This window comes from Schistocerca gregaria, chromosome 5, assembly GCF_023897955.1.
Source record: "Schistocerca gregaria isolate iqSchGreg1 chromosome 5, iqSchGreg1.2, whole genome shotgun sequence".
In the NCBI taxonomy this organism is placed as follows: Eukaryota; Metazoa; Arthropoda; class Insecta; order Orthoptera; family Acrididae; genus Schistocerca; species Schistocerca gregaria.
The window spans coordinates 70086038-70158126 of NC_064924.1; the positions used below are offsets into that span (position 1 = coordinate 70086038).

Consider the following 72089-nt stretch of genomic DNA (forward strand, 5'->3'; position numbering starts at 1 on the left):
TTTAGAAAATATTGTTTATGAAAGACAGCCCACAACCCGAAATGACATGGAGCAATGCACTCGAAGAGCTTGTGCATCCATACCATGGGATGTGCTGCTCAAAACCGTGGACAACTTTTACAGTCGATTGACTTTATGCATTGAAGCAAATGGAGATAATTTTGAACAATTTCTTCATGGCTAATTTCATTAATTAAGCACCCCAAATTGTGAGAGGCAAGGGGACTCACACTAATGAAGCACCCCAACATGTGAAAGGCAAGGGGACTCTCAATAATGAAGCACCCCATTGGAACATCATTCTGCTTTGTCCATGTCATTGTTCCTGGGTAATGCTAAAAGTAGGATACAGTACATTTTGTACAAAAATAGCTTAATTTGCCATAATGAAAGAATTGACGCACATTTTTTTATTGATTTGATGCGTCTTTCTCGGATAATTCTAAATAAATCAGAGTTCTTCCCTAATTTTACTTTTTTCTTGATTTCAGCACCATCTGTCAATGGTTTAAAAAAATGTTTTAGATGAAACTTGATTACGTTTTTATGGAGAATCTGAATCTGCAGTGAAAAAGGGGTGTTTCCATGTTTCCATTTAAGATTTAAAAGTTTTTCAGAAATTTTATAATATTACCACTTCGGGACTTGTATACACAGATAATTCTGAGCTCTTCACTCATTATGCCAGTGATTTCAAAATCTTTTCCAATGCAAGCTGACAGGTTTACATATTTACATTATTCAGTATTTTTTAGACTTCCAATTTTCTTCCTGTATGTAGCGATACCTCCACCTTTATGTTTTGGTCTACAGAAATAATTACTCAAATCATACCCTTATTATTAGGCTGCTAAGTTCTGCTTCATTTAACCCATGCTCACTGATGCATAATATATCTGGATATGTTTCATTCAGGACCACTTCCACCTCAAGTTTCTTGTTGCCTAAGTACTGAATATTTTGGTACAATATTTTAATGTTTTTGTTCTCTTTATGAGTCCTGGGTTTCTGAATATCTGTTGTAGTTGGAGCTTGATACGTGACTATGCTGTATTCATTATTATTTATCTTGCCCTCCATCTCTTTCATTGGCTGTGGCATAAAAAATCTTTTGCTAAATAGTGGGTAACTGCTCATACTCACTGTGAAGTTCATGTTGGTTTCCTTTCTATTTGTTCAAATTTTGAAGTTGTTGGTTGTATGATTTGTTGTGTTTCACAATATTGTTGTGGTGCTGTGTGTGATGGTTCCTTTATTACATTAATCCACTATCAGTTGTATCTGTTGACACATTGTGATCTTCCTGTTTTTTATAGTGTGTTCCAATACTGCTGTTAATGCTGCATCTGCTACTATTTATGTTGATTCAGTGTGGTCTATCTCATTGTTGGACTGTGATGGTCCAGTTTTTCCATCTTCCTGGTTTTTTGATTCTATAGAAGATTTGTCTACTTCTGGTGTGACTGTTACTGCTACTTTGTTTCCGATGATTATGGTCTGCTTTTTGGTTGTTATTGCATACTTTAATTATCTGCATAGTTTCTTTCTTTCTCTTTTGTTTATAAGCAATCCTCGCCATGTGAAATCTTGTCTTCTTAGGAATCTGTTTACATCAACTACTGTGGCATGATTGTATTGTTCACAATTTACTTGTTCAGCTGATATATTACATAATTTGTCTGTACCTTGTCTCACTGGTATAGAATTGTTCACAGTATCACCCTCATATGTAACATATTCCTGATTAACTCCTTCCAGTTTCTGCTGTCATTTGATCCAGAACAGACTATTAGTGTGTCTTCATTTCCTAAGTGTTTGCTTGTGCTATGAATGTCTGTAGTAACTTCGTTAAACAACACACCTGGTTTCACATATTGCATGAAACCAGGTACTCCTGCTTTCTTCCACTGGCTTTCCAAACGCACAGCAATTCTGGACCATATGTTGGTAAATGCGTTCCTTCAAAGAGTCAAATGAGATCAAACTGTAATTCAAGTACAATATCTGCCAGTCACACAAACCAGACAGGTCTAATTGTTGTTTTAAATTAAATAATTGACAGTCCTGACAGCAGTGCAATGACTACAAGTGAAGCCTGTGGTTTCAAAAATAGCCTGCTAGATTTTGGCATCATTTTTCTTGTCTCTGTTTTCCAAAACATATTTTTAATGACAGTTCTGCAACAATGCTGTCTCAGAATGCATAGCTTACATGAAAAACTTAAGAGATGAAAGTAAACTGATCAACTTTTTAAATTCCATAAAATGCTTGACTAATACACAACATGAAGCTTCCATGAATAGAGCTGAAATTATAAATGAATATATTGGCAATCCAATGATGTCAAAATACAGGCAAGTATACTTTGAGTGATTGGATACTCTATATCTTGTAGTGTTTCGGATTATTTGTAGACATCCAAACACACCATTGGGACACTGTCTACAAGAGATGCTTGTGAGTAAGTTGAATAAGGATAAATGTAGTGGGAAAGGGAAACTGTGTGTTTTCCTTTACTGTATGCAGTGAATTTGGAGCAGTGGTGGAGCCAGTGAGAAGGGGACAAGTAAAAATAGTGTTGCAACCAATGGTCATCCGGGAGTCATTTGGGCCATCGTGCAGCAAATGCCTGAATAAGAGAGCCATGGAGTAGACAACTCACCAACAAGGGTGTAATGAACATTTGAACAGCAGTAGTTTCTTATCTGTGTTTTATTTGCTCTCTCAGGACCTGAAGTACGCATGTATGGACATTTTTGAATGTACTCAAGAGAGTAGTATTACCATAGCAATTGTTTGTTGTGTTGTTAAAAGAAATAGTGAAAATATACCCCTGTTTGTGAGAAGTGTGGCTATTTATTTAGTAGTGCCAGTAGAGAGAACTTGCGGAAGCATTCCAAGAATCTTCACCGGAATTGGATCGACAGGGAAGTGGCATGGAAGGTTCCGGACCACCAAACACCTACTCTGAGAAAAGACGATAAAGGTAATAATACTTTCATCTAGTAGTGTATTAGGGTCAGCAAAATATTGCCCAGTTATATCAGCCAGGGACGCAACTTCCTGCTAGTGTTGGTATAAGACCCACGACAAACCCTACAAAATATATATCAGCAGGAGAAGAGTGAAAAACACACCGCAGTCTACATCTATAATCTGCAAACCACCATGAAGTGCATGGCAGAGGGTACATCCCACTGTACCAGTTACTAGGGTTTCTTCGTGTTTCATTCACATATGGAGCACAGGAAGAATGACGATTTGAATGCCACTGTGCATGCAGTAATTATTAATCTTATCCTCACAATCTCAATGTCAGCAGTACATAGGGGGTTGTAGTATACGCCTAGAGTAATCATTTAAAGTTGGTTCTTGAACGTTTGTTAATACACTCTTTTGGGATTCCTTCAAGTGTCTGCCAGTTCAGCACCTTCAGTATCTCTGTGATACTCTCCCAGGGATTAAACAAACCTGTGACCATTTGTGTGACCTTCTCTGTATATGTTCAATATTACCCGTTAGTCCAATCTGATATGGGGTCCCATGCAGTTAAGCAATATTCTAGAATTAGTCATATGAGTGATTTGTAAGCATTCTCTGTTGTAGACCGATTGCACTTCCCAAGTATTCTACCAATAAACAGAAATATACCAGCTGCTTTACCCACGACTGAATCTATGTGATCTGCAACCAGGTATTTGTATGAGGTGGCCAATTCCAGCAGTGTGTCATTGATATTATAGTCAGAGGATACTACTTCTTTTTGTTTTGTGAAGGACAACATTTTACATATCTGCATAATTAGAGCAAGTTGCCAATCTATGCAGAATGCTGATATCTTATCAAGATTTGACTGAATATTTATGCAGCTTCTTTCGGATCATACTTCATTACAGATAACTGCACCATCTGCAAAACCCTGATTTTACTATTAACATTATCTACAAGGTCATTAATATATAATATGAACAGCAAGGGTCCCAACACACTTCCCTTCCTCACAGCCAAAGTAACTGCTAAATGACAATGACTCTCCATCAAGACAACATGCTGTGTCCTCCCTACCAAAAAGACCTTAATCCAATCACAAATTTCACTTGATACCCTTATATCATACTTTTGACAATAAGTGTAGGTGAAGTACTGAGTCAAATGCCTTTCAGAAATCAAGAGACACTGCTTCTACCTGCTTGTCTTGTCCAAAGCTTTTAGTATGTCATGTAAGAAACATGCGAGTTGGGTTTCACATGATCAATGTTTCCAAAATCCATGCTGCCTGGTACTAAGGAAGTCATTCTGTTCAAGATACCTCATTATCTTTGAGCTCAGAATATGTATTAAGATTCTACAATGAATCAAGGATATTGGACAATAATTTTGTGCATCACTTCTACTACCCTCCTTGTAGATGGGTGTGACCAATGCCTTTTTCCAAGATCTGGGCACAGTTTTTGTTAGAAGATTATAGTTGGAAGGGGGGCTAATTCAGCCACAAATTCAGTATAGAATATGACATGGACTCCATTGGGCACTGGAGCTTTGTTCAATTTTAATGATTTCAGCTGTTTCTCAACACCACTGACATGAATACTTATTTCACTCATTTTTTCAGTGGTGTGAACATTAAATTGGGGCAATTCTCCTGGGTTTTCCTTTGTAAAGGAACATTTGAAAATGGAGTTAAGCATTTCAGCTTTTGCTTTGATAACCTCAATTTCAGTTCCTTTATATTGTGACATAGCTAGAAACATAATTTTCACATTGTGATAAACCACTCTTCCTTAAATTAGGCAATACTCCTTTGTTTGCTAATTATGCCCAACATTTTGCTGTAGATGCTGGGGATTCATTATTACAAATGTATGATGGATTCTTCAATCACTTGCAGTTGTGTCCAGGATTGGAGACTGTTTCTTCTTAGCATAAAGAAAGATTTCACTCTGTCAGTATGGGTGACATTAGAATGAAACACAGCAAATTCTTCTAGAAGCTTTCAAACTCCTTTTTCTAATTGCTACCATTCCTGCAACTAGTGCTTCAGTCGGAAGGTGTTTTTCTTGTTTTCCTGTGGTGCACACATGCACTGCAATGGACAGCTGTTAAGAAGTGACCACTTCTTTGGTATTTTCAACCAGTCCTAAGGCTGCAAATGCATACAGTGCACAGCATCAGTAGGCAGTACACAGTAGGGAACTTCACAATCTCATAACTGCCTAATTCTGGGTACACAATCTGATTATCTAGAGACACTCTAATATTAGAGTGGATTCTGGTTTTTGTGCCATTTGTATACAGAGTGTTTCAAACACATTAATCTCCTGTCATAAGGCAGTTCCTTCTACATGAGTAAACAGAGACACTTGAGGCAAATTTGTATCTTACACATAGGACTACAAAGTTGTTATTTTCAACAGAACCATCCAATTCTAAACAGTGTATCTTTCACTTGTATATAAATATGACATTTGGGGTACTTTTTACGATTAGATTTAGAATCAAAGCTTTATTTGCTTCTCACAAATGTTCCAGTGCCTTCCAGTGGATGCATAACACATATGCAGACAATAATCAATCTCATCCTATACTATTCTGAGTATGTCTGGAGTTGTTGCATTCATTTTTGGCAGTGTCATAGTTCACCCAAAGTTGTTGGTAGGGGATGGACATAGATGGAGTGTTTCATAACCACTTCCCCTACCAGAAAAAGAGAGTTCTCCTTAGGGTGATCCATTGTCGAGGCAGCTCCTTGTTAGGAAATGCTCTTACATGTACATGTCAATGTGGTGGTGCTCAGTCCTGTCGAAAAATGATGTTTTGAGCATTTTCTCACTTATTGTCGAAGATAACCACATCTCCAACATATCCAGGTGTGTGGTTCTTGTAACAAACTTTTCCATAAAAAAGAATGGCCTGTAAATGTTTTCTTGTGAAATGCCACAAAACACATGAAGGTTTACGGAGTCTCTCTCATGACTGATAGTTCCTTTTGATCTTACATTATGGCAACCCACTTTGAATGGAACATAGCCTCATTGTTTTAGCACAAATTGTTATCATCCATCTCCAAACCCAGAATGAATTCACAAAACTCTAAACATTGTTGTTTTGTCACAATCATGCAATGTTCATCACAACTGAATTTTGAATAAAATGAAACACAAATCTCATCACAAAACATACCATACAGACATCTGAGAAATGGCTAACCTTCAGCTGGTGTGATGAGTAGACTTCTATGGAATAAATGCAAAATTCTGTTGAATGTCCTCTATGTCTTGAACAAGCACATGAGGGTGACCTGTGGTTCTCCCTTGGCACTGCTGTTGAAAGCTTTGAACTGTAGGAGGTGCAGTGATGTACTCTTAACAAAGTGATGCTGCCTAGTTGTAACTTTATTATACCCACTAAAATGGAATTTATTGCCATGTTACCACCATCTTGAATGAACGTGCACTGGGTAATGAATGAGCAAGTGTGCTAATTGGGCCAAGGAGATCCCTACTGGTGACCACATGAGACAGGAACTTGCAACTGACTTCAAGGCAAAAATTACCCAACATTTTTGTATTCATTCATGTAGAAGCTTAGCCTTTTGAAATTGTAAGATTTTTTTCTGAAGCAGTCTCGGTATTATAAGCATCAGATGTACCTGTGCACTTCATTGTGGCAAATCTGACATTGCTTGCACTTCCCCTGATGCAGCTTTTCCTACCCTTATTGATATTGTGTGCACTTCCTCTGGGCCACCTTTTTCTACCAATTCTCTTTGGGTTCTGGCTTGCAGAGGCAGGAATGCCATTACTGAAGCTACTGCTCTATCTTCTATTCCAGGATTTCATAAATTGTGTAACAAGAACCCACAGTGGACTCTGCTATATTCCTCTGATAACCCTGCCACTGATGTCTGTGTCCTGCAAGTTGTGGTTCACAAGACTCTTGTTCCCTAAATGTGCACTCAATTTTCTTATGTCATTGCATTGCGTTGTACATTGTACAGATAGCTAGAGATCTTTCTATAATTTTGCTGACAACTGATGTTAGACTGACTGACATATAATTTACAGCGTTGTCTCCTTTGTGGGCAAGACTACCGACAAGTCATCTGCCAGTTCCTCTCTCTCTAAGCTCAACCTGAACACTTTTGCCAGGTGGAGCACAACTGCTGAGTCAACCCTCTTCAGCAGATCAATAGACACACTGTCTGGGCCACACACCTTCTATGTTCTGCTGCTTCTGAGAATATTCATTACTTTCTTCATATGTATTTCGAAATCCCCAATACATCACCTGGAAAGTACACCACTGGTTCATTCCCCAGTGTCTGGATTGTGCTTCACAGTCCACCCTCCATCTTCCTAAACATGTAACTAAAGGTGGGTGTTTTTCCGTTCTCAAATATGACCAAATCTGCTTTGCTCCCTCCCAGAGATAGAATACTGTTCATTCCTTTACATATCCTGCATAATGGTAAAAACTGCTGATGATCAATATTGTGGAAATGATACAATGCTGCTCACCATAAAGATAACATATATAGTTGCAGACTGGCACAGCAAAACGATTGTTACACATTGAACTTTTGGCCAAATCCTCTTCCAGAAAAGAAAAGAAAACACACACATCTTCACACAAACAAGCACACCTTATATACACACGACTGCTGTCTCTGGCCACTCTGGTCAGAATGCAACAGTAGTGTCGAACAGAACCTGGAGTGGGCTGCGGGAGGGGGACAGGTTATAGATGGGAGGAGAGAGAATGCTGTCTGGCAGGGTGTGCAGGACAGGGCTGCCAGGTGAAGTGCAGGGAAGCTGTGGGGAAGGGAGGGCAATGGAAATGGGGAGCGGAAAAGGAGAGGAGCAGAGGTGGGCAAAAAACCAGTGGGTGCATTGGCAAAGAGCGGTACACAATGAAGTTGAGGGGACATGGACTTGGAGCAGGAGATAAGGCAGAGAGAGTGGAAACTGTTGGGAGGAGGGTGTGGGAAAAGTAGGTCACTGTAGGATGATAGGTTTTTTTTTCAGGCAATTTTCACCAGTCGATATATGTTGCAAAAAACTCATGATACAGAACTGCATTAGCTGGATTTTATTATTACTACCAATTTTGGCCATAAGCCAGCACCTCGTATGAAAATCGCACAAAACAGTTCAGTCGTCATGAATGACAACAACAAATACAAAGACTTTGTATTTCTTGTTGTCATCTCATATGAATAGGACAATTGCTGCACTTGTGAATGCCATGAATGAGGTTTTTATTACAAGTATCAAATGGATTCAAATATTCAATGCTCTGCATTTCAATATTCATGACAAATGAAAATTTTTAAGTGATTTTCGTACCACATGATGGTTTATGGCCAAAACTGGTAGTACTAATAAAATTCAGTTAATTTAGTTCAGTGTCATAAGGTTTTTGAAACATTGTAGGCTGAGCCTAGGATAATTTCAGGAGTGGAGGGTGTGTTGTATGTTTAAATCCCATCTATGCAGTTAAAAAAAGATGATGGTGGGGAGGTTGTGAAGTAACCACTGAAATCAAGTATGTTATCTTCAGCTGCATGTTGTGCCATTGTGTGGTCCACTTTGCTCTTGGTCACAGTTTAATGGTGGTCATCCATCCTGGTGACAGATGGTTGATAGTCATACCAATATAAAAATATGTGCAATGATTGTAGCATAACTGATGTATGAAATGGCTGCTTCCACATATGGCCTAGCCTTTGATGGGTGGGATAAAACTGTTACAGGCCTGGTGTAGATAGAGCTGGGAGGATAAATTGGGTATGTCTTGCATCTGGGTCTTTCATGGGGATATGATCCCTGTGGCATAAAGCTGGGCTTGGTAGTAGGACAGAGATTGACCAGGATGTTGTGGAGGTTAAGGGGGCAATGGAATGCCACTTTAGGAGGATAGGGAAGGATCTTGGGTAGGATGTCTGTCATTTTGTGACATAATGCAGATAATCAAAGCTCTGACAAAGGATGTAGTTCAACTATTATTGTCTATTGTCATGAACTGAAATGAGGAACATTCTACCCAAGATCCTTCCCACCCCTCCTTAAGCGTTGTTTGGTCACTGACCCAAACTCCAAAAACACCCTCGTCTACCCCTATGCCACTTTCAATCCAAAACTGATGACACAGGGATGATATCCCTGTGGGAGATCCAGGTGCAAGACCTGCCCAATCCACCCATCCAACACTTCCTATTCCAGCCCTGTCACAGGCTTATCCTACCCCATCAGAGGAAAGGCCACCTGTGAAAGCAGCCATGTCATATACCAGGTCTGCTGCAATCATTGCACACTTTTTATACAAGCTGTCACCATGATGAATGACCACTGCCAAACTGTGGACAAGAGCAAATTGGGCCACCCTATGGCACAAGATGCAGTTGAACATAACATGCTTGATTGCAGAGGCTGCTTTATGACTGAGGTCATTTGGCTGCTGCCCTCAAACACTACCTTTTCTGGACAGTGCAGGGAGAAGTTATCCTTACAACACATCCTCTGCTCCCGAAATTATCCCTCCCTCAACCTACAGTAACATACCATTCCCACACCCTCCTCACAACAGTTTCTGCCCCCTATGTCCTATCACCTCCTCTCAATTCATGTCCCTCACCCTCATCATGCGCTGCTATCTGCCAATGCACCCAACTGTCTTTTCTCCTTCTCTGCTCATCTGCTTTACCACTCTCCCCCACCCAGTCCATTCCCTCCCCCACAACCTCCTGGCACTACAACTGGTAGCCAAGTCTTTTCCTGCCAACATCTAGTCCTAGCAATGCTTTTTCTCTCCCAACATGAACCCTGTTATCCCTTCCTCTTCTCTGCTCCTTTTATTCAATATGACAGTTGCATTCTGGCCAGAGCAGCTGTAGATGGCAATCATGCTTGCTTGTGCTTCTCTTTCCTGAAAAAGGCTTGGGCTGAAAGCTCAACATGTAACAGTCTTTTCGCTGCGCCTGTCTGCAACTCAATGTGTCATCTTTATGGTGAGTAGAAATCTATTCCTTTCATACTACTGTTGATATTTCAATCTGGACTTTCAATTGTTTGAGTTTGCAATACTGCTAATGAGTTATTGTCCCCTGTACCACGTCGAACATGAAATTATGTTTTGTTCCCTGTGTTGTTCCCAGTTCTCTCCTTATTTCTCTTAATGAAATGCTGTTCCCATCCACCCTTTGACCTTATTGTATTATGTCCTGCATTTTGTTTTTAGTTCTTATGTTTTTGTTATTGTTAGCACTGTCCTTGTCTTACTTTTCCTTTGGTACTAGCTTCTCCTATCCTCTCTCAAGGCATTCTCCTAATCTTCTCCACTTTGAGGTCTAACACTGTTTATTTTATAGTATATACATGACTTTCCATCAGTAATTTCTCAAATCCACAACTCCCTTGGTTATACTTATCTACTGACATCATTTTGTCTAGGGTTGCAGGCCAATGACTTTATACAATGTCTAAGGTGATCCTCAGGTTTGATTAACAAACAAAAACTCTGTGTAATGTTTGATTACTATTATTAGTCTCAAACAAATCAAAACATGTTTCTGCTACTCTTCAATGTGGCTGCCATTAATGCCACTTCCAGATGATCACTCGAAAACAAAAATACAGGTTCAATGTGAATCTGTTAAATCAAACTGCCATCTCTCACTCATATCTCTGCTCTGAATTGCCATAACTATGAATTGAGCACTTACTTTTCAAATGTGACACCACAAGGTGCCAACCTTGTGGTGTCACTGTTATAGCATCAGCCAAGTCATACACAATGATTACACAATTTCTTTTGAATCAAATCACCATTTATACAGTTTTGAATTATGCTGAAAGCCAATTTCAAGCAGATTCAGTGGATCAGAACAGAATTTAGTGCTTTCAGATTCAGTGCAGCAGAATAGAATTTGGTGCATTCATAGATTGTCATTTCCATTTGCTTGAAAATAGTGTTTATAATTTGTTGATTGAACAATGATAGAAGGGCCAAAAACCATCAAAATGAAAATCACTACAAAAATAATAACTGAAATGAGTGCAGTTGATATTGACATTAAATCAATACATTTGGTTATTAGATTTTGAGTCTGGAATTAGCTTTTTGGTGAAGACAAAGTATCTCGAAAGTTATCAATGCATTTTCAGCAGTTTTAATTAAGAAATGGTAACTAAAACATTATCTTATAGAAGAACAAATTATCTGTACTGAGATACTTTGTCCTCATACTTTAACAAGTATCTCTCAACTAATTCAAAATGCTTTTTTACAAAAAGTTTCGAAAATGGTGGGTCTTACTTTCAATAAATGCAGGTAATGTTGAGCATAATTTCTAAAAAGGAAATCAAAATTAAAACTTGTATCATGTGATTAGAGACAATAAAGTAAAAAGAGAAATTTGTGTTGTATTAAGTGAACAAATTTGATTATCTATATAAAGAAGTCTAAATCTGAAGGAAAAGTAACAAAAAGAAAAATTGGTGAATGGAAAGACAGTGATAAACCTCCAAAAAATTGTATATATCAACAGGTATGGATGATAAATCATAAAATATTGTTGCAGATAGCCATGAAAGAGTAACTGCCAAAATTTTGCAACAGAAATTCAATGTAACTAGTACTGCTAAGCTAAGAGCTACTATATCTCAAGTTCTAAAAAACTGTGAAAGCTCTTTACAGTCTGAAAACTGCTCTGTTGTAACAGAGGATGCAAATTACATTTATTGTAATGATATGAGATGTGCAACAAACATTTTAAAAGATAAACTTTGAAATAACCCCACATTAACTTTTTTGCTGGGGCTATTCCATGGATCCATGGAGAAATAGCTTAATAGAAAAATCCTGTGTTAATATTGAAATCACCAACACTAATAAGAGATTTAAAAAAAACTGTGAGTCATTTCATAACACAACATGCATACTAACTTGCAGCTCTGTAAGAGAGCACCTTACAAAACATTGTCTGCACAGTAATAACAGTGGTAAAGAATAAAAGTTGTTCTATCATCATCTAAAGTAAATGGCATCCGAATTCCCCGAACAGCAATAGCAGGTGTAGAGGGCCCAACAATACATGTGGAAACAGTGGAAGAACCAATAAAAATATAAAAGAATAAAAGCCGTTCTGTCATCATCTAAATTAAATGGCATCCCAATTCCACCACCAGAAATGGCAAGTATAGTGGGCCCAAAAGTACATGTATAAACAGAGGAAGAACCATTAGAAACATTACCACAAATTCATGTGCAGGGCAGTGATTTTGCCTTCTTGAAAAGCAGCCACAAGACCTACAGTAAATGTTGCCTTCATCATTATCATTGTCATTATCATTACCACCACCACTGCCACCAACATGGATAATTTCAAGCAATTTTATACTGCAGTGGAAAAAGTCTGCCAATATACTGATGTAATTCCATTAACTGATAAGTATGGTTATGCATGTTCAGAAAATATGTATTACATAGCCATGATGAAGTCCAGATTCATGGCAGGTAATCAAAAGAAATTGTCCAGAGTAACTGAAGCATCAGATATCACTCGGCAAACTCATAAACAAGCTGACACATTCCTACCTAACCAACATTCCACAAATAATATGTAGGAGTTGAACAAAAATATGGAAACATGATAAATGCATAGTTGAACATAAATGCAGATGCTAGCTAAGCTTACAGGTTGTTCTGTTGTATTATACCATCAACAGCACTTGTGCAAAGTCCTTAACACATTGCAAGCACCTGTCATGATCAGAACAGTGTTCTCTACAATTGTAAGTAGATTATGTCAGAGCTGAGTGACTTTGAATATTGGCAAATCGTTGGTGCTCATATGATGGGTGCTTCCATAAGCAAGGTAACCAAAGTGATTGGTGTTCAAAGAGGCAGCATATTGAAAATTTATATCACATACAGGGAAACTGGAAGAACAACATCTGCTAAATCACAGTGCAGACAAAATTGTGTGTTGAGTGATCATAATGAATGATCACTGAAGTAGACTGTGATGAAAACAACAGCTGAAAAAGTCACTGTAGAAATGAATGTCACACTAATGAATGCTCTCTGCACCAAAGCAATATGAAGGGAGTCCAGCAGCAGGGAATTTCAGAGTGAGCTCGAGTTCCAAAACCATCCACTAGTATTGTAAATGCCCAAAACAGCAAAATGTGGTGCCGAAGCCACTGAACCTGGGCTATAGAGAAATAGAAAAATGTCATTTGGTTGAAGATTTTGTTTTACACTACTTCCAATTTCTGACTAAGTTTACCTCCCAAGACTGAAACATGGTGGTGGTCAGTGATGATTTGGGCAGCTATATCATGGTATTCCATAGATCCCTTGGTTATTCTGCAAGGCTGCATTGCTGCCAAGGAGTATGTCATCTTTTTGGCTGATCAGGTCCATCCCATGGTACAATGTTTGTTCCCCAATGGTTATGCTGTGTTCCAAGATAACAGGGCCCTGTTCACAAAGGCATAATCAAAATCTGGATTTGTGAACACAAGGATGAATTGTCACATCTCCCTTGACCACCACAGTCATCAGATCTCAATAACATTGAGCCTCTGTGGTCTACTTTGGAGAGAAGGATGTATGGCCATTGTTCACCTTCATCATTGTTAGCTGAACTTACCACTATTTTGCAGGAAGAATCTTATAAGATTCCCTTTAAAAACACAAGGGACCTGTATTTATCAATACCCAGCTGCCTGCAAGGTGTTATAAATGCCAGCAGATATCCTACACCGTGTTGTGTTTGTGGTGCTTTGTTATCCTTGTCCACTCTCTGCAGAGGGGGGGGAAAAAAAAGGTCTGTGCTCTTTTCTCTTTCTGTTTGCCTATGCATGACATCATATGTCACATCTTCATTACGTTATAGGACAAATCCATCATTTGGTGTCAGTAAGCTCAGTTTACTCAATCATCCACTGGTTCTCCTCATTTAAAACAAAATGAGAACAGTGGAATGAAATGTTAGAAAATAAGACAAGGCACAAGTGATGACATAAAACAAAAGAACATATAAAAAGAGAAGATAAAAGTTCTAAATAAATTGTATGTTTATGTTTGCATGTTTTATATTACTTGAGTAGCACTTCATAAAAACATTATGGGTGAAAGAAAAATACATGCTATTGTTAGTATGGCACTAAAATGATGTAACTGTGAGTATCTTTGATTATTGCAAGAAGTCTTTCATTTTACTTTATTTATCTATTTATTTTTTATTCGTTCATCTTTTAACTATTCAAGACAACATTATGGGATATGCTAGGTACATTACAGGAATAATATATGTGTACACAAACATATACAAGGGGCATTCAATAAGCAATGCAACACATTTTTTTCTGAAGGCAGGTTAGTTTTATTCAGAATTCCAATACACCATATTAGTCCCCACTCTTTTGGATACAAAGCCCTATTTTTCACCATAATCTCCATTCAATGTGATGGTCTTATGCTGTCCTACTGGGAGTGCCTGGATGCCTACATGGCACCACTCTACTGGTCAGCATTAGAACCAACCTCTTGCTGCAGCAATAAATTTCCCATCATCCACATACTGCTTCCTACGGAGCGCATCCTTCATTAGGCCAAACAGATGGAAGTTAGGAGGTGCAAGATCTGGGCTATAGGGTGCATGAGAAACAATAGTCCAATGAAGTTTTGTGACCTCCTCTCGGGTGTGCAGACTTGTGTGAGGCCTGGCATTGTCACAGAGAAGCAGAAGTTCATTTGCATTTTTATGGAAGTGAACCAGCTGAAGTCATTTCTTCGGTTCCCTGAGAATAGCACAATACACTTCAGAGTTGTTCACAGCACCATGAGAGAGGACATCAAACAGAGTAACCCCTTCAGAGTCCCAGAAAAACATTGCCATGACTTCACTGGCTGAGGATGAGTCTTTGAACTTTTTCTTTGGAGGAGAGGTGGTGTGGCACCTCTCCACAGACTGCCATTTGTTTCCAGTTTGAAATGATGAACTCCTGTTTCATCACCTGTGATGATGTCCATCAAAAAATTGTCACAATCAACCTCATAACACGCAAGGATTTCCTTACAAATGGTACTTCTTTGCTCTTTATGGCCTTCTGTTAGGCAGTGAGGAATCCAGCAGACACACACCTTTGAGTAGCCCGAATGGTGGATGAGTGTGTCAGCACTGATAGAGATGTCCAGTCGTGCAGCAAGGTGTCTCATTTTCATCCATTGCTCACCATGAAAGATAGCATCTGGACTTTCCAGCACTGCAGGTGTCACAGTTGTTCACTGACAGGTCTCCATGACATTCTGAAAGTGCCTATAAATATCTTGATGGTCTGCTCCCCACCAAAAGAAATTCAGTGACAGCTCTCTGCTTGGAATGCATCTCCATTACAGATGCCATTTTGAATGTTTTTGTATCCCACCTGGGAGGCAGCGTGTGGGTCTGCTCCTGAAATCTGTAACATACACTCCTGGAAATTGAAATAAGAACACCGTGAATTCATTGTCCCAGGAAGGGGAAACTTTATTGACACATTCCTGGGGTCAGATACATCACATGATCACACTGACAGAACCACAGGCACATAGACACAGGCAACAGAGCATGCACAATGTCGGCACTAGTACAGTGTATATCCACCTTTCGCAGCAATGCAGGCTGCTATTCTCCCATGGAGACGATCGTAGAGATGCTGGATGTAGTCCTGTGGAACGGCTTGCCAAGCCATTTCCACCTGGCGCCTCAGTTGGACCAGCGTTCGTGCTGGACGTGCAGACCGCGTGAGACGACGCTTCATCCAGTCACAAACATGCTCAATGGGGGACAGATCCGGAGATCTTGCTGGCCAGGGTAGTTGACTTACACCTTCTGGAGCACGTTAGGTGGCACACGATACATGCGGACGTGTATTGTCCTGTTGGAACAGCAAGTTCCCTTGCCGGTCTAGGAATGGTAGAACGATGGGTTCGATGACAGTTTGGATGTACCGTGCACTATTCAGTGTCCCCTCGATGATCACCAGAGGTGTACGGCCAGTGTAGGAGATCGCTGCCCACACCATGATGCCGGGTGTTGGCCCTGTGTGCCTCGGTCGTATGCAGTCCTGATTGTGGCGCTCACCTGCACGGCGCCAAACACGCATATGACCATCATTGGCACCAAGGTAGAAGCGACTCTCATCGCTGAAGATGACACGTCTCCATTCGTCCCTCCATTCACGCCTGTCGCGACACCACTGGAGGCGGGCTGCACGATGTTGGGGCGTGAGCGGAAGACGGCCTAACGGTGTGCGGGACCATAGCCCAGCTTCATGGAGACGGTTGCGAATGGTCCTCGCCGATACCCCAGGAGCAACAGTGTCCCTAATTTGCTAGGAAGTGGCGGTGCGGTCCCCTACAGCACTGCATAGGATCCTACGGTCTTGGCGTGCATCCGTGCGTCGCTGTGGTCCGGTCCCAGGTCGACGGGCACGTGCACCTTCCGCCGACCACTGGCGACAACATCGATGTACTGTGGAGACCTCACGCCCCACGTGTTGAGCAATTCGGTGGTACGTCCACCCGGCCTCCCGCATGCCCACTATACGCCCTCGCTCAAAGTCTGTCAACTGCACATACGGTTCACGTCCACGCTGTCGCGGCGTGCTACCAGTGTTAAAGACTGCGATGGAGCTCCGTATGCCACGGCAAACTGGCTGCCACTGACGGCGGCGGTGCACAAATGCTGCGCAGCTAGCGCCATTCAACGGCCAACAGATTCAGATACAGATTCAGATTCTTTATTGGTCATTCAGCATTATTACATGCAATAGACTTCGTCAGTTCACTTAACCTAATATTTTTATTAAATATATTTAACACATTTAACTTAAGTTGATATTGGGTATTTCTAAAAATTCTTCTATTGAATAGAATGGGTTCATTAACAAGAAGCTGTGTAGCTTTTCCTTAAATAATTTGATTGACATGCTTGTGGCATATTTGTACAATTTGTTGTATATTTTAATTGACATGTACTTATGGCTATTGTTTGTTTTTGCTAATCTATTCTGTGGCAAGATCAGAGAAGTACAGTTTCTTGTATTGTAGTCATGTCTTTGATTCATTACACTTAAATTAGGTAGTTCCGCAAGTATGAAGTTAACACTATCAAGAATATATAGATTAATAACTGTTAAAATTCTATATTTAATGAACAATGGTTTACAATGTGTCCTATTATCTACCTTTGCTATTACTCTGATTGCTTTCTTCTGGATCACCAAAATTTCATTTATTTTTTTGCTATTTCCCCAGAGCGTTAGCCCATACCTTAAAACAGACTGAAAAAAAGCAAAGTACGCTGTCCTTACATATTCCGATGTCACACAGAACATCAGCCTCTTCAACAGGTATATAACTCTTGACAGCCTAACTGCTATGTGTTCTGCATGAGAGTCCCATGTTAGTTTGTTGTCCAGGATTATACCTAAAAATTTTGCACTTTGTTTTTCTATTTTTGTAGTCTTTGATAGACTGAACCACATGTTCTGGGTCTTTGTCTCATTTAATAGTAGCCCATTTGCATTAAACCATGATGTTGCATTTTCTTTTGCCAAATTCATACTGCTTACAAGTTTATCAAAATCATGGTTTACAGACAGCAGAGTTGTATCATCTGCATACATATATGTCTTTACATTAATATTTGCCGGTAGGTCATTTATATGTATGAGGAATAGAAGTGGTCCTAATTTAGATCCCTGTGGCACTCCGTGTTGAACCTCAAGTGTGTTTGACACATTACTTCCTGAGCTTACCACTTGCTTCCTATTATTAAGGTATGATTTGACGAGTTTTAAACTTTTGCCACATATTCCATAATATTCGAGTTTAGAGAGTAAAACAGAGTGGTCAACACAGTCAAAGGCCTTGCTCAGGTCACATAAGGTTACATGTATGTGAGCCTGGTCCTCAAATGCTGCTAAAATGTCACTCACTAAGAGTTCTATGGCATGTATGGTTGACCTTTCTTTCCTGTAACCAAACTGTGATGTACTCAGCATATCGTTTAGTTCTAGGTACTCATAGATCTGCTGATACATTATGCCTTCAAAGACTTTGGCTAGTGTTGGAATTAGTGAAATTGGCCTGTAGTTAGCAGGCTCAGCTTTGCTTCCCTTCTTAAAGATTGGAGTCACCTTGGATAGTTTGAGAGAATCAGGAAAGACCCCTTCTCTAAGACACAAGTTTATAGAATATGTTAATGGTGCTGCACTGTAAGGTATTACTTCTTTCAGTAAATTGTTTGACATATCATAAATATCTGTACTATGTGAATTTTTCATTTCTTTGACAATTTTGATAACTTCGTCTTGACATACCTCTTTAAGGTGTTTCAATGAAGGTCCGGCCTGATTATGATTTCGGTTTGCAGTCTTAAGATAATCTATATGCGTCACATTGGGTTTACTGATCAAGTTTTTTATTTCATCTGCACAGCCTACAAAATATTTGTTGAATGTATCTACTGGTATTGGGACTGTCTCATCAAAGTTTCTTATTTGACCTTTAACAGTCTTAATTATTGTCCAGGCAGTTTTGCACTGGTTTCTACTACTTTTTATGAGATTAGTGTTGTATCTTTGTTTAGCCAATTGTAGCTCTTTCTTATACAATTTTTTTGCGTTGATTTCAAGATCCTTAATTTCTTTAGAATTAATTACTTTGCCTAGGGGCTTTTACAGCATTAGCTTATTTTTTAGATTCTTGAACTCTTTCGTGTACCACATTTTACCCTTTCTTGTTTTGTGATATTTCTTTGGTGCAAGATGAGCTTTTAAAACCCCTATTAAGTAATTGTGGAATGTTTCATACACTAACTGCGCATTAGAACCACATGTTTGAAATAATTTGTCCCAGTTAGTTATGTTTAGTCGGTGTGTTAGTTTTCCGAGATTGTTTTTTGTTAGTATAAAGGTATTGCATTTTGATATTTTTTGTGTGGCCTTGTTCCCATTCCTTTTCATAATATGTCTTAATTCTACTGTTAGGATAGAGTGGTCAGAGAAAGCAAATTCCTTTACATTGGTGGAGTAAATATCACGAGTACAGTTGACAAAAGCATTGTCCAGGCACGCTTTTAGTCTTGTCGGTTCAGAATTTACATGATGGAAGTTGTGCTGCCTTAGCATGTTTAGTAACTTATTTACACTTGGTTTGTTACATGTTACATCAAAGCCTGAATTAAAGTCTCCCCCAATTATAGTTACATATTGTTTCCACTTTGTTATGTGGCAGAGTATACTGTCTAACTTATCTAAGAAAGTTTTTTCATCTGAGTCAGGGGTATGGTATATACATACTAACATAAGTTTCATTACATCACATATGATTCCAGCAATTTCAAAGTGTTTCTCTTCACATGCCCAACTAAGATCTAGTGGTCTAAACTCTATTTCCTTTGAAACGAAGGTAACAGTACCTCCTTTGCGGTACTGAGATCTGCAAAAACTGTTTCCATGTTTATAGCCTTCTGGTACATAGTATTCAATTTGTCCTGGTTTAAGCCAATGTTCAGATAAACATAGGAAGGCGTACTTATTATGTGGCATTGCCTCCTCCAGTATTTCAACTTTACTTTCAAGACCCTGAATGTTTAAGAATATGATACTACTGTTACTTATCTGTGAGTTTGCAGGCAGTTTTTTCACATTTTTGTCTTCTTTTTGGCTTGAAACCATAAAAAATTATCACCAAGTGGCACAGATGTATTTTTCCTTTGGCTCCTCCTTAAGCTGCACTGTACTGCTACTGTTGCTTCCTTTTCCACCGCTGTACTTGGTGATGTGGTTACTGCTGCTGGTGAAACTTCTGCTGGTACTGCCTTTTCCACTACTGTTACTGGTGATGTGGTTACTGTTGCTGGTGAAACTTCTGCTACTGGTGATGTGGTTACTGTTGCTGGTGAAACTTCTGCTGGTACTGCTACAGTTACTTCCTTTTCCCTTGCTGTTACTGATGATGCCACTGGTGACTGTGATACTTCACATGTTGGCACAGATGTAATTTTTTCATCACAGAGTGTATCTGCAGATGTTTCTTCCTCCTATGTTGTAGGTGCGCTTTTCATTTCTGTTGTCATTGCGGTTCCTGGTGTGTTCGCTGTGCCGTGCGTGTGATCATTGCTTGTACAGCCCTCTCGCAGTGTCCGGAGCAAGTATGGTGGGTCTGACACACCGGTGTCAATGCGTTCTTTTTTCCATTTCCAGGAGTGTAGTCCGAATGTAGGAAGTGAGTAGGAGCAAGTGAGGTAAAGCTTTCGGTACTGCAAGTAAAGTAAAAGTGGTCACTAGCATTGATGCAAAGTACATTGTCCTGAATTGTGAGGCCAAAAAGTTCAAATGCGTCCATGCCAAAAGTGTTCATAGTATCACTAGAGCAGAGCACATGGAAAGACACTGTACATGTTGTTGCACCATACGTGGCTTACAAACTACACACGCTGAGCACTGAAATTTCCTGTCCAGTAAATGCACTCAGTGTGGAAAGTGAACTATGAAGCGGGGATGAACCAAGCAAGTCGTATATTGATCTGTTCAGTAAAGAAATTGACGCACCAGTGTCCAGTTGCATGCGAACATAAGGTCCACAAATTTTCAAAGTCACAAAAAGTTTCCTTGCATTGCACTGAATGTGAGAGGAAGTGTCTGGCTAAACTTGTTTATTCACATGATGAGCTGTAGAAGCATGTGAAAGAGAAGGCTGTGAATAAATGGCATTAACGTCCATAGGCTGATGTGAATCATGATCATGGTGGTTGCCATTGTGGTGACGCCCATGCAAGTCATGCGAATGGGAGACGGGTTGTGAATTAGAGTTTCTCTTACTACACACAGCTTGCACATGTCCTTTCTTATTACAGAAATAACACTGTGCTTGATGGGATGGGCAACTGTCTTGTGGGTGGGCACAAAAACAGTTCAGACATGATTTCAATTTCTTAGTGTGTGCCTGGCTTGAAACTTGTTTACTTGCGCATGAACGGCGCGGCATGGATAGCTGGGCCGGGGCAGGGCAGGAGGGCACGTATTATGCCTAGCTAACAGTACAAACACCTGGGGTCATGTTGAACATGGAAGTAGCCATATCTAATGTATCTTGTCTGTCTAGCAAGTCCACTACTTCCTGCAAAGGTGGGTTTTTAAATTGTAAGATTTTCTCGCAGATGTGGTGGTCCCCCACATTCTGTGCAATAGCATCTCTAATCATGTTATCTACATATGACGTTCACATGAGCAATTAAAGTCACAATCAGATGTTAGTCCCTGAAGGTCAGCTAACCATGATTTATTTGACTGAGTAGGACCACGCCGGAGACGAAAGAATTTGTAGCGTGCAGCTACCACATTTACACTGTCACAGAAGTGGGAGTTCAATGCATCAATCGCTTCATCGTAAGTTTTAGATTCTGGGCCAGTGGTGGGAAATAGTTTTACAAGCACACTGTATAACACAATACCCTTGTTGGCAATGAAAAAGGCAAGCCGCTCTGTACCTGGTATGTAGTATGCTGCGAAATGTGCCTTGAGCTGGGCGATGTATTCTGACCAGCGTTCAACGTCAGGATTGAAGTCATGAAATGGCAGCACTGGAGGCATCATTGGCAGTGGTACAGGCGGAGGTGTCATAGTAGCTGCAGTTTGTAGTGTGACCAGTCCACTTACAGCAGCAAGTAACTGTGTCATTTGTGAGCCTGAAACCGTACAAGATCGGACAGTGAAGCCTGTTCCTGTGGTGAAGCCATTGTTGATACAAACTTAAAGTCTTATAGTGAAGGGTGGAAGCACTCATACACTGATTCATGCAGGGAAATGGAGAAAGCTAAAGCAGTACCGAGCAAAAAAACAGATAAGAGGAGAGGAAAAAAAAATGTTTATCCCCTGTCGTTGGCGTTTCTCATTGCCAGGAATTTTATATCCCACTGAGAAGATGGCACATGGGTCTGCTCTTGAAATCTGTAACATAAGCCAAATGTAGGAAGCGAATAGGAGCAGCTGAGGTAAAGCTTTCAGTACTGCAAGTAAAGTAAAAGTGGTTTTACTATAGTCCAATCCAAATTATACACTTGGATACATAACTTGGTACAGGTGAGCATGTAGGTGAGAAGCCGTGGTCCAAATAGAAAGTCTCAATGGCAAGTTAAGCTAAGGCGTTGGTTCTTGGCCATCTGCTCTTGATCAACTGGACGAAAGTGGAGTGATGCTCATAGAGCTGCACAGCGTCGGCTAGAGGGCGCTGTCATCAGCGAAGATCTTCCACTCTCGTAGTGCCAACCTATGCTGTGGCACTGGAACTACCAATGCCACAAAGGTGACATACAGCATTGCCACATGCAGAATTTCATGGAACACTAGGGGCTGAAGCAGGAAAACTCTGTGGTGTCCCACAACAAATTCCACATTTTTTCAACTGAATTAGTCGAAGAAAAAAAAAATGTGCTACTGAATGCCCCTTGAACAAAGGGATAGGATTGAGTGTGGATAGGGCCAGGAAGTCAGCCACGACCTTATCAAAGGAACCATTCCACCATTCACCTTAGTAACTTGGGAAAACCATGGAAAATCCAGGTCAGTGTGTCCAAACACAGGATGAAGCCTGCTCCTCCAGAATTCAAGTCCGTTGCATTAACAATGTCTTAGCTGCATCACTCAGTACATGATTTGGAAAGAAACCTGCATGTATCTCGTCTAAAAGGAGCTTATACCATGCACTAGTGGTAAAATCAGTTATGTAGCTGGAACACAAAAAACTTTGTTATTCAGTTCTGTAAGATGTAAACACATGTACAAATTATATTGCACTTCTAAAAAATATAAACACACAAACACCTGCCAACACTGTATCCAACATAACTTTTCTTGCAACCGATTCCCTACTTTGAGGGGGTCTATTGCAAAAACTTGAAACAAAGGAAACAGGTAACCAACAGCAGAAACATTCTTGTACTAAGACATAAGATGCTACACCCACTACCAGATTTAAAAAGTACTAAACAGTAAGCAAGGGCCTAGTATTTCGCGGTAAGCTAACATATCACTTACACCATAGGTACAGTTCTCAGCAGAAACTTCTTAAATTCTGCTCTAAAAACTGTTTCCTTCTCCAACCTCTTCATATGTGTCGGCAGTGCATTATAAAGAATGACACCAAAGTGGCCCACAAGTCTTTGAGGGTGAGTTGTTCTTGGTTAAAGTGCACTTACAGTGTTGGAGGTTCTTCTGATCCATGCTGTTATTGGCAGTTCATTTCTGTTGGTCATAGACAATTGGGCGATAGTATGCAGTAGCCAATGAGAATTACCGAAGATACAAATTGATTACTTTTGTTTTTGACATGGATAGTGCGAGATTGATGATTATTGATCTGGTTTACCAGTAAGTAAATTGCTTACTGGTTTTCATGTATATTTTTTGTATTGTTGTTTCTCAGAATATGACAATATTTCTTGAGGAATTGTTTGATATTCCAACATGTTAGTTTAATTGTGAATAGGCAAATTCAATGAATGTGAGTGTAAGAAAATTGGTTGTGGTGGGTGATTGATCCACAGTGCAGCTCAAGGTATAGATTAGGTTGAAATGTTACAGTTTGGTTTTAAGTTGGTAAAGCCAATTAAAGTGACTGGAGGAAAACTGGATGTAGTAATGGGCTGAGCCTTTGTGTAGTACAATTAGTGTTCCGAAAACTGTGTGTCATATTTTTGAAACGTGCCTATTTCCAACAGTGTGGTTATGCAGGGCCTAAGAGTACAGTTAAAATTTTATGGAATATTCTGTTTTATATGACAATATTCTGCACAATATAGTCCATCATGACACCAATTCTATACATGTCACATCATGAGAATGTTTATAGAAAACTATTTTCTCATTGGTTCAGTTATCTTGTCTAGCCATCTTCATGTTCATTTCTCATCATTCCCCTCACAGTTACCAAAGAAGCATGCAATGCAAAATCACTGACACTGGAAGTTCACTTTTATTGTTGTTATTACTTTTTCTTCATTGAGTGATTGACAGTTGTGAGTGTTATAACTATAATAGCTGTCATTGGTTTGCAGGACTCCAAGTTTAGCTCTTGTCATCAACACATATTTGTATAAGTATAGGGAGGTTTGAGTAAACATACACAACACTTTAAAAAGGCATTTGCAGTGAGCCCTTGTAGAGCTCTGTGACAAAACCGAAAAGTCATTTTCTGTAATGTAATAATTTCATTTAATCCCCAATTACTTTTAGCCCAAAAATCTGTAACATAAGCTACAATGGACTGGAAGTAACAAAAGTAAGGCATTCTAACACCTCCTGAGGAGCATACTTTTGAAATGAGTCTCAGAGCAAAACATGCCAAAGTGAGTTTCTGGGAGAGTTTTGCTACATGTTCTTTCCAGTTTACACTTGATCAAAACATATTTCTGAAAGTTCTGTACATCAGACTGTTGTAATACTAGCAGGACAAGGTACTACAGAAGAATCTCGATAGTTCAAGGTGAATGGGACTGGAACCACCTCGAACTATCGAAATTTAAATGGGAAAAAGAAATATTATGATATTGTAAGTAATAAAGGTCAAAATATGAACTTTACTCAAATAAAAGTAGTTACACATGCATTTGCATTGGCAGAATAACAATGATTATTTATTTAGACAAGTAATAGTGAAGTGTCTTTTGTGAAGCTGCAATGTTTCCTCCCGGCAATGTCATGCCACCGTCTCAGGAGCTGTAGGTCAGTTGGTGTCGCCTAAGGCTGCTGTTCCACATAGCATATGGCAGCCTCGAGAGCAGTGTAGCCATTAGTGTGACTCATCATCGGTGCAGCCTCTGCCTCGTCACTCTCACACTGTGATGGAATGTTAACCATGCCAATTACAGAAGAGTCTGTCACTTCCAACTGTTCATCCGAATTTAACCACTCACCTACTTCCACCTCTTATGCCTCTTCACACCATGGCAATCTTCTGATTAAATTACACAATGGTTGATCGTCCTCATCTGCTAAATCTTCAGTTTCTATGTCTGGTACACTTTCCTGTAGAATTTTCCTCCATGACTTAGAAATTGTATCTGACTTTATTTCGTTCCAAGATTCACTAATCCAGTACACGACGTCCTTCAAAGTCACTTTCTTCAAAGCTCCTACAATGCTTTCATTGTCTTCGGAATACAGGATTGACTGTAGCAATCGCCATCAATACTTATTTTAGACATTCCAGAACGACCTGAACCATGGGCTGATGAGACACGTAACGTTTGGTGGGAAAAACAAGGCATGGATACTGTCGCACTGCAGTTCTCCTGCACTTGGACGTGAGGACGCATTATGCATGAGCAAAATTGCTTTGCATGGCAGTCCCGTTTCTTTTAAAACATTCTTGCAGTCAGGTACAAACGAGTTAAAAAACCAGTTCTTGAAGATTTCCTGATTCATCCAGGCATTATTCTGCTATGTATAGACAACCAGAAGAGCTGAGATGGGTACATTCTTGAATGCTCTTGGCTTGGCAGACTTCCCAATCACAACTAGTTTTAGTTTGTGGTTTCCAGTTGCATTTGAAGCCAGTCTTTGCTTCTTTTGCGGCCAGCAGCACTTTTTTTCTTCACAAGAAGCAAGTGTTCTTGCTGATAACATTTTAAAATTTAGCCTAGTTTCATCACAGTTATATATTTGTTCAGTAGACAAATTTTCTTCAGTTATGATTTTTTTTAAACTCGACGATAAATTTTGAAACGTCCTGAGCGTTACCAGAGAGTTTTTCTCCTCATACATCTAGTTGATGCACTCCATACCTCTTCTTCCACTTGTAGAGCCAGCCCACACTAGCGGCAAAATTGTCATCTCCTTCCTGCAGCTAGTTTCTGAAAAACAAAGCTTTTTCTTGCAAGATTGGGCCAGAAATTGGATCACCCTTCTGTCTCTGTTGGGTAAACCACACGAACAATGCCTCACTTGTTTTTTCGAAGTCTGACTTCCTTATACTTCTTCAATTGAGAGATTCGTCTGAGCATTTCTGTGAAGGAAACTGTTCCAATTTATGTCGGTTTCTTCGCCAGTCACCAACAGTAACTTCACCGACACCATATTGGAGAGCAAGTTTTTTTTTTTTTTTATTCTTTCTCCTTCGTCAAATCATCTTAGTGCTTCTAATTTTAGATGCAAAGGCACAAATTTCCTCTTTTTTGTTACAGTACTCATCTTTGTAAGGTGTACAATGGAACACATAGTCAACAAACAAAACGACACACAACACTGTACAGTACAGGTACTGGGAACTACAGCAGCATATGAACTCCCCCGTTTTGATCAGTAGCAGCCAGCAGCAGTCGGGGTATTTCGTGCCATACTGACAACAGATGTTCATGCAACAGGGCAGCGAGCTAATCATTGGTTTTGATTGCATTGTTGTCTGCTTTTTCACTGAGCTGTACTCTCCCTACCTACCTTTTGTAATGATGTTTTCATTATTTATCATGTCTGATCGAGACTCTACTGTACTACAATATGAATAAAGATGTACATAACCATTGTTGTGAATAAAAGAATAGGTGTTCAACTGTGTTTATACAGTAATGACAAGTACTTCAAGGAATATAAATAATTTGTAACAACTTACTGAATAGTAGATATGCTCAGTTGACAACAGGCACATAAACAAGACTGAGTGTGTTAAACAATGGGAAATTCAACAGTATAGTTTTAAACGTGCCTGCCCACTGCTCAACACCTACTCACTCGACTACAGCGAAGTGGGTGAGGGTATGAAGTAAGTGGGAAGTGACACGGACAGTTTGGGAAGGGTGGCTGTTGTCTGAGTTGAAGTGGCAGCAGGGGCACAGGTATGTAATACTGGTGGTCTCATTGTACTCATAGGCAGTCAAGGCTGTGTGCAGTGCACTGTGACATGGAGCAGAGGGTTAGAATGAAGAAATAGAACAGAGGAAAAAGGAGACATGGTAAACACTTTCTAATGCCAAGAGCACATAAAATTTCTTTATTTACAAACAACTGGTTTCAACAGACTTTGCTGTAATGTTCAGGTCTTGAAACTTTTTTGTTATAAAATGTGTTCATTTTGAGCTGAACCTCATGTCAAGTTGTCATGTAGATAAAATGTAGCACACTATATAAATGTTTGTCATGAATTAAACATTCAGAATCATAAAGCACTTTATGCACATGACCATATCCACATTTGTAGCACACATCAGATGATTGTTACATCATAAAAAAACAGTACAAAATAAAATACTTAATAGCCCATCTGCTTGCTCTTCTACTGTGTATTTTATTGTGTACTGTGTTTTTTTTTATTATGTAACAATTATCTGTGGGTCACAATTATTGAACTATATGAAATAAAATCATCATAACTTCTGAACAGTTTGTGTTAGGATGTCCAAACTGCACGGTTGGCTGTAGGGCATAATGGGAAGTAGTATGGTTTGGTTTAGAGACAAAACCCATTTCCATTTGGATATGTTCACCTATAAGCAAAATTGGCCCATTTGGGGCACTGAGAATCTGCATTTCGCAATCAAGAAGTCTATTCACCCTCAACAGGTGACTGTGTGGTCTGCAGCATCCAGTCACAGAATAACCAGTGAGATACTGCTTGATGCTGCAGTGACTACTGAATGGTACTTGAAGGTTTTGGAAGATGGTTTCATCCCCATTATCCACAGTGACCCTGATTTTGATAAGATTTGTTTCATGCAAGACAGAGCTCAACCCCATCAAAGCAGGAGAATGTTTGATGTCCTGGAGGAGCACTTTGGGCATCACATTCTGGCTCTGGGGTACCATGCCACTGGCATGGGCCTCGACTGGCCACCATATTCTCCAGATCTGAACACAAGTGACTCCTTTTTGTGAGGCTACATTAAAGACAAGGTATACAGAAATAACCCAAAACAATTGCTGGGCTGAAAACACCCGTTCAGGATGTCATCAACAGTATTGATGTTCCGACACTTCAGTGGGTCGCGTAGAATTTCACTATTTGTCTGTGCCACATCATTGCCTATGATGGCAAGCATATCGAACTTGTCATAAACCCGAATGTCTGTAGTGATGTTTACATGTTGAATAAAGTGTCTGCATTCCATAATTTGTAACTAATTTACATTTTTTCCATATAGTCCAATAATTGTCAACCCATACATGGACATGGCAATATGCATGAGGTGCTTTTTGATTTTAAATGTTTTATTTACAACAAATCCTTATATGATGTGCTACATGTTATCTATGCAATAACTTTGTGTGAGGTCCAACTCAAAATGAACACATTTTATAACAAAAATTTTTGAAGACATGAAGATTACAGCAATGTCTGTCAGTACTGGTTGTCTGTAAATAAAGAATTTTATGTGACCTTGGCTTTAGAAAGTTTTTACCAAGTAAAACAGATTGCTTCTTCTGATTTCTCAACTTGAGAAAGTTCAATCAAAAGGAAGACTGTGGAGAAGTGAGAGTAGTGCACGATGGGTGAATTTAGGGTTGTGAGACAGGATTGGAAGTAGGTGTGATGCAGGGGCTAATAGAGACTGAGGCTAGGAGGATCAAGACCAACGAAACAGTTCATGTTCTCAAGGCATACTGACAGATGTTTTTCCCTCACTCCATTTGTGAGTGGAACAAGAATGGAAATGACTTGTAGTAATACAAGGTACCCTCTGCCATACACTATATGGGGGCTTGTGCAGTAAGTATATAAGTAGATGTAGTTATGGTAGTATTTGTCTTCACAGCCAACCAGATAGCAAAACATATTAGTGCACTGCTTCTGGAATTCAGTGAGACGAGCACGCCCCAGATCAAATCTACCTCACAGGTCAATTATAATGGCTGGTGAGCCAGTCAGCCTGGATGTTGTTTTACATGGCTCCCCATATCCACCTATGAAAATGGGCTGTTAGCCATGTACCACCACAGATACCCCCTACGCAAACATTTAGAAAATATTCTCAGTCTTGAAAATGAGATATATGCTAGATACAAACAGATGAGAAACACAAATTCCATCCTGGGAGGCAATGGTGGCATTAGGAAGTGCATCTGGCCACCAACTATCAGTGACATTGCTTCAACCCATATAACAGTGCTGATCACATACAGAAATAGAAAAGGGCAAAGGAGAAAGAGAAGTAGAGTATTTATTTTCATGTTACTTCATAAAATGTCACAATGTAGTTCCATTTTCAAGCTTCATAAATATTTCCTCTGTAAGACAAACATGCAACATTTCATGTCCATTTTGATTTGCGACACATGATATGACTTCAACTGCTTCATTTCTTTGCCAGTGTACTTAAAGTTTATGTTTTTAATGTGTTTATTTGTATTTGTTTTAGTCTCCATATTTGTCATTCTGCTGTGTTGTCTTTGTTGTCCGTCCACTGCGGTTGTCTTTCTGTGGTTGTCGGTAAATTACAGTTGATGCCCTCACTCACTTGGCCAGTGCCTCCTGGTCGTGTCCAATTCTGGTTACCACAATTGCTATGGAAGAAAATACGGGATTTCAGCACTATAAATATAAATAAAATATATTTCATTTCATTTGGAAGTGAAACATGGACAATAACTAGTTTGGACAAGAAGAGAATAGAAGCTTTCGAAATGTGGTGCTACAGAAGAATGCTGAAGATAAGGTGGATCGATCACGTAACTAATGAGGAGGTATTGAATAGGATTGGGGAGAAGAGAAGTTTGTGGCACAACTTGACTAGAAGAAGGGATCGGTTGGTAGGACATGTCCTGAGGCATCAAGGGATCACAAATTTAGCATAGGAGGGCAGCGTGGAGGGTAAAAATCGTAGAGGGAGACCAAGAGATGAATACACTAAGCAGATTCAGAAGGATGTAGGTTGCAGTAGGTACTGGGAGATGAAGAAGCTTGCACAGGACAGAGTAGCATGGAGAGCTGCATCAAACCAGTCTCAGGACTGAAGACAACAACAACAACAACAACAACAACAACAACAACATTTCATCATAACGTCCCATAAATAACATGGGAATTGCCTTATTGGGCAAACTAATTCTATAGGCTCAAAATTAGTGCTGAAATGAGAAAAGAATACCATGAGGTACATTGTGTAGAGATTACCCCAAACAATGAACATCCACCTGCCCTATCCTCCTAAAAACATACATACATATTCTACATGTATATGAACCTTTTATTTTCATTGTATCATGATGACAAATATTGTATAATTGTGAGATGATCCCTGCATGAATGAATGAATAAATAAGCAAACAAACAAATAAAGAGGATCATGACAGGATCTAGCTGCCTTGACTTTCTTAAAGATAACCTAAGCGATAAGATCTAAGGAGGTCAATCCACAATTACAATACATGAAGTGGGAACATAGTTAACATTCTGTATGCTAGGCTGACAAAGACTGATAACTGATCCAAAAGTTGACTGCAGTGTGCATTACCTACGGTAAAGCTTTTATCTCTATTTCTTTGTGTCTAGTTATCTTTTATTTTTGTCAACAACATGTGTTTGTTGTGAAGTAATAAAAAAAAAAATGCCTTTGCAAATTTAAATGCTGTGTACTTCGTCTGAAGTGGCCTGTAAGTCTTCACCATTTACTTTATGATCCTGACAGTGAAGAAACAACTATTACATGGACATTAACAATTGCTGATGACAATGAACTATATAAGTTTCCAATTTCCTAGCACATAACAGGCACAATATACAGTGGAATGGTGCAGGTTCTGGTCTATGCAGATGATGTTAATATTATTGCATGAACAGATCTAGCTGCTAAAGAAACATAGGATGCTGGTGGCACCAGCAAAAGTGAGTCTGGAAGTGAACATCATTAAAACCAAAAACATTCAAATAATACAACCAGAATTCTTAGCAGAACCAATGTATACTGTATGTTATTAATAATATCACATAATGTTAATACTGTGTACAACCTGACTTCTGTACAAGTTTTGTACAGTAATGCAATTGTTATAGATAAGTACACTAAAATGTTTTTATTTATTTATTTATTTATTTATTTATTTAACGATGAGTAGCTTAAGAACTACCATATGCTCCTAGGTATACTGAAATTTCATATTTGGTGACAAGTGTTATATCCTTATACATGTAAATATGATTAAGAGTTTGTCTTTTTTGACCAAATCTACATCCACATCTAATTTCATTTAGGATCTGTGGAAGATACATTAGCATACCTATTCTTATTTCGTAAATATTTACTGTGTGTTCTTGTCTTCTGACATGTTACACATCCCAGAAGATCGCCTCACTATAAATCAATTGGAATGAAAAGTACATGTAATCTAATCTGTTCTAATCTAAACTAAAAATAATGTTAGAAACTAACCAGGAATAAATACGATCTGTTAGCAAATTTGTCTATCTGGGAACTCTGATAACATCACTATATGATATTAGTATGGAAATAAAGTGGCCATTCCATCTAGCTAATAAATACTATTATGGGCTGGTCCCATAATTTACGTTCAAAAGTCTGTCCAGAAGAACTAAGTGTCAGCTGTATAAAACTGTAATATGTCCAGTGTTAACCTGGACACAGACAACAGAGTGAAGAGCTAATAGGATGTTCTGAATAAAAAGTGTTACACAAAATCTATTGGGTTACTACCAAAGATGGAGAATATAATAGATGATATAATTTTGAACTTTACAGATTATATAAGGAACTTGAAATCATAAAGTTTATTAAAATAAACTACCTGAAAAAGATTGACCATGTTTTCCATATGGAACATGAGAACCTAACAAAAATGGCATTGCTACAAAAACCAGTGGGTCAAAGAAGCAGGAGAAAACCAAGATTTTGACACTTGGTTGATGTACAAGAAGTTTGAAAAATTACTGGTGTTAGAGGATGGAGACACAATGCACCAAACAGGGACAAATGTCCTACAGCAGACCAAGCCCATTAAGGGCTAGGAAGAGGAAGATTCTCTGCTCATTATACATTAACAGCAGATTTAAGGAAAATACAACTACAGAACACAACTGACAGCAGCTTATTAATTGGTATACGGAGATGCTTAGCTTACAGCAAGTTAAAGAGAACATGGAAAACTAATGTCTACAACAATTCTCAGTAAACAACAATTATGAGCAAGAACATTGATAGCAATTCACGTCGTCCGAGATGTTACAGAAGCTCCACACACTTAGGGTGAAATCTAAACATCCAGAATGTGATCTAGAAGAATTTTCATGGTTAAAGAATTATTGCTGTGCTGAAATGTAGTCTGTCATGAAAACGAGGGGGAAAGAGAAAAACTTCACCCACGAAACACATTGATGTTGCAGTAGAAACTTCACCATTTGCACCTAGTGGCCTGAACTACAGTGGCCAAATTAAGGTAGGAGCAAGCACCAGCAGCAGACACATGTGCACTTCTGCAACGATAGTCCTTGACACTGCACTACTATAGTTTAGTCAGTGTAAGATTATCCTTTACACCTAACAGTGCTCTTGCCAGTTTTCAATTGCGAGCCACCAGCAGCTGCAGACAAAAACGGTAGCTGTCAACAGAGCTGTAACAATGCTGATGTGTTGCCATACAGCCAATTACAAAATCGCATCATTTGATTGGTTGAGGTGGGTCAGCGAAGCTGCTGTGCCCATCACACTGCAACTGCCAGGGATCAACTTAGGCTGACTTGAGTAAAGCACTGGCTAGCACACAACAGGAATCATTAGATCATCACAAAGAAAGAGAGAACTTTAGCAAATCCAAACTAGGCAGTAGTGAAGCATTTAAGTCATACTTTACTCTATATAAAAAGATATTAAGGAACGTGGTAAATGCACACAAAAAGCTACAGAATGATAACTACCTCAAATTGTCATCAAATAAGAGCAAAAGCATGTGACAACTTATTAATATGAATACTAATAGAAGAAAACAACTACAAAGTGATATTAGCTTAAAAATAAATGGAAAATTAGTCTCCAGTAGGAAAGAAACAGCAGAGGGATTCAATAACTACTTTACAGAAACAGTAGAAAACCTGGCTAACCATCTTAAAAATAGCTGTCCCTTACAACTAGAACCAAACTTATCCTCTGAGACTCTATTTTTAAGGCCTACATCTGAAATTGAAATAGAAAAGACACTTCATAGCAAAATTAAAAAAAAAAAAAAATCATCTGCTGGACAAGATCAAATTCCATGCTTCCTCCTTCATAATTGCAGTAACTTTATAAGTAAACCCTTAGCCCACATAATAAACTTCTCATTCCTGAATGGTGCATTTCCTGGTGTACTCAAAAATGCAAAAATTATACCTGTCCACAAAAAAGGAAGCAAAGTATTTGAATATATAATGGCCACCAGAATAATGTCCTTTCTAGACAAAGAAAATATCCTGTCACCTGCTCAGTTCGGCTTCCAAAGTAAGAAAGCTACAACTGATGCAATACAAGAATTTCTAGATCATGCACTGGAGCTTGTGGACAAAAAACTCCCAGCCATAAGTATCTTCCTAGATCTAACAAAAGCATTTGACATGGTTAATCATAGTATACTTTTGCAAAAGATGCATTCCTATGGAATAATAGGAAATGCCTATGACTGGTTTAAAAGCTATCTGGAAGATCGACAGCAGTATGTCGAATTAAATGAAACTAAGCTCTCAGGTACAGATAGCACTGTACATTCCTCCATACATACCATAAAGCAAGGCATTCCTCAAGGCTCCGTCCTGGGCCCCTTGCTGTTCTTACTTTACGTAAATAACCTTCCTCACAGCCTACCAAACACAAAAGCCCTTTTGTTTGCTGATGACACCTCTATACTCACATCTGCGCCTGAACAAATTCTCCAATCTAATATAGATAGGACCACAGATCAAATAAGTCGATGGCGTCAAAGTGACAGGCAGCTGCTTAATACAAAAAAGACAATTGGAATAACCTTCCACACTGCCCAAAACAGAAATCTATTACTACCAACTATATCACTGGAAAAAATATAATGTTAAACTTGAAAATGAAATAAAATTGTTGGGGGTCACTATTACTGATACGCTCACATGGAAAAGGCACATTGATGTTACCAGCACAAAACTTAGTAAAGTATGCTTCTTGATTATATCAATAACGAACGTCACTAACACAAGTATCCTAACCACAATGTACCATGCACTCTTTCACTCTGTACTTAACTACGGAATCATCTTCTGGGGCCAAAATTCTGAATCAATTAAGATATTCAAACTGCAAAAAAAAGATAGTCAGAACAATTATGTTCAAAAAACAAAGAGACACTTGTAAACCATTATTTAAGAAACTAAATATTTTGCCCCTCCCATCCCAATACATACTAGAATTATTATTCTTTACCAAAAAAAGTATCAACAATATTAGCAAAAATATGGATTACCACGATTATGACACAAGATCAAAAACCTCTCTAAGAATACTTCCCCACCCAACAAAACTATACAGTTATGGTGTCAAGTGCATGGGAATAAAATTATATAATCATCTTCCAACTTGTATACAAGAAATCCAAGAAAGAAATAAATTCAAACAGACAGTGAAATCTCTTTTAATAAAAGACTGTTTTTATACCATCCAGGAATATTTGGAATCAAAGTTGTCTTAGTTCATGATAATGTATCAGAGCTGAATGTTGTTAAGTCAATTTTGTCACATCACGTAACAATTGTCTGTAAAGCTGTAACTTTAAGTAACATAATTTTGTAGGTAATGTAAAATAACCATTCTTTCATGTTCTTGTTTACTGTTTTAGACTCCTCTAAACTGTACATTTGTATTGACTTATCCCATATCAGTTGTACAAGCCATTGTACTGATTTGATATACGGGACAAATAATAAATAAATATGATAAGTCAGGAAGCCACAGCAACAGTTTTCAAGCCCAGTGTACAAAGAGGTCATTAAACTGAAGCTGGCTGATAAATAAATTTTCTGTCTCATTGCATTCCAGGCACTCTGCATTGATGGCATAGGAGATGGTGTGGGGGTTAAGTGTGAATAATCAGCCCATCAACTCACTGTAGTACTTGTTACCTTTGGTACAAACTTTTATCTCTTTGTGTCTTCTTCTCCAATGTCATCAACAAGAATATGTATCTTGGACAATGAATAATAAAATGACAATTCTGTACATTTAAATGATGTGAACCTCATTTTATGTGGTTACAGGTATTTCCCACAGACCCATAAATCTTGGTCTTATCTATTTCAACAAATTACCTGAAACTGCCAATAAATAAATTTAAAATAAGGAAGAAAAGTGAAGGATTTCTCTCTGCTCATCATTTCTGTGAGTGTGTGACAAATGACCTACTGTGCATTTTTTATGCCAATGAACTACAAATAAGTAGTAGACTGTATTACATAATCTTGTATTACATATTATATAACGTTGTTTTGTTATTTAATTAATTTATTGTCCTTCTCATTGACCTCATACGTACTGAATTTATCTTGTAATTGATCTATTATGTGATTGTTTATTATTACTGCCATTTACTTAATTACGGTATGCAGTATATCTGCCTTGTGTCTTTTGCTTGTTCTTATTGACAGTCTCTAAATATTTTGTTTGATGACAGGGATAGCATGTAAAAATACTCACAGGGAAATAAAGCATCTGGCAAAATAGCAAGTCTGCCTCTTAGGTGATTTTTTTTTACAGTTCAGTTTCTCCTCAAGTTGTTTCCGATCCATGAAAATATGTTGCACAAAATCACCTGTTAAACTTCAGCATCTAGCTGAACAGTTAATTGATTCCCAGTTATTTTTAACTGAGATGCTGGTTGCTTATCGATAACAACTGGAAACAAAAATAGCTGCGACTAGCGTCTCTAAGTACTACGGGGTGGGTAACCTTGAAGCAGTATGTCGTGACAAAAGATTGAAAAAAATGTTTAAAATTGCAATTGCATTAACCAGTTCTGTTTTGATAAATGGATAAGAATGTTTATTGCTCACTGAACACGAAAAGTGTACTGGTATTGATTAACATTCCATAGGACGAAAGAAAAAAAATGTTGAAACTTCCTGGCAGATCAGCGCACACTCCGCTGCAGAGTGAAAATCTCATTCTGGAAAAAAAATGTTATTTAACGGCCCGTAATTTCATTAATAATCCAAAGCAATTAATCTTCTACGATCTGAACTGACGAAATAATCTACATTAATGATACTTTCAACAAGACTATGAGTATATTCTGAAGCATGGATTCACAAATATTACGCTGATCGCCATACGGTTGTTGTGCGACCTTGAACATCAACTGACAACTGTAGCCCACGTGCTATTGTGCAAAATGGCAACATCGCAATGTTTACAGTCAGCTGTTGCTGCGATAACATGCCAGGCTCGACACAAAGGAAAACGTCAAGGCGTGCAGAAGAGCGTCGACACACAGCCAGGCGCTTTTTTACCTGACAGGGTGTTCAAGGGTTAACCAGGACCTAGGTAACTGCAGACTTTTTTTGTTGTTGTGTAAGTATGTGACTGAAGGTAGGGATACTTCATTTTTAAATGCTCTTGCTTTTATTGTGTATGTGAATTCGCACGATATTTATAATTACAGAAAAATACATTTTTGTCAACAAAATCATGTGGCAGCCACTGGAACCTGGTAGTTCTCCTGTTGACTGGTGTGAAGGAAATTACTTAATATCTCCTGTCATCGCCGAATTCGTTAATACAGTTAGTACCAGTAGTGTTTTCAAAACCTTGATTATATTTTAAATGCAGGCAGATGCATTGTTCCTACTATTGTTATGCATATTGGATACTTTGACATTATTTTTTTTTTCTTTGCAGTTCAGTAACGTGCTGTTCTTTCTCCTGCCGCCACTTTTAATGCATTTATTCAGAGAGTATGCAAGATTTGTTAATCCAGGAATTAATGTCATTTGGGTATTACTGATCGTCGTTGGATTTAGTTCAGCGTATTTTCATGCTACACTTAGTCTCATTGGGCAGCTGCTGGATGAACTCGCAATTTTGTGGGTCTTCATGGCAGCATTTGCCATGTTCTTCCCAAGGAGGTTCTTTCCACATTTCTTTCAAAATGACAGGTAAAAATAACGTATTTTTGTTTCGTGATACTGGCTACTGATCCTTATTAAATCTGTTGTTGAAAATATTTGGGAGGATGACTTTTGGATGTTAAAATTTTGTTAAAGGGATGTATTCGTCACATAAGAATACTTTATTACTAAGTCATGACAGATTCTGAGGGTTACAATTGAATGAGAATTTTAATCCACGTCTGTAAATTCTGTAATATAGCTTAGTTTCATAGACGAAAAAAAAATCCTTCCTTTCATTCTGCACTCATGACCATTGCACTCCACTTTGCAGATGTACTGAACAGTTATTAATCAGATATATCAACAGGTCAGAGTCAGAGATTGCCAATGATAAGCAAGAAAATATTATGTAATTTTGTGTTTTTCTGACAAATGTTTTGTGAATCTGACATTTTACTATCAATTTATTATAGAATTGCATGTTTGTTAAACTACTACTGTAGAGCATGTCTCATTTGATACTACTCTCTTGTTAGCAGTGGGGAAGGAAGAATGTTCAAGTTATTTACTCTCAGCAAGTGGTCTTTAATAATCTTGTGTTACATTTGACTCTTTCTTTACTCACTCTCATCCAAAATAATATGTAATTGTAGGTCAACATTGAGATATAATTAGTTCTATATAGAGCTACCACTCTTCCATTTGATAGCCTTTCATTGTCAAAAATCTTTCTTAGTTGCATTGAGATACCTGCCACACCAATTCTTTCCCTAATTTATTCATTCCTCCCACTGAAAAGTGACTATGCTTTAATACATAATTTGGACCACCTGTTATAGTGAATGAAAAACCATGTACCTTGCCTAGAATTATCCACAATAGTACTGCACTGCTTACCAAGTTCCATTTCTCACTTAAGATGTGATGAATGATAGTCTTAAATGCGTAGAGAATTGTACAGATTAAATAAATAACTGTGAAATAACATGATGATTTGATTGAATTACAGGAAGCTATTTAGCTTGGCAGCAACAGTTATGACAATATTTGCCACAGGCCTGGCAATTCTACACCCAGCTGTAAATGCATTTGCACTAATGACACTTGGAATTCCTGCCTTTTTCTTGCTCATCCATGAATTGAAGAGGTAAGCAGATGACCATTAATGTAAACGTTTATATTTGCTTTCAGATCTTGCAACACATAGGCGTCATCACTCTTGTTTTGGCTTTACTGTGCTTTTCACAGGAAGACTTTGGCTTGGTATGAATCTGTAGTGAAACACTCTTTGCTTTCATACAATGCCCATAGTACTACTGTTGGAACCACTGAAGTGCATTACCTATAATATCTGTGAGTTGGCTGCGTAGGTTCTCCACATTAACTTCTTAAGAGAAAAGAATCTTGATGCTCCATGTAACAGTTAGTGTGCAGAAATATTCTCCTACACCTTTATCCAATTCCATCAGTACTGGTGATGTAACAGTGTTATGACAAAATAACCCTTCCAGTAAATTCACTGCATGAAAAAGATCAGTCCTTTATTTGGCAGAATATCTTAAGATTTTACAATTAAATGTTTCGAGAATGAAAGGCAAATGTTCTGAGTTCGAGTCTCGGTCTGGCACACAGTTTTAATCTGCCAAGAAGTTTCAATTAAATGTTTGTTGCCTGACTTGTTGCTCAAGATAATCACTCCTGTTCCTTTGATTCCTTAAAAGAAGTGAACATAATATGTGGCCTATGACTGGATGTTGGGAATGGAGAGAAAGGAAACTGACACTCTTTGTTGACTGTAATTTATGATGAAATTTTACTGTCCAACATTAGTGAATCAGGAGGGAGCTGCTTGCTTCTGTAAGTGGTAACTGGTATGGGTCAGTATGTTATGTACCTTCCACAGAAGTGCTTTCAGCCTCAAGACTGTTCATATACCAGTTACTGCTCGCAGCCACAATGATCGAGGCCTGTCGCCACCAACGCGTTTTGAGCTCATGGACTTCTTGACTGTTGCCATGGCCTCTCATAACTTTCTCTTGAAGCTAGTGGCTACCTAGCTAGCAAATGTGCTTCCTTGAAGTATGTATGTACACCACATTCATTTGGTGCTCTGCCATTGTGGATTTATGATGCTGCATGTGATATTCGTGCTCCTTTAGTCATGCTGCTTCTGCCTCTCCCATGTAAATTACCTTGCACTCTATCAGCAGATCTCATAAATTCATGGCATGGGCAGTGAATCAATGGGAGATTTGGTGGTATCTACTTTAGTGGTTGCTTTGTTCATGGCACAGAGCAGACAGAAATGCAACTCTACATTAAGCTTCAGACAGTTAATAGGAGATAGTATGTGGTCACCAGTGAACAGTTGTTGACTAGATCTATCTTCATGCCACCAACATAGGATTAATCATATTTTGTATGTCACTCTTTCTTCATTTTCTGCTTTTGATACTTGTAAGAGTTCTTTGGTTGATAACACAGCAATTTTGCAAAGTCTGTGTTGAAATATTATTAATGATTTCATCTCAGAGGCAGAATCTGTTACGGTGAGAGACTGATTTGTAATGTTACCCAAGGTCTAAATTAGGTTGGGAGGTGACAGTTTCATTGAGTGTTAACAAAGACAAATAATTAGAAAGTGAAATCTCTGTTGAAATGACAGATTGATCTGTAGCATAGCCAGAAGTGTAGGTTAGGGTGGAAACTGACATTTTCATTTGCCATTATTACTTGTTTATTTGCATCCAGTGTCCTGAAAGTATATACACTGATCATCCTGAACATTATGACCACCAACCTACTATTGATATAAACCTGTCCAGGCAATAGCAGTGCCACCTGTCCATCTGTAGAATGGGGAAGGCGCATGATCAATTTGAGTTTGGCTGAGGGCAGATTGTTGAGTTTGACTGTGGACAGATTGTGCTGTCATGAGTGTCTTCAACAGATGGCAAAACCAAGATGAAACCACATCCAGACATTGTGGTGTTTGGCAACCACCCGTCATTGCAGATGTCTGACATTGTAGGCTGGGCAGGCTGGTAAAGCAGGACAGGCAACAAACTATGGTGAATCTAACATCAGACTTTAATACTGGGCAGAGGACAAGTGTGTCTAAATACACAGTGCATCAAACACTCCTAATGATGGACCTCTGCAGCCGATGACTCTTGCATGTGCCAATGTTAACACCATAACATCGGCAACTAAGAGTGAAATGAGCACATTATCATTAGCACTGGGTGGTGGTGCAGTGCCAAAGCCCTGCACCGTCTGATGAATCTCAACACTTTCTTCATCATGTCAATGGGAGGGCACGAGTCTGTCATCTTGCAGGGAACAGCTCCTTGGCACCTGTACAACAGGATGCAGACAAGCTAACGGAGGCTCTGGGGGACATTCAGGGAGCATCCACAGGTCCTGTGGAGCTCGTGCAAGACATTATGATGGCCAGTGAGTACCATACACTGGTTGCAGACCACATACACCACGTCATGACGATCATGTTTCCTGATGACAGTGGTATTTTTCAACAAGATAATGCACCAAGCCACAAGGCTAGGAGTGTGACAGAGTGGTTCAAGGTAGTGAGTTCCAATTGATGTGCTGCCCCCCACCTCGCCAGATTTGAGCCTGATCGAACACATCTCAGATGTGATTGAACGTGGTGTCAGAACTGATCGCCTCCCTCCCCAGAAGTCCAGAATTTATGGGAATTAAGTGACTTGTGTGTGAAGATGTGGTGCCAAATCCTTCCAGTGACCTACCAAGGCCTCATTGATTTCATGTCATGATGCCCCATTGCTGTCGTCTGCCAAAGGTGGACATACTGGCTATTAGGTAGGTGGGCATAATGTTCTGGTTGATCAGTGCATATCAATAACAGAAAAACCAGTGTGTGGCAAAAGTAGAAAATGAAAACTTGGTGCAAATTATTAATTATGATTCTCTAAAAAAATAATTTGATAGCTCTCTAGTACATAGCATATTAAGGTTGTTGTTACATTAAATATTTAATACTCCTCATGTGATCAAAATGAAAACATCACTGGCTATATATATTGATCAGACAAAACATTATGGCCACTGCCTACTGTGATGCTGTATGCTGCCTGGTGGCATTGTGGGCATGTGATGTGGTAACATAAATATATAAGCAGAACAGACATGGATAGGAGTCACCTAGTGAAGATATGGACTGCATATGGGGAATTCCATTGAGATATGCAACTTTGACAGAGGCCAGATTATTATTATGCAAAGTCTGTGAATGAGTATCTAGAAAATGGTGAAGCAAGTCAAATGTTCACATGCTACTGTTGTGAGCATTTACGGAAAGAGGTAGAAGAACAGTGAAACTACCACTAGGTGCTAAATATGAGGTTTGGAGGCTTGTGTGCTTTGTAAAGTAGGATAGATGGTGATTTGTGGCATCACTGCCAAAAGAATGCAGTTATGGTGCAAGCACAAGTGTTTTGGAGCACACCGATCATTGTACATTGCTGAACGTGGAGCTCAGCAGCAGACCACCCCTATGTGTTCACATGTTGACCCAACGATATAGTCAGTTAAGGTTGTAGGCGGCACAGGACTATTGGCATTCTACTGTTGATCAATGGAAATGTGTCTGCTCTTTGGGTAAACCGCATTTTTGCTATGTTAGGTTGCTGCTCACCTCCACAAACATAGTCATCTTGGGCGAATGGCAGCTCGAAACATGCAGTGCTGTTATGTTATGGGAAACATTCTCCTGTGCTTGCAAGAGACCTGTGATAGTACGCAGATACACACTGACAGCTGTGAACCACCTGCATCCCTTGATACTTGGTATCTACCCCAATGGTGATGTCATCTTTCAGCAGTATAACTGTCCATGTCTCAGAGCCAGACTGTACTACAGCGGTTTGAGGAGCATTATAGTGAACTTACGTTGATGTCTTGATGACCAAATTTGCCTAATGTAAATCTAACGGAACTCATTTTTGTTGCTATGGGTTGTGATAACCGCATATGAAAAACAATGGTCCATTATTTACACAAATTACATGAACTGTGCATAGACATCTAATGCCAAATACCTCCACAAACCTACCAACAAGCTCTTGGTCCCCTGATACCCAGAATCTGTGATGTATTTCATTTCGAGGCTGCGCAAACATACTATTAAGCAGGTGGTCGTTATGTTTTGCCTCATCAGTGCAAATCAGCTGTTCCACCATTATAACTTCCTGTAATCATCCACAAATCACGTTACCAATGTACCCTTTGATGTTAGTGTGAAAAGCCTCTCATAAAGCTTTAGTCTTTTGCTATTTTTCTTTGAAGTCATGATTTTCTTTATGCTTACATTGCTGTACCCATTAACTCTGAAGGTAGTTCACAGCTTGTGCAGTTCAGACTTTACGTTTCACACATTCAGTGACTCCTCTTAACTCAGTACAGAATTATTCTGCTGTAGGTAGTGGTGGGATGCAGCATGCAGATATCTACTGATGCTTTTGGGCTTCTTGTGAACTGTGTATCCAGGTGTATCATTTAGTGCTGTCCACTTCAGTGTCAAGAAATGGCAACACATCTTTCTTCTCTATTTCCACTGTGAAGTGAATGTTTTGGTGCTGTTTATAGGGATACTGGTGGAACTGACAAAGTTTTCGTTCCACATGCAGGTAGATTACAAAAGTACTGAAGCAAGCATTTTGATTTCAGTAGTGTGCAATGAAGTACAGATTCCTCAGATGTTTCCATGAGGACATCAACTGTTAATGGTGAAAGAGAAATCCACTGTTACGTTGTGTATCTACACATAAAAATTGCCTCTTCACTTGTTAAAGTGGACATCAAGCAATGTTGCACAAGACCACCTAAGTTGGGACAGCTCACTCTCCTAAAATGTTCTCCTCTCTCCCACTAGTACGAATGTGAAGAATGTTATCACAACAAAGCTGATCGTGAGGTATTTGGGCGAGAGGTACTGTGTGACGAAGTGAGCGAATCATTTGCACATGATAGAATATTTCCCACCAGGTGCCATGGCTTTCTTGTTATGTTAACTACCACTCTTGGTGGTCAGGCCTTCCAAGACACTTTTTTTTCCTTTTTTGTTTGAAGTCCTCAGTCTTATGACTGGTTTGAAGCGATCCACCATGAATTCCTCTCATATGTCAACCTCTTAACCTCAGAGTAGCACTTTATTCCTCTCTCTCTCTGCTCCTACAGTGTTTACCCTTTACGGCTCCCTCTAGTACATGAAATTATTCCTTGATGTCTTAAAACAAGTCCTAGCATTCTGTCCCTTTTCCTTGGTCATAATTTTCGAAATGTTTCTTCCTTCATCAATCCTGTGCAGAATGTCATTATTCTTTATTTTATCAGTCCACTTAATTTTCAACATCCTTTTATACCTTGATTCTCTTCTCTGTTGGTTTTTTCACAATCCATAATTCACTATCATGGTGCTCCAATTGTACATTCCCAGCAATTTCTTCCACCTTTTAAGCCCAATTTTTGATACTAGAAGACTTATCCTGGCCAGAGAGGAGCTTTGCCTGTGCTGATCTGCTTTTTATTTCATCCTTGCTTTGTTCAAAATGGGTAATTTTACATCTGTTGTTGTTGTTGTTGTCTTCAACCCAGAGACTGGTTTGCTGCAGATCTTCATGCTACTCTATCCTGTGCAAGCTTCATCTCCCAGTACCTACTGCAACCTACATCCTTCTGAATCTGTTTAGTGTATTCATCTCTTGGTCTCACTCTACGATTTTTACGCTCCATGCTTCCCTCCAATACTAAATTGGTGATCCCTTGATGCCTCAGAATATGCCCTACCAACCGATCCCTTTTTCTAGTCAAGTTGTGCAACAAAATTCTCTTCTCTCCAATTCTATTCAATACCTCCTCATTAGTGATGTGATCTACCCATCTAATCTTCAGCGTTCTTCTAGCACCACATTTCGAAAGCTTCTATTCTCTTCTTGTATAAACTATGTATCAACCATGTTTCACTTCCATACATGGCTACACTCCATACAAATACTTTCAGAAACGATTTCCTGACACTTAAATTTATACTCAATGTTAACAGATTTCTCTTCTTCAGAAACGCTTTCCTTGCCATTGCCAGTCTACATTTTATATCCTCTCTACTTCAACCATCATCAGTTATTTTGCTCCCCAAATAGCAAAACTCATTTACTACTTTAAGTGTCTCATTTCCTGATCTAATACCGTCAGCATCACATGATTTAATCTGCCTACATTCCATTATCCTCATTTTGCTTTTGTTAATGATCATCTTACATCTTCCTTTCAAGACCCTGTCAATTCCGTTCAGCTGCTCTTCCAGGTCCTTTGCTGCCTCCGACAGAACTACAGTGTCATTGGCAAACCTCAAAGTTTTCATTTCTTCTCCATGGATTCTAATTCCTACTCCAGATTTTTCCTTTGTTTCCTTTACTGCTTGCTCAGTATGCAGATTGAATAGCAGTGGGGAGAGGCTACAACCCTGTCTCACTTCCTTCCCAACCACTGCTTCCCTTTCATGCCTCTCGATTCTTATAACTGCCATCTTGTTTCTGTACAAATTGTAAATAGCCTTTCACTCCCTGTATTTTACCCCTGCCACCTCTGAATTTGAAAGATTGTATTCCAGTCAACATTGTCAAAAGCTTTCTCCACGTCTACAAATCATAGGAATGTAGGTTTGCCTTTCCTTAATCTATTTTCTGAGAGAAGTCGTAGGGTCAGTATTGCCTCACGTGTTCAAACATTTCTACGGAATCCAAACTGACCTTCCCCGAGGTCAGCTTCTACCAGTTTTTCCATTCGTCTGTAAAGAATTCATGTTAGTATTTTGCAGCTGTGGCTTATTAAACTGATAGTTCGGTGATTTTCACATCTGTCAACACCTGCTTTCTTTGGGATTGGAATTATTATATTTTTCTTGAAGTCTGAGGGTATTTCGCCTGTCTCATACATCTTGCTCACCAGATGGTAGAGTTTTGTCAGGACTGGCTCTCCCAAGGCCATCAGTAGTTCCAATGGAATGTTGTCTACTCCGGGGGCCTTGTTTAGACTCAGGTCTTTCAGTGCTCTGTCAAACTGTTCACGCAGTATCGTATCTCCCATTTCATCTTCATCTACATCGTCTTCCATTTTCATAATATTGTCCTCAAGTACATCGCCCTTTCATAGACCCTCTATATACTCCTTCCACCTTTCTGCTTTCCCTTCTTTGCTTAGAACTGGGTTTCCATCTGAGCTCTTGATGTTCATACAAGTGGTTCTCTTATCTCGAAAGATCTCCTTAATTTTCCTGTAGGCAGTATCTATCTTACCCCTAGTGCCTCTACATCTTTACATTTGTCCTCTAACCATCCCTGCTTAGCCATTTTGCACTTCCTGTCGATCTCATTTTTGAGATGTTTTTATTCCTTTTTGCCTGGTTCGTCTACTGGATTTTTGTATTTCCTCCTTTCATAAATTAAGTTCAGTATCTCTTCTGTTACCCAAGGATTTCTATTAGCCCTTATACTTTTACCTATTGCTGCCTTCACTATTTCATATCTCAAAGCTACCCATTATTCTTCTACTGTATTTCTTTCCCCCATTCTAGACAATTGTTCCCTAATGCTCTTCCTGAAACACTCTGCAACCTCTGGTTCTTTCAGTTTATCCAGGTCCCATCTCCTTAAATTCCCACCTTTTTTGCAGTTTCTTCAGTTTTAATCTACAGTTCATAACAAATAGATTGTAGTCAGAGTTCACATTTGCCCCTGGAAATGTCTTACAATTTAAAACCTGGTTCCTAAATCTCTGTCTTACGATTAGCTAATCTATCTGAAACCTTTGAGTATGTCCAGGGTTCTTCCATGTATACAACCTTCTTTCATGATTCTTGAACCAAATGTTAGCTATGATTAAGTTATGCTCTGTGCAAAATTTTACCAGAGAGCTTCCTCTTTTGTTTCTTAGCCCCAATCCATATTCACCTACTATGTTTCCTTCCTCTCCCTTTTCCTACTCTCAAATTCCAGGCACCCATGACTATTAAATTTTCGTCTCCCTTCACTACCTGAATAATTTCTTTTATCTCGTCATACATTTCATCAATTTTTTCATCATCTGCAGAGCTAGTTGGCATATAAACTTGTACTACTGTGGTAGGCCTGGGCTTCGTATCTATCTTGGCCACAATAATGCGTTCACTATGCTGTTTGTAGTAGCTTACCCGCATACCTTTTCTTTCATTATTAAACCTATTCCTGCATTACCCCTATTCGATTTTCTGTTTATAACCCTGTATTCACCTGATCAGAAGTCTTGTTCCTCCTGCCACCGAGCTTCACTAATTCCCACTATATCTAACTTTAACCTATCCATTTCCCTTTTTAAATTTTCTAACCTATCTGCTTGATTAAGGGATCTGACATTCCATTCTGCGACCCGTAGAACGCCAGTTTTCTTTCTCCTCATATCAAGGTTACTCCTGATAACAAGATAACTCTAAGGTAACAGAATTCTGTAATTTCATCTACTTTGTGGTCCCCAATTTTTGATAAGTGCATCATTTATCTCATTTCTGCTACATCTCTTTTCTTTAGTCTTTCTTCATGTTACTCTCAGTACATATTCTGTACTCAATAGCCTGTTCATTTAATTCAATGCATATTGTAACTCACCTTCACTTACACTGAGGATAGCAATGTTGTCAGCATAAATTATCACTGATAGCTTTCGCCATATTAAACCCAGTCTTAAAAACCTTTCTTAAATTTCTGTAATAGAGATTGGACAGTAGGGACAAAAGACAACATCCTTTTAATCCTATGTTCTTGGCCCTCCGTTTTAATTTTTCCTTATTGGTTCTTGTACATATTGTATAGTATCTGTCTTTCCCTTTAGCTTACTCCTACTTTTCTCATAATTTTGAAGATCTTGTCTCATTCTACATTGTCAGTTGCTTTTCACAGGTTGAAAAAGCCTTTGAATTTGTGTGTATTTTTTCGTACATTTTAAAAACAGATTCCAAGACTTACCAAGCTGGAAAGCACCGGTAGATAGGCACAATAAATAAACACACACACACACACACACACACACACACACACACACACACACACACACACACACACAGAATTTCTAGCTTTCGCAACCGACGGTTGCTTCTTCAGGAAATAGGGCAGGAGAGGGAAAGACGAAAGGATGTGGGTTTTAAGGGAGAGGGTAAGGAGTCATTCCAATCCCGGGAGTGGAAAGACTTCCTTATACATGTCTGCTTGTGCGGATGGATATTTGTGTGTGTGCGTGAGTGTACACCTATCCTTTTTTCCCCCTAAGGGAAGTCTTTCCGCTTCCGGGATTGAAAGGACTCCTTACCCTCTCCCTTAAAACCCACATCCTTTCATCTTTCCCTCTTCTGCCCTCTTTCCTGAAGAAGCAACCGTCGGTTGCGAAAACTAGAAATTCTGTGTGTGTGTTTGTGTGTTTTATTTATTGTGCCTATCTACCGGCGCTTTCCTGCTTGGTAAGTCTTGGAATCTTTGTTTTTAATATATTTTTCTCATGTGGAAGTTTCTTTCTATTTTATTTACTACAGTTTAATGTTCATTGAGTCATTGGGTTGTGGCGGTGGTGTGGGGGGAGTTCTGTGTCTTATGAACAAAACTATGCATTCTCATGTATTTTGTTACCTGAACAGTTGCTTCCTATTATAGATAATGATAGATGGCTTATTCATTAGGGTTGTACAATTCTCCACTTTACAGCTCAAGTTAAGAAATATGCACAAGACATTGTTACAGAATAGAAGTCTCTGATAAAAGTAATTCTGCCAGAGGTCTGTCCTTGGTGAGGCTAACATTTTTGACCAATTCAGCCAGGCTAAAGAAGGGATGTAGGTTTTAATCCAGACTGAAGGGATGGAATAAGTTGCTCAAAAACTGAATCGGAAGACAATCAACATGCAGGGGAAAAGTGGCCTGAAAGTAATGTGCAGATTCCACAGCGCTAAAAAGTAAGTTGGTTATAAATCATCAGTCAAACTCTAGAGATAGAACTAAATGTAAATGTAATCAGAAGATGGTAAAAATCAGAAACAAATGAGGAAAATATAAGATATGGGACACATGAAAAAACTATAAATAGCTGTAATGTGACAATGATTAGAGACAAAAGAGTATAATACAAAACAGAAATTTAAAAAATGAGGAAGGGTGGTGTGAATAGAGAATACAAGGGGGGAAACGTCAATCACAGAGTTAGACTGGTTGAATAGTGAGAGCCAATAACAGGTTGCAAAGGCAACTTCCATCTGCAGTGTTTTTAATCTCTGTTGTTGGTACTGAGAACCTATCCAACACAAATGCTTCAGTCATCTGGAGATGGTAGTTAGATTCTAAGCACAAAACGGAATGCAAGTCCACACACTTTAAATTTACACTGTTCACGTAAGCCTTGGCTCTTGGATTTTTCTTCATTAACTTTCTCTCTCCGCTTATCAATATTATGAGAAGGAAAGTTGCTACTCAACATATAGCGGAGGTGTTGAGTCGCATATAGTTACAACAAAAAGACTCTCACAATTATAATAAAAAATTAGTGAACTCAGTTGCCCGAGACTGCAGCCGCGCGCGCGCACGTGTGTGTGTGTGTGTGTGTGTGTGTGTGTGTGTGTGTGTGTGTGTGCGCATCTGCTATATGGTGAGCAGTAACTTTCCTTTTCATAATATTGTTACATTCCATCCTGGATTTTCCATTGTTTGATCCCTTCACTTATCTATTTACATAGTACATTATTTTCTCTATCACCTGTGTACCGATATGCTTGCTTTCTTTTTATTTATTTTTGTGTTTCGTTCCTTGTAGCCACATTTTTTTTCTGTCTAAAATTTCATTTATATTGTTTAGATGAAATTTCTTTTGACTTCGGTTCTGACCTCTTCATTATCAACAACTCATTATTTGTGCTTTGGTGTTTGTTTATAACCTGTTTCTCAATTTTTGCTTCTGACTCAGTCCCTGTTCCTTACACCCTTCGGAATATAATATTTGGAGCAACTTCTCTTGCCCTCTCACAGAACTACGTCTCAACAATTATTTTCCTATTTTCTATTTTTTTCTTATCCTTTTTATGTATTTTTTTAAAGCTGTGGAAACCAGTCATAAGTATTTCGTTTTTCCCTATCAGTTTTCTTCAACTTGTTCTTGTTTTGGAAATTGGTAAATAAAAATTCCTTCTACCTCTAAAATATGTTTTTATGACAGTATCATAAAAAGTGTAGACTGCTATTCATGATAAAGAGGAGACACTGAGTCACAGATAGGCATAACAAAAGACTTTTATACATATGTGGTTTTGGCCACACACATTCACATAAGCACAGCCACCAAGGCGAGCAGTGTAGCGTAGCAGCGGCCGATGGAAAAAGCAGTCTGAGGGTGTTTTTGGATGAGTAGGAGGCTGAGTCGGGCAGTGGGAGCAGTAGCAGGGTGGGGGTTGAGGGGAGGTGTAATGCTGCTTGAGGGTGCATGCAGGGATGTGGTGGGGACAGTGTAGGGCTGTTATAGTTGAGGCAGCATAAGATGATCCCTGACAGCTTGTAGTTCTGTTGCCAGCTTTCAACTGTGAAGTGCTAATGCCTGCAGGTGTTAATAACAGCTAATACAGAGCTGTGATAACAATGAGGCATTGCCATGGAAATGTTTACAAAATCACATTACATTAAAGGATGAGATAGGCCTCTGAAGCTGCTGTGCCCAGCTTACTGCAGCAGTCAGGGACCAAATTACACCAACTCAATTATAGTGGCAGTTGAGAGGTTTGAGGGGGAGGAGGAGGAAAAAGGTAGTTCTGGTGTGGGAGCAGGGAAGGGGAGAGGTGAGTGAAGGCCAGAGGCTAGCTAAGGTCGAGGCCACAGGGTTACAGGAATGTAGGATATACGAGGTGCGTTCAAAAAGTAAAGTGACTTTATATTCTTATGAAAAAATTTCTGTTTATTCATCAGTATTCGTTTTCCCCTTCAGAGTAGTCCCACTCAGATTCAATACATTTGTGCCAGCACTTCTTCCAATCCTCGAAGCACTTTTTGGTACAGCTTTGAGTACGTTCAGTGATGTAGTTTTTATTTCCTCAATCGTTGAAAATCTTCATCCTTTCATAGGTCTCTTCTGTTTTGGGAACAGGAAAAAGTCACAGTGGGCCAAATCCAGTGAATGTGGTGGCTGAGGCATGATTGTCATGGTGTTTTTGGCCAATAAATCTCTCACAAGCAATAATGAATGAAGAGGTGTATTGTCATGATGCAAAAGCCATGAATTGTTTTTCCGCAATTCTGGACTTTTTTGTGTGTTGCTTCTCACAAACAGCACATAACATCAAGGTAATACTCCTTATTGACCGTACAACCTTGAGACAAAAGTTGATGATGCACTACACCATGGTAATTGAAAAAAAATCAGTGAGCAATACTTTGACATTTGATCGAACTTGGCATGCTTTCTTCTGTCTTGGCTCTCCAGGATGCTTCCATTGGGATGATTGGGCTTTTGTTTGAATGTCATAATGTTTTGTCGCCAGTTATGACCCTCTTGAGCAGATCACAATCATCATTGACTTCATTCAAGAGCTCCTGAGTGATGCTCATGCGACGGTTCTTCTGATCAAAATTGAGAAGTTTTGGAATAAACTTCACTGACATATGTCTCATGCCCCAAAGATCTGAAAAAATTGCTTGACATGAACTGACCGATATGCCAACATCCTCAGCAACTTCTCTTCGATAATTTGACGATTTTCCAAAACAATTTTCTTCATAGTTTAAACATTGTCATGTTGTTGTTGTGCTGGGACATCCAGAGTGAGGTTCGTCAATGGCATCTTCTCGGCCATCATGGAAGATCTTGTGCCACTTGTAAACGTTTTTTACTTGGAACAGACTCACCGTATGCCATTGTCAATATTTCGAATGTTTTAGAGCACTTGATTCCATTTTTCACACAAAATTTGATGCAAATTCTTTATCCATTTTTTATAGTAATTGAAAATTGCCGAGCACACTAAAAAAGTCTATCCTTTCTATCTGTCACAAACAAGTGAAGTATGCTGTATACTTGAAACTGAAAACATACATTCGGAACATGTGTACCAGCATACAAAAAAAAAAAGATTGATAATCGAATATACATTGCCCGCACAATTTGAAAAGTCACCCTACCATTTGAACAGCCCTCGTATTGTAGGGAGAGTTTGTGCCTGCGTAGTTCAGGAAAGCTGGTGTTGATAGGAAGAATCCAGATGGCCCAGGCTGTGAAACATTGAAGTGAAGCATGTTGCAGTGTTCAGCAACTGTGTGGTCTAGCTGTCTCTTGGCCTCAGGTTTTCAGTAGCTATTCATGTTGACAGACAGCTTGTTTGCTGTCATGACCATGTAGAAAGCAGCAGTGGTTGCAGCTTAGTTTTGTAGATCATGTGACTACTTTCAGAGATACTCCTACCTTTGATGGGACTGATGATGCCTATAACTGGACTGGAGTAGGTGGTGGTGGGAAGATGTATGGAACAGGTCTTGCATCTAAGTCTATTGCAGGGATTTGAGCAGTGAGGCAAGGGTTGAGAGCAAGGATGAATTAGTGATGGACAGTTATATTGTGTAAGTTTGGTGGGTGGCAGAATACCACTGCGGGAGTGCTGGGAAAGGTAGTGGGTAGGATAATCCTATTTTAGTTCATGACGAGAGGTTGTCAGATCTCTGGTGGAGAATGTGATTCAGTTGCTCTAGTCCTGGATGTTACAGTGGGAATGTTGGAGGTGAATGTGACTGGAGAGATAAGGAACAACAAATCTCTTGGTTTGTGATGGCTTCAGTGAGACAGGTGGTATATTTGGAAAGGGACTGCTCATTACTATAGGTATGATACCCACTTATGGTTAGGCTATAAGGAATGCACTTCTTGGTGTGGAATGGGTGGCAGTTGTCAGAGTGGAGGTATTGCTGGTGGTTGGTGGGTTTGGTATGGACAGAGGTACTTGTGTACCCATCTTTGAGGTGGAGGTCAACATCGAGGATTGAGGTGGACCAGGTAAAGTGAGAAGATGTTGAGGTTCTGGAGGAATGTGGATAGTGTGTCTGTACCCTCAGTCCAGATAACAAAGAAGTTATCAGTGAATGTGAGCCAGGTAAGTGTTTTGGGATTCTGGGTGGTTAGGAAAGATTCCTCTAGATGGCTCGTGAATAGGTTGACATAAAATGGTGCCATGTGGGGGTCCATTGCTGTACCATCAATTTGACTGTAGGAGATACCTTCAAAACTGAAGCAATTGTAGGTGAGTATATAGTTGGTCAGGTTGATAAAGGAAGAGGTTGTGTGTTTGAAGTCAGGTGGGGGGGTATTGGGAAAGTTAGTGTTCAATAGCAATAAGTCCAGGTGCAAAAGGGATGTTAGTGTAGAGGGAAGTAGCACCAGTAGTGATGAGCAGGAAACTGTGTGGTAAAGGAACAAGAACTGTGCAGAGTCAGTGGAGGAAATGATTGGTGTCTTTTATATAGAAGGGTAGGTTATTGGTAACAGGTTGATGATGTTGGCCCATGATGATAGAGATTCTCTCAATGGAGGGCACATTAACCAGCCACAGTGGGGTGTCCTACGTGGATGAGTCTGTGGGCTGTAGGAAGTGTGTAGAAGGTAGGAGAGGAGTGTGGGGAGTGGTAGGGGGGGGAGAGAGAGAGAGAGAGAGAGAGAGAGAGAGAGAGAGAGAGAGAGAGAGAGAGAGAGAGAGAGAGAGAGATTCTGGGATGGGCCTGTTGATTTGTTGAAAGACCGAAGATCCTGTTGTACTTCTGGAATGGGGCACCTGCGGCGGGGTTTCAAGGTGGATGCATCTGACAGCTGGCGGAGTCCCTCTGCTAGGAAATACCTGCAGGTCAAAACTACAGTAGTTGAGTCTTTGCCTGCAGGTAGGATTATAAGGTTGGGATCAGTTTTAGTTGGTGGATTGTGATTCTTTCTGTGGATGAAAGATTAGTTTCATGTTGAGGGATTTGGGGAATGATGGTGAGGCAAGGTTTGAGATTAAGAAATTCTTGAACGTTAATAGAGGGTAATTTGGGTTATTGGGGTTGGATCTCAGCTGGATGGCCGAGTGATCTAACTCAGGCAGGGTTTAACATTGGATTTGTATTATGTTATTTATAACTGATGGTAATTTGTATTTCCTTTGTGTTAATTACATTTGGATTTGAGTGTTATTTGTTTGTGTATTTAGGTGTCCGTGCTGGCGGGTATACCGTCTGGGAGTGCGCTGTGCAGCTGTGTGGCTGCTAGCAGTTACCTGCTGGCTGAATGACAGGCTTCTGTGTGACACCTGGCTGTCCCTCAACTTTCCATACTTACATGCTCTGTGGCATGTGCTGATCTTCATAGCATCCTACACTGCATGCGTGCTGTTTGCATACTTTGCTGTCCAAGAGGAACGTCCAGAGCAGACACCTATGCTGCGGTACTGGCCTAGAGATGACTTTGAACTAGGAATCCCATATGTTTCAATTCGTTGCTACTATAAAAATCACAAGAATGAAATATAAATCAAATGAGCTAATGCCCTTATGTTCAGTGTTGCTAGATGTATACCAAATAATATTCATAGTTTTTTTAACATTTTTACATTATTGTATAGTAACTACAATAACATTCTGCTGTTACTGGTATGTTTGTGGTATGCCACTGTCTTGTAATTAATATTCCAACCTTTTCCCGCCTCAGATGAACAAATTGTCCACAGTTATTGGTAACAACCCTAACAACGAATTTATAATGTAAAATTATACAATTTCTGTTAAAAAGAAACTTAATATATTTAATTTATTTAACAGAAGTATTGGCACATGTAGTTGCCAGAGTTTAAAAAGAGAAAGTATGATCTGTATGTGTATCCATACAGAGGTTTATAGCAATATATTTTTTATTTAATTTAATTTCTCACCATGTTGTAAATATTAGTAATATGTGAATGTTTTTTGTTCATAAAACTAGTTGCTGAGTGCAATATTTAATCACTACTTAAACTTTGTACCATACAGAGTAGGATAAACAGTGTTACCCTAGTAATTAAATGTTCAGTTGATGTTTAAGTTTAAACAGCTTTTGTTTGTCTGTAAATACTTGTAATTTGTTTAAGACTGTTGAGGAGGTGAACTTGTAAACAGGAGATGATTCATGAAACAAGTATCTGCAATATCTATATAGGGCTGCTCCCAGTTAAGAGTGCCAAGCATCAAAGCAGGAACATCATTATAATTAACACCTTCTGCCATTGAAATATATGGTGTATCTGTTTTGAAAGATTCCATAACAATACAAACAAATTCAGTGGAAAAGAGCCTAGCCGGATGTGTTACTGTTCTGCACTACATTCAGAATGAACTTAAAAATCAGGTCATTTATACAGGATACAATAACAAAAGTAACTGCAATAATGTAATTTTTCATTAATTTATGTTATATTATCATCTATATTATTGAGTGCTATATAGATGTAATTTCTTTACTTGCTGCTAGAAGTGATTATCAAGACCAATTCTAAGAGTAGATATAAGGTTGCATATTGAAAAACGTTTTTCTCCAAGTAATGCATTAGCACCCATGTCATCATCAGACACTAAAGGCAACCTATTGTTGGTGTGCCACCCTTCTCTGTCCTCACCATTTGGTCACAGTTACTGCAATTCATTCCATTGTAATATGGATGTTCAAGGCCAGCGTACTGATTTTTTTCTCAGTATTTTTCTTTCAAGATGTGATCTATGAACCTTTTATGTGAAATTAGGTGTTCACTTAATTCAGTTTTTCTTCTCTCTGTCATGTTAATCAGAGTCCTTTTCTCTTCAGTTTCTTTTAATATTTATTCATTAGACTTACTTCCTTTCAATATAGGGTGTTTTTGTGGCTCTTCTCTATACCCAGCACTCTAATTTTTTTCTCTTTAGTCCACCGTTCACAGCCATAACTTAAAATGGTGCAAAAAGTTATTCTTATTTCTGAATGCTTACTGAATCATTGCAGTCCCTTTTTTAAATATCCATTATACTTATGTTGCTTGCTATTGTACTTCCTGAGTAGCTAAATTGATTTACTTGCGGTAGCATTTTACTCCGTACCTTAATGTTTGCCTTTACTTGTCTTTTCAATTTATTTAGCACAATTATTTTAGTCTTGTTTGCCTCTAGTTTATGTGTATCCAAGGCATTGGACAAACTTTTAGTGTAAAGTTCATATTGTTACCAGAATTTGCTAAGATGATTATATCAGTAGCAAATCAAATACACTGTAATTTTTTCCAATTAATTTTGATCTCTTTGGTGCTGCTTTTCATTGTTCATGTTGCACTGGCTATAAATAAATAAGGATAGCACACATGTGATAATCTTGAATATATTTGGCAATTTTCACTAGTCATTGCTAACCCCTGATATGAACTTATTTGGCTTATTAAGGGGCAGGCCTCTTCAACACACAAATTAGTGGAGGGAGACTCTTGAAATGAATGACTGTTGCTAAATGTGAAACTTTATTCCTCCTGCTGGCTGCTAAACTGCTGGCATCAATTCAAACTATATTGAAATTTTTTTCTGAAGCAATAACTTTGGCTACAAGAAGTTTGCTATTTTCTTATATACAGTGTATGCAGTTATGCGGAGAAAAAAAATCTGAAGTGATGAACTCCTGCAATTTTCCAACACTAATCTATTTAAACATCTATTTAATATTTCTTGCCTGTTTTGTAGTAATTACTTGTAGAGAAAGTTAATTTCCTTCTTGCATGTAGTACATGGAAAGTATTGGGGCCAACAGGAAATATGTCTTTGTAACTGATTATGAGTCATTAATACATGGCACTTGTATTCCTAGCAGCGTAAAAACATTTGCTTTCATGAGTCTTGGAATTTAAATTTGAAACTGCTCACTTTTTTTGTACTTCCTGCTGTACACTGTCCAGTCACACTAACATGGCCACCTGTCAAAAGCCTGAATAGCCACCTTTTACTGTGTAAACTAATTTGAAATGTGGAGGAATCAAATCAGTGAGGTGGAAGGTACTGACAGGGACACAGAGCTGTGCTCCCCCCCCCCCCCCCCCCCTCCTCTCCCTCCGTACCGTGGCCAGCTGTGCAAGGTTTTGCGACTGAGGAGCCATAGTGCGAACAGCTTGATTGAAGTGGTGCCTCCACATTCTCAACTGGGTTTAAATCTTGGGATGGCCAGGGGTGTATGGTAAACTTATCTGGTTCTCTTTGAACCAGGCACTTACACTGCGAGCTGTGTGACGCATTGCACTATCCTGCTGGTAGACGCCACTGTGCTGAGGAAAAACAAGCTGTATGTGGGAGTGGGCATGGTTCCCAATGATACATGCATACTTGTGTTGGTTCATAGTGCCAACCAGAATGACGAGATGACCCAGGGAATGCCACACAATTGCTCCCCAGACAATATCATTTGCAGGGTATTTGCTTTAAGATGTTTCACACTGTACACACCAATGGCACCTGTCCAATGATGCATAAAATGTGATTCATCTTAAAAGGGCACCTGTCGCCACTCACTGAATGTCTAGTTGTGGTACTGGTGTGCATATTCCAGCCTTCATCGCTGATGAACATCAGTCAGTTTGGGTGTATGAACCAGCAGTGTGCTGTGGAGATCCATTTGCAGCACTGTTCACTGAAATGTCATTGGTTAATCTGGAAATTCAGTTGCTCAACAGTTGCAAGTCTGTTTGCCTGTACGCATATTCGCAGCTGTCATTCACCACTTCGGCACTGATTTTGGATTGCACCATTTTACCATGCATGGTATACTTTAACCATGGTGGCATGCGGACAGTTTACGAACTTAGCCATTTCGGAAACGCTTCCACTGTGGCTCAAAATCCAGTTATCATGCCCTTTTTGACATCAGATAAATCACTAAGTTTCCATATTACAACAAAGGTTGCACAGTTTTTTGCATTTTGTAACGTGCTTTATGTACACCCTACAATGGTAATGCTGCTGCCTGCTGTCTGTAAATGGTTACTGCATGCTGACATCGAACATATGTGTTGGTCATATTAATGTGACTGGACTGTGTATTACCCACCATGTATGGATTTCTGTTGTAACTGTTGAGAGACTACTTCTTGCCTATGTGATTAAAAGGGAATATGCTAAATGATAATTGTATGTGCAGTATTTTGCTTTGAATTTTGAAAATTTCTTGCCCTCTCTAGTCTGAATCTTTACTTATTTACTATTACATGCTGGTCTTGTATTTAGGTGCTTCATTAAACACTTTGATTTATTTCATATTGTGTATTACCCTGATTGTATTTTTTGCCATATTGGTCTCTGATGATGTATTACAATGTTACAGGTAATGGAAACTGTAATTTTTAGAAATCTGCCTTGAGATTCAGAGGTGGAATTTCATATTATAGAGGAGTCTCTGATCTTGTAATCTGTAACACAATAAACTTAAATATTTTTTAATAATTTTTGTGTGTGAACCAGAAATGTGATTCACTGTGTTGGGTATGCTCAGAAAGAAGAGACTGAATCTCTCAGCACATGTTACATTGTCTGTGGCACAGTTTTAATATTGGATATTGGGGACGAACTTATGATCTGCTCATTCTGAATAAATATTTTATTTTCTACCATTAGTGTGTCAAAAGGTAGAACCATCAGAGGACACTGACATAACTGATGAGTAATTAGAGTATGGTGCATGTGTGTCAAGAGAAATTACATTTAAAAACTGTGCTTAGTGAGTACAAATTTCTGGTGTTATGTAATTGAACATTACCTGATTCTTTGACAGCTAAATCTTAAATACCAAAGATAATAAACTTTTGTATAATATAGTTCAACATTTTGTATGATTGTATTTTGATAAGAGAAATAAAAAATGAAGAATTATGTTGCGTAACACAATAGTTTATCTTGTTATTAAGTATGAAAATTAGTTAGATGCTGATATCTCCTAACTGAGCTACTTAAATTTAACTGAGAGCAGTGTTTTGCCTCAAAAAGCAGTCTGCAACTTTTTATATACCAGTTTTCCAGTTGCCATTTTACCATAAAAATTATTTATATAAGATATATACAATAAATCTTTGAATCATTGTATATTTTACATTGACAGTGGAGGAAATGTTGAGAAGCAGACAGGCACATTTATATAAAAAAAAATATTGTTCTTATTTCTTCCTGGATTTCCCATTATACTTTATACTTTATACTTTATACGAAAGATTTGAGATTGTTGAAACCTGTTTACGCAGGTCCTCCATGATTCCATCTATCCATCTGGTTCTCAAACGGCCCTATCCTCTGACATCTTGGATATCATTTTAGTCACTTCTGTATCAGACCAATGCCACATGCTACCCCCATCTCAGTGTGCCTGATTTCACTATTACTCTAACAGATGGATTCTTATATACTGTCTAGCTCATGACTGTACCACCACCACCACCTCCTCATCCTCCATCTTCTTCTTTCAAAGTTTGGCCCAATGATTTTTCAAAGTACCTTCCTTTCAAAGGCACCTAGGATTCCAACATATTTTGATGTTAATGGTGAAGTTTTCTGAAGCTTAAGTGTTTATAAATCATTAATTTGGTGAAAAGAGGTAATAGCCTTGTGAGAAAAATAGTGGTATTTTCTAATAGGCTTTGTTGCCTGCTATTTATCTGTTTCATTTCATAATTGGTGTCATTTTAGTGGATAAATGTCAATCCCAGATATTGAAACTGCTTTCCTCTCCAAAAGTACATGTTTAGCATGAGGATGACTTGCTCTTCCAGCAGCCATATATTTATATTCTGTTGTTTGATATCCAGTCCTATATACCTATCAGCTGCTAAAGTGTGATGAATGTCTCCTCCATTGCCTTCCTAATTCTTGCGACTACACCTATGTCACTGACATGAGATATTATTCAATGGAAAATCCAGGATGGAATATAAAAATATTGTGAAAAGGAAAGTTGCTACTCACCATACAGTGGAGATGCTGAATGACAGATAGGCACAACAAAAAGATATCACAAATATAGCTTTCTGCCAGTAAGGCCTTTGTCAGAATTAAATGGCAAACACACACACACACACACACACACACACACACACACACACACACACACACACACACACACACACACGAACACACACACCTGTTGTGAGAGTTTTCTGCGTGAGTGTGTATGCTTGTGTTTGCTGACAAATGCCTTCCTGGCTGAAAGCTATATTTGTGCCTATCTGCGACTCAGCATCTCCGCTATATGGTGAGTAACAACTTTCCTTTTCACAATATTGTTACATGGACATTCCCTAGCATAACAGGTCTGCATACCTCCTGACCGTCTTCAAGGCAACATTAAAAAGGCAGCAAGCCAGTGCATCTCCTTGCCTTGCACCATTTTGTATATCTAGTGGATTAGACACCAGTCCTCCCATTCTTACACTACTCTATATCTGATTCATTGGGATTAATTTTAGGAATTCGCCAGAAGTTCCTACTTCAGTCATGGTACAATGCAGATTTTCGCTGTCTATGCTATCATATGCTGCTTCGTAGTCAATGGCAAGGCTTTTGTAAAATTTTCCTTAGGGTTAATATCTGATCTACTGTTGATGTTGCTGGGAGTGATCTACATTTGTATGAGCCAGTCTCTCTCAGAACAGACGGTCAAACAGTATGTTGGAGAATATACCCCAAGTTTAGTGATAATATTAGAGAAGGAAAGTTCCTACTCATCACATAACGGAGATGCTGAGTCGCAGGAAGTAGTAGTAGTAGTAGTAGTATTAGTAGTAGTATTCTGCCTTACAGCATTTCTTGTCATGGGTTAAGCCTCTTCCACTTTTGCCTGGCCATAGCCAGTCTTTTCATTTCTGAATATTTGTCTCCTTGGATATTGTCCAGCGTGTGATATCTTCTTTTTCCTCTTCCCCTTTTTCCCCTTCACCTTTCGTTCTATTCTTTCCTTCAATAAACATTCCCTCCTCAAACCATGTTCAATCCAGTTCCGTTTTCTCTTTCTAATGACTTTCAGCAAATACTTCATTTCTCACTCGGTCTTCCCATTTCACTTTTTCCATTCTTCTCCATATCCACATCTCTAGTGTCTCCAATCTTTTATCTCCCTTTCTCAATGTCCAGGTCTCCGCACCATACAGTGCAATGCTCCAGATGTAACACTTGGCAAGTATTTTCCTCAGATATTTGTTTAGTGATCCACAAAGTAATTACTGTTTACTCTTGAATCCTTCTTTTGCCACTGCAATTATGTTCCTAATTTCTGTTGAGCAATAAATATCATCCATTATTACACTTCCAAAGTAACTGTAAAGTTATTCACTTGCTCTATTTCCTCTCCCTCTATTTTCATACAGCATTTTCTCCCCTTTCCTCCAATTACCATGCTTTTAGTTTTCTTCTTTTTAATCTTCATTCCATATCCTTCTAATTTTGTGTTTAAATCATCTAACGTTTGTCCCATCTCTCTTGCACTATCTGGCATCACAACCATGTCATCTGCAAATTTATACACTCCACTCTCTGACTTCCTATACAAACTCCTCTCCTTCCATCAAAACTTTCATTAATAATTTCCTCCAGATAGATATCGAACAGTGTTGGTGATAAACAACCACATTGTCTTACACCTCTTCCCAGTTCAATTTCTTCACTCATCACACCTCCTATTCTTACTTTAGCACTCTGGTTCAAATATAAATTTCTAATTAGCCATCTATCCTTCCAGTCAACTCCATGTTTCCTTAGGATTTACATCAGTTTGTTCCAAGACTAATGAACACAACATACCCCTTCCTTTTCTTCTCCATGTACCTCTCCCCTATCACTCTATGCTGAATGGCATCTCTAGTTCCCACTCCTTGCCTGAAACCAACTTGTTCATCTCCTATCAGACAGTTCAACTTTCCATATAGCCTTCTGTTGAGTGTCCTGTGCAAGACATTGGTTGCATGCGATACCAGGCTCACTGTTCTATGTTCTTTACACTTTTTGCTGTTCTTTTTCTTTTCTTACGGGTATTGCGATACTTACTGTAAAGTCCTTTTGCCATTTTCCTGTCATGTATATTTGATTACACAATTCAACCAACTTCCTTTTTCCCTTCTTTCTCCAATGACTTCAACATTTCCACAGGAATCTCATCAACTCCCACTGCCTTTCCATATTTCACCTCCTTCATAGATGCTTCAATCTTACTATTTATTATTGTTTTTCCTTTGTCATCATCTGCAACTTCTTCTTCTTCTACTGTCCCAGCTCTTCTTCACTTGGTCGTCTGTCTGCAGCGTATAGCCATTCTATATATTCTTCCCGTCTCATTATTTCTTGGGGTTCACTCACCATTTTACCATTTGCTGCCTCTACTTCCTTTAGTCCATTGTTGTTTTTCTTTTCCCTGAATGTCAAATCCATTGCTTCTTTGTACATCAAATCATGTTTTCTTTCCTTCTCTATCTTGTCACACTTTTCTGTCAGCCATTTATCCTTTGCTTTTTACCCCCTGCAGGTTCCGGGGTAAGAATAGGCCCGCGGTATTCCTGCCTGTCGTAAGAGGCGACTAAAAGGAGTCTCCACAGTTTCGACCTTATGTGGTGGTCCCCTCTTGGGTTTGACCTGCCATTTTCAAAATTTCCGTTGTTAGTGCGTGCCATTTGGGGAAGGACGCCTTACGTGGTGTTTTTCTATTGGTCCATCGTGCACCTCCATCTTGCATGCTATCTATTGTCGTGTGGCGGGATTTACACCCCATGTCTTCTGGGTTGCTTCCTCATCTTGTGCGCAATCCCCTTCTTAGCACCCACGACATCTGTGGACCCTTTCCACACCTAAAATCCAGCACGGTAGCCAGTCCGTTGTGGTGGGGTCGTCATGTACCCTCTTGGTGGTAGCCCCCTGACCACGCAGAGATCACACTACAGATGCCAGAGCTGTTTCCTCCCCATGCATGCCAAGGAGTATGTGCCCATCTTGTCTGGGGCACCGGGACTCCGGGCAATGGGATATCGGCCAGATACCCGTTGCTTTGGCTGGGTGGCGCCCTTGGGGAGAGCCCTCGTTCGGAGTAGGTGGCATCTGGGCGGATGTGGCGCAATGAAGCGCAATAAATCTCACCAAGCTGGTGGTCGCACTGCCACCAGCGTCTCTAAGCGAGGCAGAATTGAACTTGATGCTGCACAATATGACCCTCAGTCGTTCCCCTTGTTGGCTGTGCCGTGGGAGGGACGCAAATCTAGTGCCAAGCTGGAGCCTTATGTACCACAATACCTTGTCTGCAGCAGGACTGATGGTGACTCCTTTCTTTCGACAAAGCCTCTGTTTTTTGTGGAACACCTGGAGGATAAGTCTGGGGAAGTGGCGGGGTTGTCCAAAATGAGGAATGGGTCCATCCTCCTCAAGACGTCCTCCCCAGCCCAGTCACGGGCGTTGCTCTTGTGTGATAAGCTGTGAGACGTCCCTGTTACCGTCACTCCCCACAGTAGCTTAAATATGGTCCAGGGGATTATTTACCATCGCGACCTCTTGTTACAGTCCGATGACGAGCTGAGAGCTGACTTGGAACAACGTGGTGTGCATTTTGTCCGTTGTGTGCACAGAGGACCCAAGACCAACAGGGTGGCCACCGGTGCCTTTATCTTGGCCTTCGAGGGTGCTGTATTGCCGGAGAAGGTCAAGGTAATTGTTTACCGTTGTGATGTCAAGCCATACGTCCCTCCCCCGATGCGGTGCTTCCAGTGCTGGAAGTTTGGGCATATGTCCTCCCGTTGCCCATCCAGCGCCACATGTCGAGATTGCGGACGCCCCTCTCATCCCGATTCTCCATGTGCGCCTCCGCCTGTCTGTGTAAACTGTGGGGAACACCACTCTCCATGCTCGCCGGACTGCCCCGTTCTTCATAAGGAGCGGAAGATTATGGAATTTAAGACCCTAGACCGCCTTACTTATCGTGAGGCAAAACTGAAATTTGAAAGGTTGCATCCTGTCCCTCTTCAAACTTATTATGCTGCAGCCACGTTATAGTCACCCTCGCGGGCGGCAGTTGTCGCCTCATCTGTGCCGCCTTCAGTGGGCCCTCGCCGCCGTACATCTCTGTCTGCCCCCCTCGTGTCTGGGGGCAAGCCTTCCTCTGTTGGCCCCTTGGCAGTTGGGGGCAAACCCCCTTCTGTCACTCCCCCCGCACATGCTTCGGGAGTGACATCTGCTCCAAAACCAGGGGGCTCGATCCCTCCCCCTCCCCCTCCTTCTCCGCCGGCGTTGCCTCTGCCGGTTCCTCTCTCGCAGAAGGGGTCCCTCGGGGCCCTCCCTTCTTTTGTTTCTTCTCCTACCCCACCGGATGTCAGCCAGTGGCTGAAGGTTCCGCCACCTGCTGGTCGTAGGGCTTCTGCGTCGTCGTCAGCCTCCGACGCTCCTTCAGAGAAACTCTCCCAGCCCTCTAAGCCAAAGGACAGACCCGAGAAGAAGGAACGGAACGTGTCCAAGAAGAAGGAAGCTCCGGCAGTTTCAGTACCGCATGCTGTCAATAGTTCTGGCTCTGGGGATGAGGTGGAGATCCTCGCCTCAGCCGCGGATCTCGCCTTCACGGAACCCTCGGGGGCCTCTCCTATGGACACAACTGACTCTCGCCCAGTGGCGGCCGTTGACTCTGCGGCGCCGTCTGCCTCTTAGTCGCCTTCACGCCTTCCCAGTCCCTTCCTGCTTCCATTCTCCAGTGGAATTGCGGTGGTTATTTCCGCCACCTGCCTGAGCTCCGGATGCTTCTGAGTTTTTCCCCTGTTCTCTGCATTGCTCTTCAGGAAACTTGTTTTCCAGCAATGTGGATCTCTGCCCTTCGCGGTTATCGGGGATACTATAAGAACCGCGCTGACTGTCAACGAGCTTCAGGTGGAGTTTGCCTCTTTGTTCACCACTCTGTCTGTAGCTCGCCAGTACCCCTTCTGACACCTTTAAAGGCAGTCGCTGTCAGGATTGAGCTCTCGTCGGCTATTACTGTTTGCTCTGTTTATGTTCCTCCATATGGGCAGCTCCCCCGACATGTCTTGGCTGCACTGCTGGCTCAACTCCCACCGCCATTGCTGCTTCCTGGGCGATTTCAATGCCCACAACCCTCTATGGGGTGGGACTGTCTCCGATGACCGCGGTTGTACCGTGGAGCATGTGTTGGCTCAGCTCGACCTTAGCCTCTTGAACACCGGTGCTCCCACGCATTTCAGTGTGGCCCATGGCTCGTTCTCGGCCATCGATCTCTCTCTTTGCAGCCCCGGACTTGTCCCATCCCTTCACTGGAGAGTGCATCCTGACCTGTGTGGTAGTGACCATTTTCCCATCTATTTGTCACTGCCTCAGTGTCATTCTTCTGGGCGCCTGCCCCGCTGGGCTCTCAACAGGGCTGACTGGCCGGCTTTTACTTCCGCTGCCACCATTGCTTCTCCCCCACTGGGTGACATTGATGAGGTGGTCCGTGTCTTGACCTCGTCAATTATTTCTGCGGCCGAGACTGCCATCCCCCGCTCTTCTGGACTCCCTCGGAGGAAGGCTGTCCCCTGGTGGTCGCCGGAGATTGCTGAGGCTATTCGCGACCGTATGTGGGCTATCCAGCGTCATAAGCGGCACCCGTCTCTGGAGACCCTCATCGCCTTTCAGAAGCTCCGTGCCTTGGCCCGTCGTCTTATTGCACGGCGTAAGCAGGAGTGCTGGGAGAGGTACGTTTCATCCTTGGGCTCCCGTGTCTCCCCGTCGCTCGTGTGGTCCCGCATCTGGCGGATTTATGGATACCAGACCCCTATGGGTGTCTCTGGAATCTCCCTGGACGGCGCTGTCTGCACGGACGCTGCCACCATTGCTGACCACCTTGCCACGCACTTTGCTATGAGCTCTGCGACTGCAACTTACCCTCCTGCCTTTCGCTCTCTAAAGGAGCGAGCCAAGCGGACGCCGTTATCATTCCACACACGTCGTTCTGAAAAATACAATGCTCCTTTCCGCGAGAGGGAATTCCTCGCTGCCCTCGCCGATTGCCCTGATACAGCACCAGGACCGGACTGCATCCACGCGCAGATGCTGAAGCATCTCTCCGGGGACTGCCAGAGACACATCCTCATCATCTTTAACCGCATTTGGAGTGAGGGCGTGTTCCCGTCGCAATGGCGAGAGGGTGTTATCGTCCCCATCTTGAAGCCTGGTGTGGACCCTCTGGCGGTGGAAAGCTATCGTCCCATTACCCTCACCAACGTTTTGTGCAAATTGCTCGAACGTATGGTGGGGCGGCGTTTGTGTTGGGTCCTTGAGTCGCACGGTCTCCTCGCTCCATCCCAGGGTGGCTTCCGTCAGGGCCGGTCTGCTGCAGACAATTTGGTGCGGCTGGAATCTGCTATCCGTACGGCCTTTTCCCGCCATCAGCATCTCGTTGCTGTATTTTTTGATCTGCAGAAGACATATGACACAACATGGAGGCATCACATCCTTGCTACGTTGCGCGAGTGGGGTCTTCGTGGTCAGCTCCCAGCTTTTCTTCAAAAGTTTTTATTGCGCCGCTCTTTCCGGGTGCAAGTCGGTGCCGCCTCTAGCTCATCTTATATACAGGAAAATGGGGTCCCACAGGGCTCGGTGTTGAGCGTTTCCTTATTTCTAGTGGCCATTAATGGTCTGGCTGCAGCCGTGGGGTCGTCGGTGTCTCCTTCTTTGTATGCCGACGACTTCTGCATCTCATTTAGCTCAACGACTACGGGAGTCGCCAAACACAGGCTGCAAGCAGCCATTCGCAATGCGGCATCATGGGCTCTGACTCATGGATTTCAGTTCTCTGCGGCCAAGACTAGAGTTATGCACTTCTGCAGGCGTCGGACGGTCCACCCTCATCCGGAGCTTTACCTCGACGGTCACCTACTTGAAGTGGTGGACACTTGCCGCTTCTTAGGACTCGTCTTTGATGCCCGGCTCACATGAGTTCCTCATATTACTCAGCTGAAGCAAAAGTGCTGGCGGCACCTCAACGCCCTCCGCTGCCTGAGCCATGTGTCTTGGGGTGCAGATCGCAGCACGCTGTTGCGATTGTACAGAGCCCTTGTGCAGTCCAGGCTTGATTATGGGAGCCTGGCCTATGGGTCTGCATCACCCTCAGTGTTGACGTTGTTGGACCCCATACACCACTGTGGGGTTCGGCTTGCAACTGGCGCTTTCCGTACGAGCCCCGTGGATAGTCTACTGGTGGAGGCCGGGGTTCCCCCGCTGCGGATTCGCCGCCGCCGACTATGCTGTCCACATGCATTGCTCACTGGGCCATCCCAATCATCGCCTGCTTTTCCCTGCCAGGGTCCTCCCTCTGCCCGACCGGCGACCTAGGTCTGGGATTTCCATTGCTGTCCGCGTCCGGTCCCTGCTGTCTGAACTGGGGTCGTTCCCTCTTCTGCCGCCCTTCCGGGTCCGTGCACCCACGCCTCCCTGGTGTATGCCCGGCCGCCTGGACTTGGCACGGGAACCCAAGGACTCGGTTCCGCATGTGGTCCTCCGTCACCGTTTTCTTGTGCTCCTTGCCTCATTTTCAGGCTGTGAGCCTGTCTACACTGATGGTTCCCAGGTGGATGGTCGTACTGCCTACGCTTTTGCTCACACTGCCCATGTTGAACAGCGCTCCTTGCCGGCTGGCTGCAGTATTTTTACTACAGAGTTGGTGGCCATATTGCGCGCTCTTGAGCATATGCGTTCCTGCTCAGGTATGTCCATCATCATCTGCAGTGACTCCCTGAGCAGCCTCCAGGATATCGACCGCTGCTATACCTCTTCTCCTCTGGTATCCTTTATTCAGGAGTCTGTTTTTGCCATTACCCGCTCTGGTCGTTCGGTGGTCTTTGTTTGGACGCCAGGTCTCGTTGGCATCCCGGGGAACGAACGTGTCGACAGGCTGGCCAAAGGGGCGATCGACGCCCCCACTTTGGAGATCGGCCTCCCAGCTCGTGATCTGCAGCTGGCGTTGCGCCGTAAGGTGCTTCAGATGTGGCATGACGAGTGACATAGCCTGACTTCGCCGAATAAACTGCGGGCTGTTAAGGAGACGACCGATGTATGGCGGTCCTTCCTGCGGGCTTCTCGCTGGGACTCTGTCATCCTGTGTCGGCTCCGCATCGGCCATACCTACCTGACGCACGGACATCTTTTGCGTCAGGAAGATCCCCCGCTGTGTCAGTGTGGGTCCCGGTTGACAGTCGCCCACATTTTGTTGGAGTGTCCCCGCCTGTGCACCCTCCTGCAGACTTTTCATCTCCCGGGCACGTTGCCTTTGGTTTTACGCGACGATGCCTCCATGGCTGATGACGTTTTAAATTTTATCCGTGGTAGTCCTTTTTATGGTTCCATTTAGGGGGGACCTGCCCCTTTCCCTTTCTGTGTATCTTGTCATCGAGTCTCTCATTGGTTGCAGATTTTAATGTGTGTATTCGGATGGTTGACTCTTTCCCAATTTTTGTTCCCATGGTCAGTCAACCAGTCTCCGGCCCTCTTCTTTTCTTCCGTTTCTTTCTGTCCGGTGTTTGTCTGTACTCTTCTTGTCTCTAGTGTTCGCTGCCACATTGGTGTTCTTTCAGTGACTGGGGGGAGGGGCATCTCCTCCCCCTTTGGGGTTTTACCTGTTCCGTAAATTTTGTTTCGCCTGTTTTTGGAATGGGGGACTGATGACCTTAGCTGTTTAGTCCCCCCTTAAACATCTCAACAACCACCACCATCCTTTGCTTTTTCTGTTGCCCTTTTTAATTCATTATTTAACCTCCTGTAGTTGTGCTTCACTTCTTCTGTGTTTACAGTTTTCCATTTCCTGCAGTCATCCATCTTGGTTATCATATCTGGTGTTACCCATACTTTCTTTACTTTTTTCCTCTCCTTGATTCCAAGTGTTTCCTTAGCTGCCTTTTTGATCCCGTTTTTAAAACGACCCCATCTTCCTTCTTTGCATTCCATTTTCTGTTATTGCATCATGATTTCACAATATGCATTCTCTAATTTTTCACAGTTGCCTGTTTCTTTCAGTTTCTCAAAATTAATGTGCTGTCCTTTCCAGGTTCTTTCCAATTTAAATATCATTTCTTTCTCACAGTCCAAATTTTCCCAGAGATTTTCCTTCTGGTCCTTCACCAACTACCAGATTCCAATCACTCATTACAATGATACATACATTTCTTTTCTCTCTCTCTACTAAGTTTTCTATCTTCTCATAACATTCTTTTACCTCTTCATCTGAATGATTACTTGTTGGCATATAGACCTGGATGATAAGTAAGTCTTTCTTTTACCCTTTCAGTCTCATCATCATTATTCTTCCACTAATGCATTCAACCTTGATAACCTTGTCCTTCAGTCTTTTACCTATCAAAATTCCAACCCCATACATACCATTTTTATCTTCAATTGAATAGTACAATCGGAAGTCGGCCCTTTCTGGTTCTCCACAACCACCCCATCTCACCTCACATTCAGAGTACATCCAATTTGTTTCATGTCATTTCATGTTTGGTGTTTTCTAATTTCCCTTCCTGGAGAAGGGTTAAAACATTCCAAGTCCCAATCCTCAATAAGTCTTCCTCCTTCTTCTCCGCCTCCCTTCCTTTCCATTTACCCTAATCTCGGGAGTCCTCGTTGTATTCCCCTTCCAGAGATCCGATTGAGGGGAAGCTTTACCTCTGGAATATTTTACAAAGAGGTCTATCCCATGAATGTCTAGGGAAGTAATTCCAGTGGTGGTTCCCTATGGTCTTCCACTGTCCTCCACATCCTGTTGGCTCGCTGACCCAGTTTCCTGCTGTGGTTGCTTACTCAACCTTCCACTGCGTTGCTCAGCTTAATAGGGGCACCACGTGTAGGTAGGATTGTGGAGAATTGAGGTGAGAGAGTCTAAGAGAACTCTCTTGTTTAGTTCTTATATTCACATCTCACCCCCCCCCCCCCCCCCCCCCCCATTTTCTAGCCAGACTCACAAGTTTAAAGCATAAACTCCCCCAGGTCATCTCCTGGGCGCAAGTCACAGATAGGCACAACAAAAAGATTCTCTATCTGCGATTCAGTATATCCGCTATATGGTGAGTAGCAACTTTCCTTCTCTAATATTTTTATATCCCATCCTGGATTTTCCTCAATAGTTGTCACCCTCCAACATATCTCCTTCCTTGTATACAGGGCATACAATTTCTTCTCTCAACTGTTGGGGCATTTTGGATGAGACTTAATTATCTCTGAGTCTTATTTATTATTGTTGCAACATAGAATTAATGTATTTATTACAATGAGCAAAGTGGCATCTGGAGAGTAAGAAGTTAGTACTCATTGCTTTGGGCATAATATAAGGAAAGGGGACTGGCAATACACAAAAAGGGGAATGAACTTTGACAGAAAGACCTTATTGACTGGCCCTCTTTTGTTTTCTTCATACTAGGTTATAGGATTTGAAGTTTATTGCCTTGATATTGGTTCCCTAAAGCTGTATGCTGCAATTAAAAGAAAGAAAAAGAGAGAGAGAGATAGAGATTTCCAATAACTGGTAAGTACAAAACATTAAATGTATTTGAAAAAAGTGACAAAATACCTGAATGGGTATTGTAAAAGCCTAGTAATCATTAAGTCACTAATGGCAACCCTTTTTTATATTCAAAGGCAATGTTAACTAAAAAATCTGGATCATAATTTTTAACAAAAATGATTCCTTTCTGTAATTGCTAGTTGCATGAAAATGTGTCAACAATAAACTGAAATTTGATACTAAAATTCCAAAACAGCAAATGGAAAATAAAATACTTTATCTGTAGATACTGAACAGTATTACTGGTGTATACATTTTTTTCATCTAACAATAGGTATTTCATATACCTGTATCAAATTATTTATTTTCATGTGATTGGCAAGTCTCATTTAAAACACAGAATATTATTTTTATTAAAGATTATGAATCTGAATTTATTGATTAACGTTTACATTTGAAAATAAACACTGAATTTAAATAAAAAGGTGCTATTAGTGTGAATTGAACCAGTTCTAGAATTTTGCACTACCCACTCAGCTATCAGCCATTTAGTTGCAATGCCTGTAATGTTTTGTACTTCAGTATCAGAAATATCCAAATGTGATTTTTGCAAGTAGCTTTGAGAATTGCATCTTACTGCTTCAAGAAATTGACATCCAGCCACTGATCTCCAAATCGTACGAGTATGAACAAAATCAAAGAGGGCCAGCCAGAAAGGTTGCCTTGTAAGACCTGAACAAGTACTTATTACACTAAACATCATTTTGAGTGCTCCATTTCAGTAATAGACTTGTGAACGTACAAGCTACTGGCTTTGACAGTGTCCAGGCTACCTGTATGAAATATTTTAAACTTTGTCTATCAGAGAGGAAGCACAAGAATGAATTACTAAGAATAACTGTGGAGTCACTGCATGTGGAAATTTCAGTACTGATTTTTATCTCAGATGATACTTATTTTTGTTCCCTACAAGAGTAAATAAATGTACAAGGGTATGCTGAAAAGTAATGCCTCAGAATTTTTTATGTGAAAAGCTTTCCAAATAAAACAGATTTTATTAATATTCTACACCTTTACTCCTCATGTATACATATTTGCAGCCATTGGCTGCTAGAGGGCTCTGATTTGTAGAGTGTAACGTGGTGATGCATAACGTAACTACGTTGTCGTGTCAGAAACAGTAACTATAACCAAGTTTGGAATACGAAGAGTTCATCCATACGTGGAGCACCCTCTCCTTCAGCATGAAAGTACCACCCACACACAAGTGCTGTGAAATATGCAACAATCCAATGTCTTAGGTCATGACATCGATCATCCTGTGTATGGTACTGACTTGGCCCCCATCCAATTTTCATCTGTTTCCAAAAAATGGCCATGTTCATATATACATCACAAACAAGCCTCTGTGGGTGATGTATACAGGGACACGGCCATTTGCACAAGGCGCTTCATGTTTTTAAATATTTTAGTTACGATGAACCTTTTGTAATGTGCTGATTTTTATCCACATGAGAAATTGGTGTGAAGTGGAATGTAAAATGAACACATTTCATAACAAAAAGATTTTTTAAGAACTGAAGATGATGGCAAAATCTGTCAAAACTGTCTGTTTTAAATTAAAAACAATATTTATGTGATCTTGGCTGCTGATGTTCTTACAACTGTTTGCTAAGAACTAATCATAGGCCTCTTCAGCTTTCACCTGAGCAGCATGGGAAGCTTGAATTTATTTGAACCCTTGATTAGTACACTCATTTTATTAGTAAACATTATAGTTCTATTTAAACACACTTTTAAATCACTAGGAGATCATTTATGTAGGTTAAGAACAAGAGGGGGCCCAGTATTGGTTCTTGTGGATCGGCATGTTATGTTCCCCTGAGGTTAGTTTAATGCCTGTGACTCAGTCTGTGAATTGTACCCTCTGCTTTTTGTTGTGAAGGTAAGACTCCACCCATGGAATCTTGAAACGATTGGAAGGAGTGAAAAGAATCTGTAATTAGAAGTGGTTTGATTATTTTCAGTTTCACACATGGGTGACATTACAGCATATTCAAGTGCATCAGAAAATATAACCCAAATCACTGACTGACTACAGAGACAGTATTCTGCTGAAAACACTATAGGGGTCCAGTTCCAGACTCCTAAAGTCACCAGGAGAGGGTGGTGGTGAGTTCCTTATTACACCCAAGAGCATCAAGAAAATATCATCGTCAATAACACATTTATTAGGCGGAAATACAGGATTGTCTTTCAAAGCACCACATCATGGCTGGGCCAGCAGAGTAGTGCCCTGTCAGTGATGGAAAGCCGGCTTGCACTCGTCTTTCAATTTGCCAGTACAGAAAAGCTACAGGTGGTAGCTGTTTCATTACAGATGACCGTTGATCACAGAATCCAATGGCCTCCAGCTCTGT

General features: G+C 40.3%; 1 protein-coding gene and 1 long non-coding RNA gene across 3 annotated transcripts; one reads left to right on the top strand and one right to left on the bottom strand.

Annotated features, from left to right (window-relative positions):
* Positions 1-29189: 29189 nt before the first annotated feature.
* On the bottom strand, positions 29190-35872 carry LOC126272236 (uncharacterized). The gene is made up of 2 exons (XR_007549199.1): positions 35687-35872; positions 29190-29549 (listed from the first exon to the last, which is right to left on the bottom strand). It is a non-coding gene; the product is annotated as an uncharacterized LOC126272236 (long non-coding RNA).
* A 186-nt stretch (positions 35873-36058) lies between these two features.
* Positions 36059-58064, top strand: LOC126272237 (alkaline ceramidase). 2 transcript variants are annotated; one of them, XM_049974940.1, is made up of 5 exons: positions 36059-36532; positions 36651-36769; positions 36887-37143; positions 38108-38245; positions 53360-58064. In XM_049974940.1, exons 2-5 carry the CDS (start codon positions 36677-36679, stop codon positions 53676-53678), a joined length of 807 nt encoding a protein of 268 aa, XP_049830897.1. In that variant the 5' UTR covers positions 36059-36532; positions 36651-36676; the 3' UTR covers positions 53679-58064. The 2 variants fall into 2 exon arrangements, with proteins under 2 accessions (XP_049830897.1, XP_049830896.1); XM_049974939.1 differs by having other exon boundaries at positions 36355-36559.
* The last annotated feature ends 14025 nt before the right edge of the window (positions 58065-72089 follow it).

What these genes read in the sequence shown, in the direction of transcription:
- LOC126272237 (XM_049974940.1), top strand. Translation starts at nt 36,677, where the DNA reads ATGTGGCAGCCACTGGAACCTGGTAGTTCTCCTGTTGACTGGTGTGAA. An exon ending in TCGCCGAATTCGTTAATACA is followed by an intron (nt 36,770 to 36,886) that starts GTTAGTACCAGT and finishes TTTTCTTTGCAG; the next exon opens with TTCAGTAACGTGCTGTTCTT. An exon ending in CATTTCTTTCAAAATGACAG is followed by an intron (nt 37,144 to 38,107) that starts GTAAAAATAACG and finishes ATTGAATTACAG; the next exon opens with GAAGCTATTTAGCTTGGCAG.